The sequence below is a fragment of the Panthera leo genome, chromosome E1, assembly GCF_018350215.1.
Source record: "Panthera leo isolate Ple1 chromosome E1, P.leo_Ple1_pat1.1, whole genome shotgun sequence".
Taxonomy (NCBI): Eukaryota; Metazoa; Chordata; class Mammalia; order Carnivora; family Felidae; genus Panthera; species Panthera leo.
The window spans coordinates 21827097-21898147 of NC_056692.1; the positions used below are offsets into that span (position 1 = coordinate 21827097).

General features: G+C 46.8%; 3 protein-coding genes across 3 annotated transcripts; 2 read left to right on the forward strand and 1 right to left on the reverse strand.

Moving 5' to 3' along the window:
- Positions 1-29728: 29728 nt before the first annotated feature.
- On the forward strand, positions 29729-31687 carry LOC122206354 (C-C motif chemokine 8-like). The gene is made up of 3 exons (XM_042915433.1): positions 29729-29854; positions 30641-30758; positions 31167-31687. Exons 1-3 carry the CDS (start codon positions 29779-29781, stop codon positions 31270-31272), a joined length of 300 nt encoding a protein of 99 aa, XP_042771367.1. The 5' UTR covers positions 29729-29778; the 3' UTR covers positions 31273-31687.
- Positions 31688-40680: 8993 nt separating this feature from the next.
- On the forward strand, positions 40681-42472 carry LOC122206355 (C-C motif chemokine 13-like). Its single transcript, XM_042915434.1, has 3 exons — positions 40681-40801; positions 41360-41474; positions 41899-42472. The coding sequence occupies exons 1-3, from the start codon at positions 40726-40728 to the stop codon at positions 42002-42004; spliced, it is 297 nt and encodes a 98-aa protein (XP_042771368.1). The 5' UTR covers positions 40681-40725; the 3' UTR covers positions 42005-42472.
- A 1642-nt stretch (positions 42473-44114) lies between these two features.
- On the reverse strand, positions 44115-46803 carry CCL1 (C-C motif chemokine ligand 1). Its single transcript, XM_042914395.1, has 3 exons — positions 46728-46803; positions 45392-45503; positions 44115-44255 (listed from the first exon to the last, which is right to left on the reverse strand). The coding sequence occupies exons 1-3, from the start codon at positions 46801-46803 to the stop codon at positions 44159-44161; spliced, it is 285 nt and encodes a 94-aa protein (XP_042770329.1). The 3' UTR covers positions 44115-44158.
- Between the last annotated feature and the right edge of the window lie 24248 nt (positions 46804-71051).

The window sequence follows — 71051 nt, forward strand, 5'->3', positions numbered from 1 at the left end:
TGGAAAGAGAGCTAGGATTTTGTTTTCACAATGAGGGACTCATTTCCTGCCCATTGCTCAGAGTCATTCCCCACCAACACCCCACATGTATCAGGCACCAGACCAAAAAAAGTAGTGGACCTAGCCCAGGTCACTTGTCCATGAGAGAACCCCCATGAAGAGAGACAAAACAGCTGGTGAAGCTGCCCCCACTGTTAGAGACAGCCAGGCAGCTGGATGGAACAGCTGCTAAACTTGGATGTCTCAGATTCAGTTTATTCTTTCCCACTGAAGTGTCTGTGGTCCAGGCTAAATCCAAACCCCTGGGAGGAAAACACAAAAATGGAAAATCACTTGCTGATAGGGCCCTCTAGACACCCAGCAGCAGTTACAAAATTATTTCTACTAAGGGAATATAATCACTCAACCATGTCAACCTAACGCCTCTGAGGTCAAAAACATTCCAAACGTGTTGTTTGGACACACTTTTTGAGATTCTGCATCTCCCACAAGTGCAACTCAGGCATTTCTGGAAACCATCCCGGGGTTGCATGTCTTTACTTAGAAGCTGGGGGAACCGGGGGAGAAGATATGGAGAAAGCCATCTGGCCAGACTTGGAGTCGTTTTCTAGCATCCCCTGGCTGGCAAAATCCTTCTTATTTCCTAATAACAACAAGAACGACGACGACAATGATGATGGACTTCCACTTACAGAGCAACTGACTACAGCCATCTGATCACTCTTCTGAGCACTTTATATATACTAACTCACTTAATTCACACAAGAATCCTCTAAGGTAGGCGTGATTCCCTCCATCTTAATCTAGCAGAGTAGGTAAGCTGTCCATGGCATCAAAGCTAGTTAGTGGCAGAACCATCCAAACTCAGGATCTTGATTCTGGGGTCCACACTAGACCATCCCACCTGGAACTGAGCAGGAGAGAACAATGAAGGTCCAGGTTTTCTGGTTCCTACTTGGTCCCTTTTTGAGTAATTATAGACCAATTATTCCAGATGGGAGCTTAGAGACCATGCAGGCCATCAAGGGCACTCTCTTAATCCCATGCCCATGACAGACATCACCAGTCAGCCTCAGAATCCTTCTCAACACACCTCTCTATGACCTGTTCCAATCAATCAACTTGATATTTAAGTGTGCAGGAAAAACCAGGCGACCCTTGCAGTGTCTCTGTGGCAATATTCAATTCTGTAATTCACCACAGTGACACCATGAAAGACTGCCTGTCCTTGCAGCATCTCCCATTAAGGGGCTTGGCATTGTGCACAAAAAAGGATACGTGTTGGATTCTTGTCTTCTCTTTCTCTTTGATATTTTTAGCTACCAGCCGTCTGGTCTGGAACATGGGCTCAGGGAGCGAGGGCGAAACAGATTGCTGGTTTTCCGAAAGTATTTCTTGAACACTTGAGGGGTGAGAGCATAGGGGGCCCCCCACTCTGCTTCAAACAGACCTCCACCACCGTGTCTTTGATGTATAGGCTTTTGCTATTTCATTCCATTTGGGGGAGAAGAGAGTTAGCAGCTAGGCAAATAGTTTACAAATTCGCAAGAACCTCCATACTGTTTCCCACAGTGGCTGCACCAATTTACATTCCTGTCAACGGTGCACGAGGGTTTCCTTTTCTCCACACCCTCACTAACACTTGTTATGCCTTGTCTTTTTGATAGCCATCCTAATAGGTGTGGGGTGGTATTTCATGGTGGTTTTGATTTGTCTTTCTGGGGAAGGGTCTGTCACACTGTACAAACTTTCAGTTATAAGACGAGTAAGTTTTGGGGAATCTACTGTACAGCATGGGGACTATAGGTAATACTGCACGGTATTCTTGAAGTTTGCTAAGAAAATAGATTTTAAATGCTTTTACCACACCGTAAAGAGACTATGTGAGGTTCACTTGATTGCCGTGATCACTATATATATATATATATATATATATATATATATGACATATATATGTATATATGTATGTATATGACATATATATGTGACATATATATATATATATATATGACATATATATATATGACATATATATGTATATATGTATGTATATGACATATATATGTGACATATATATATATATATATATATATATATATATGTAGAACTGTCACACTGTACACCTTAAATATATGCAATCTTTATTTGTCGCTGATGCCTCAGTAAAGCTGGGGTAGGAATTCACAGGAGGTCAAGATCAATAAGAACAATCTAGTCATGTCCTAGGACACAAAAATCCCAGGGTCTCAAAGCCTATGACCATGAGATTGAAACATAAGGACGAGGTTCTCATGTGCTACAGTTCTGGCAGGGCAGGGGAGGGAGCCTAGCATGAGTTTTAGGAACCCTTCCTGGCCTGCAAATCCTAAAGGCCACCACATGAACACAGGGACCAGGGGGGTTCCTGGATGTCTGCATCATCATGCCCTTGGTTTCCCCGCTTCCGTCCCCAACTACAGATGTGTCATTTGAGAAAAGGCAGAACTTTTAAGAATTATTATCCAAGCTCAGTCATTCCATATGCACATATTCTATACTTTGAGCCCCAGGACAGATGACAAATGTGCCCCCCTACACACACACACACACACACACACACACACACACACACGCACACACACCCTAGTTTGCCTCTTATGTCTTGTTCATTTGCTGGGACCTGGAACTTGGTCAGCAGTTAAGCGCTTCCTTCTTCATGACTTGCTCATGACTCTGGCCAGCCAAAAGCCTCCCTGGAAGGTCCCACCCTCTCTGCTCTTTTTTAAAGGTGGGCAGAGCAGCCAGTGTCTCAGAAAGGCTGAGACCAACCCAGAAAATGCCCGCTGTCACACTGAAACTTGCATCCTCACTCTCTGTCTAACAGGAAGGTCTCTGCAGTGTTTCTGTGCCTGCCTTCAGCACCCAGGTGCTCACCCAGCCAGGTAAACCCCTCCCTCCCTACGGAAAAGCTAACCACCTCCAGAACTATCAGATCAGCAAGAATCTGCAAAGACTTGCTACAAACCCTGCATTTTAAAGATGGGCAAACAGATGCCATGAGTGGACAAGAAACGCCCCAACCAAAGCTAGAAATCCAGGTCACCAAAGCCAGTCCTCACATTCTTGCCTGACACGAGTATTGAGAAAGGCACCATGTGCGTCCAAGATCTGACTGCCCTTGCAGTGTTCGGCGATGGGGCTCACAAAAGAGATGTTCTTGTACTGTGGCACAGAAGGTATTTTTGTCAGTAGCAGAGGGGAAAGAAACCTTTTGATTGTAGAACCAGAATTTTTACCGAACTGAGATGGCTTTCGCAAACAGTGGTTTGAAGAGGAGAATGAGGTCCCAACAGAATCTCAAGGTGACATGTTTTGACTCTGGGAAACAGTGTAGGTGTTTGTATCATAACTCATTTTTCCATCCTCTGATGACTTACATTTCTTGCATGTTTCAGTCCGAATAAGATAATGCATGCTGTGGTTGCAAACAATCCTAGGTTATCAGTAGCTTAAAACAATGAAGGTTAATTTCTCACTGTACTAAATTATCTTTAATGTGCTGGATAAAGCTTTAGCCTCATATACTCAGGATCCTGGATCGAGGAGCAGCTGCCACTGGGGACATTGCTGCTTACTGTGATAAAGAAAAAGAAAGCTCGGGGCGCCTGGGTGGCTCAGTCGGTTAAGCGTCCGACTTCGGCTCAGGTCATGATCTCGCGGTCCGTGGGTTCGAGCCCCGCATCAGGCTCTGTGCTGACTGCTCAGAGCCTGGAGCCTGTTTCAGATTCTGTGTCTCCCTCTTTCTCTGACCCTCCCCTGTTCATGCTCTCTCTCTCTCTCTCTGTCTCAAAAATAAGTAAATGTTAAATAAAAATAAAAAAAAAGAAAAAGAAAGCTCTTGGGGGTCTTGCACGGACAAGTACAAACTCTGGCTCAGAGATGACACTTGCCACTCTGTTTTCTAACTTATTGATCAAAACTAGCTATGGTTGCAACCAACCAAAAGTAACCAGGAAATGCAAGTCTACCAAGTTTCCAGAAAGCAGAGAATGGAGAATATTTGGTCAACTGTATCATGACTATCACAGAGCCACATAGCTCCTCATAACGGCAGAGATAGAACTTATTGCACTGACCAAGATTTTTCCATACCCTTGCCAGGGGTGGTGGGTCCCAGATGGGGACAGTGAACCAAAGGCAGAGACACAGGACCTCAGAGCAGATGGATTCTACCTGCACCTCTTACATCATTTCTTTGCCTTCTCTGAAATATCCTTCCTTTCTTACAAAATCATGATTTTAAATATCTACATGTCATTAGTGGCTTATCCTTTCTATTTATTTCTCCCCCAAATTCAGCTCCTTTCCCAACCATCTGCTGCTTTAATGTGGCCAGTCGGAAGTTCTCTGTTCAGTGATCATAGAGCTACAGAAGAATCACCAGCAGCAGAGAGCCTCTGACAATACTCACCTTCTCCCAGCCCCAAAATTCATTTCTCAGGGGCAGTGAGCAGTACAGGATTATTTCAAAGTTACTTGGAGTCATGGACTCAAAGAGTTCGATCCATGGAAATTCAATCCATGAAATTTCACAACAGGAAATGTTCACGCCTAGCTCTCTGCCTAGAAGCTTGTTCAGCTCACACTAGTTTCTTTGGGTCAAGAGCAAGGATGGCTTTACTGGGCAATCAAGAGTGGCAGATAACCCCCAGATTCCCCTCCTCTCTCTGTCCACTTCGTCCTCTCCAATGGCAACCCCCTTGCCCCATGGCAAATGGTCCTGGAAGGTTTAAAAGGACACAATTCAGTTAAATGGACACAATTCAGTTAAATGGACACAATTTCTGTAGAGGATCCTTCTCATTGTTTCCCCTCCATCCCACCAAACAGACCAAGGAGGTGGTCCCAGGGAGGAGTGTGTCTAGAATGCCATGAAGTACTTGGCCCCAAACCCCAAACTTCAAAGCCATAGATATTCACCTTTTTGAAGCCAAACCAGAGCCTGAGAAATGCCTGATTCATTTGCAACGGTCTTCCTAAGATTCATTCCAAAATAATCTCATCCTCATTCCAAAAGGAATAGCTTTTATTTCATCATTTAAAATTTTTTAAATTTATTTATTTTTGAGAGAAAGAGAGAGAGAGACAGAGTGCAAGCAAGGGGGAGGCGGAGAGAGAGAGAGACACAGTATCCGGAGCAGGCTCCAGGCTCTGAGCTGTCAGCATAGAGCCCCAATGCGGGGCTTGAACTCATGAACCGCGAGATCATGACCTGAGCCAAAGTTGGCACTTAACTGACTGAGCCACCCAGGTGCCCCTTATTTCATCATTTTATTTTATTTTATTTTAATATATTTTTATTTTAGAGAGAGAGCACGAGAGGGGGAGGGGGCACAGAGAGGGGGGAGCGGCAGAGACAGAGAGAGAGAGAGAGCGAGAGAGAGAATCTCAAGCAGGCTCCACACTCAGTATGGAGCTCAAAGTGGGGCTTGATTCCATGACTTTGGGATCATGATCTGAGCTGAAGTCTAGAGTCAGACACTCAGCGGGCTAAGCCACCCAAGCACTCTTTTTAATCATTTTAATAAAACATATTGCGTTTAAGTTATTGAAAAACTTTAAACTTATCTGCCATGAGGGTCTGCCTTGTTTTTAAAATATAAAGCAGAAAGTCAGCTGCCTTCTTCTCTGTGACCCCCAACTCAGTCCCTTGCAAAGTGTGAGTAATGGGACTCCTCTCCTCCCTACCTCCCTAGAATTCTGTAGAAGTCCTGGCGAAGATCATCCACATGAAGGTATTTTGTGTTTTTAAGAAAAAACATTGCTCTTTGTAAATCAAAGCATGACTCATAAAGTGAAAGTACATGTTATTTTAGGAATACATAAAAATAGATACTTTTTATTACAGTCAGCCGCTGTAATATTTGTGGGGGGTTCTATATTGAACTGGGGAGGGAGAAAGATAGAAGTAGGGGTAAGAGGCATGGTTATGGGGTGGGAATTGTGTGCCTGACACATAGCCTTTTGGTTTCACTGGTCTTCAATGAGATTCAGGACCTCATCCTCTCCATCCCTCTGATTGTGGTACCTAAGAGCGGCTTCCCAGACCCCAAGTACTTTAGCCCCTCATTCAGGAAAACCTTCACCCCATCACCACAATTCCCTTCTTGGCAGACCTCACACTTGCCCCAAGTCTCTCCAGTGGCCTATTGCAGTAGCCTGTGATATCATCCCTGTGCCTGAGCTTCTTCTTAGGATTATCCTCCAGCTCCCAATACACAGCTAATACAAACATTGGAAACCAGAGGAAGGCTAGATGGCCCTTGGCAAGAAGTTGACTGAGACTAAGGCTTTCCAGGCACTTAGAGAGGCTTCATCCTAGAACTTAAGCCAGCTCTTGATGGATGGGCAAGTGCAGGGGCTTCTTGAAAGGTATTTCAGGCTACGTTGATAGGAGACAGGTATGATTTGAGCAAATGTCTGGAAGTAAGGATGATCATGACGTGTTTATCAAATTGGGTGGAAGCCCACTGGGAAGGCGTTAGGGTCAGCATCTGTGTGAAGCAGTGGGGAAATTTGGGAAGGAAGGTTGAGGCCAGTCTAGGAAGGTGAGGAGTTGTGCTCCATTCATATAGTAAGAAGTAAGATGAACATGTCATATCAACGTCATTTTTATTGCCCAAATTAGGACACTTCTGAGAAAAAAAGGAAGTACCATTAATAATTATGCTGAGACGACTGTTGGTAGGAATGTTGGTAGTGCAGCAACTGGAAAATGGTATGGAGGTTCCTCAAAATATTGAAAATAGAGCTACCCTACACTCCAGCAATTGCACAAGTAGGTATTCATCCAAAGGATACAAAAATTGCTGATTCAAAGGGACACATGCACCCCAATGGTTACAGAAACAACAATAGCCAAATTTTGGGGAGAGCCCAAATGTCCATCAACTGATGAATGGATAAAGAAGATGTGATATACATATATATATATATATATATATATATATACACACACATATATATACATATATATGTATATATATATGTGTATATATATTTATATATATGTGTATATATATATATATACACATATATATATATATACACATACTCAGTGGAATCATACTCAGTGATGGAAATAATATCTTGCCATTTGCAACAACGTGGATGGAACTATAGGGTATTAGGCTAAGCGAAATAATTCAGTCAGAGAAAGACAAACATCATATGATTTCATCATATGAGGAATTTAAGAAACACAACAGATGAACATAGGGGAAGGGAAGGAAAAAATAAGATAAAAACAGAGAGGGAGGCAAACCATAAGAAACTCTCAAATACAAAGAACAAACTGAAGGTTGCTGGAGGGGAGGTGGATTGGGGGGTGGGTTAAACCGGTGGCATTAAGAAGGGCACATTTAAGGGGTGAGCACTGGGTGTCATATTAGAGAGATGAATCACTGGGCTCTACTCCTGAAACCAAGACTACCCTATATGTTAACTAACTTGAATTTAAATTTTAAAAAATTATGCTGGGACAATATATATATATATATATATTAACTGTCCCAAACATCTGGCCACCCTAGCATCTGTGTGCCCTGCTGGTGTAACTCCACATAGTCTGAGGCTGCCAATCTGGAGGGATAATGGCCCACTCCATCACACTCCATCCAGCAGTCCACCGCATTACATAGCTCCAAGGGGTACAATTCACACCAAAGTCCCCTTGGGTCACTATGTGTTGTGGCTGTGGCACAAGGTGACATAAAGGGCAGCATGAGGCACTAGAAACAGTACTGACCTGGGAAGCAGGTGACTTCCAATTTATATCCAGAATTGGTCTCTCCCAAGGTGTTACGTTGGGCCTTGATTGCCCATCTATAATTTGGGAATAATCACGTTTTTTTTTTAATGTTTATTTATTTTTGACAGAGAGAGAGAGACGGAGCATGAGCGGGAGAGGGGCAGAGGGAGAGGGAGACACAGAATCCAAAGCAGGCTCCAGGATCTGAGCTGTCCGCACAGAGACCGATGTGGAGCTCGAACCCACAGACTGTGAGATCATGACCTGAGCCGAAGTCGGACGCTCAACCGACTGAGCCACCCAGGTGCCCCTGGAAATAATCATGTTTTAGGGAAAGAACTAAGGGACCTAACAAATGACCTCACAAAATCTGCTCTGAGAGCACTTTTCTTGGAAAATGTCAGTTCTCCACCCTGGAGCAGGGAAGGTTGGGCACCAAGTTCTGCAGTCATACTCCCAAGTCAGGCAGGCCACTCCCAAGTCAGGCAGGCTGGCATGGCTACTGTCCATCGGACTGAACCTTTCTCAGAAGCTTCTCTGTGAGAGCCTCGGGTAGAAGCATGGTCTCCAGGAGCCGTCAGAGATGTTCTAGGGACTACTGCAGAATGGCTCCTGTCCAGAGCAATCCCCGATCGCAGTCCAGGCACAGCAAGTCTCCCAGCCTCTCCTGCAGCCTAGCACACTTCAGCCCCGAGTGCTAATCAGGAAGTTTTAGAACTGGGATAATCCAATGGGCAGGAAGACCCAGGCTTTTATACCCCATATGAATCTGTCATTGAGGCAGACTGCTCCTGGAAAAGGGCATGATCCTGGGCAAGACAGCACTCGCTCTGTCAGCCAAGGGCAGTTCCTACAAGGAAACAGCTTAGAACACGTTGACTGCCAACACACTCAGCAGCTGGGGAAGGAAAACACCAGTTCTGGGAGGCAGGATCTGGCAACCCACCAGGGAATCCACCGGGCCCTGGCCCTTTTGCTGCTCATCCACTCGGTTATAGGATAGATCCTAACTCATCTGAGAATCTGTTGAGGCTCTTTTCCTCAGGCAGCTTGTAAGAGCAAGGCTAGTGGAATGAACTAGTGCCCCCCCTCACTGCTGCAGCTGGTTTTGAGACTGTAAGTAATACTGTGATGTTGTGATTTATAATAAGAAATATAAGAATATATGATGCTCAACCCTATTTTTGGCTCAGAGCTCTTACAACCCTCAGAATTTCCTGTAATGAGATCTATAAAGGTGTCTTTTGTTACGTTAATGAGGTGACTTTTGGAAAACACCTAAGAATGGGGGTTGGTTGCTAGAGGAACCAACCACATGACTAGATGGTTGGGACTGAAAATTCTACAACCTCTAGGGAGCGGAGAAGGGCTGGAGATGAGGCATCACCAATGACCAATGACTATGTAATGAAGCCTCCATAACAACTCAGAAGGACAGGGCTCAGAGATCTTCTGGTTGTTGAACACATGGAGATTTGGGGAGAATGGTGCCCTGTAAGATGGCACAGAAGCTCCATGCCCTTTCCCCATACCTTGCCCTATGGCTCTCTTCCATCCGGCTATTCCTGAGTTAAATCTTTTTATAATAAACCAGTAATCTTGTAAGTAAAATGTTTCTCTGAGTTCTGTGAGCTGCTCTAACAAATTAATCAAACCCAAAGAGGGCGTTTTGGAACCTCCAATCTAGAGCCGGTCAGTCAGAAGCACAGGTGACCATCTGGACTTGCAATTGATGTCTGAAATGTTGGGTTGGGGTGGATGGGTGGTGGGTGCAGTCTTGTAGGACTGAACCCTAACATGTGTCATCTGATTAGGACTGAACCCTAACATGTGTCATCTGATGCTATCTCCGGCTAGATGGTGTCAGGAGCGAGTTGAATTGTGGGACATCCAGCTAGTGATGGAGAACTGCTTGGGACACGCACGTGTGCGTGCGCGCACGCGCGCACACACACACACACACACACACACACACACACATGCGTGCACTGAAATCAAGATCAGAATCTTAGATACTTATTAACTCTTTCCTTGACACTCATTCTAGATTGCCCTCAACCTCAGCCAACACCTTCCCTGGTCTAGGTGGCTTGACCTCAGGGTATTATTCAGACCCTCATTCCTGAGGAGTTCAGTGCCTGGTCATCATGCTCTTCTCAGGCTGTGACACCATCAAAATTGGGTAAAGGTGTACCAAGAGATATCCAAGTGGATCACCTGGGAGCCAAACATAGTCTCCTCTGCCCCTGTTTCCACCTCCTCCCCTTACCTGTGGGTCTCTTAGCCTGCAAGTCTAAAGAGACAGAATGTAGCCATAGCTTGAGGTTTAATGAGACTCTTTCTATAAACTATGGTTTTTCTTCCTCAGGGAACCAGGACTTCTGAGCCCACAGAGCCCTCAGTTGCAGGGATAGGAAACCCAAACTCCCCCAAGTGGGTCACTGGGAGTGATGGTAAGTAGGACCATTCCTAATTCCACCTCTTGATACCTGGATATACAAATTTTACCTGTTTGGAGATACAAGAGTATTTATTAGTTGATTTAGGGTATACATTGAATCCTAGAGGATGGGGCTGTATCCATACAGCATATTTTTTTTTCCAAGCTGGTGCCTCAGCTATGCCTTCAATAGGCCATTCAATTACTTTACCAGACTGGAAGCTTCTTGCTGAAGAAGTTATGTAGTAGGATCAGTGGACCCCATGGTCATATGTCCACTGCTATCCCTCATTTGCTGTTAAATATGTCTCTGGGTCTATAGAGATGTACTGTATGCCAGTGGATGAACACTCTATAAACCTTCAGGTAATGATGTTGGCTGAGATACTTGGAGAAATAATACCCAACCCATACCTGGAAGTGTGTGCCTACTCCAGTTAAGATGGATCACTTTCCTTCTCAGGGTAGAAGAGGTGCAATGTAATCACATGTGTATTTGCCACCAAATAGCTGGGTAGTGTCCTTGATGGATGATGCCATGTCACGGACTCAACCTTGGCCTCTGTTGGTAGTAGGTTAGACATTTAACTACATTGGTCTTGATGAGTGGGAACCCATGCTACAGGGCCTATGTGTAACGTAAACCCCTGCTATTCTGTTCATGTGCCCACTGTCCAATACTGCAGTGGCCAATGTCCACTGGTCATGTCACTCTGTTTGCTTGGCCATTCAATGCCTCTCTTGTTCTCCAAGTTCTCTGATGGACAGTAATAGCAAACAAAGGTCTTCACCTCCTGTGCCTTGTCCCATAGGTCCATCCACATGCCTCCCTACCAGCCTTTCTTTTCCCTAATCTTTCTACCTTTCTCCTTCCCGACCAACCATCCAGAGTATTCCCCACTGGCTATGAGTCCACACATATTCTAATCTCAGGCCACCTGAGTGGACGACCGGGAATGTTGATCAAAGCTGTGCCCTCTTCACTCTGTCTTTCAAGGCTACCCATGAGGTGAGCTGTAGAAAACTGCCATCCATTCTTTGCTGTATCCACATAGTGACATGAACCACCTGTGAACCGAGCTCAACCATTCTCTTCCTCCGTTAGTTCCTCCATAAGTGACTTCTCAGGCAGCCATGGGTGTGAACTGAGGGAGAGGCACTGCAGTGTGGATGACATCAGGGTCTGAGTCACCTGCTTCTCTGGCTACTGTGCCCTCTGGCCCTGCTGGTGCCCAGGCCATATACGCGGTTTTAATATCTTAGTGGATTGCTGCTGGGCCCACCTGGCATCATAACCTGGTGGTCTGACTAAAACTCACCTCATGATGGGCAGTTTGGGCCGCAAGGTCACTTGAATTCCTTTGACCGGGGTCTTTGTCTCTTCAAGGGCTCCATCCGACACTGGGAATTTTTTTCCCCAAAAGATGTAAATTCTCCTCTTTAAGTGGCACAGCCTTGGTTTGGAATCCCAATTTTCATTTTGTGATTCTCCTACTGAGCCATGGGCTGTGTGGGGCACAGTGGGCTTCTTTTCCCAGCACAGAACACTCTAATACCATGAAGCCTACCTGGTGGTGTGGTGCAAGCCATGGGAACGGTTGTATCACACCTGCACCCGTGCAGAACCCGCTCCTGGTCAACACCCCAGTGACAACAACAGCATTTTGGGTACGTGATCAGAGCAGTCTTCCCGAGGATAGGGGAGCTGACTCCCAGGCACCGCTCCTCTTTTTTCATGGTGGAGGCAAGAGACGTATAGTCTTTTACTTAGAGGAGATTATCTGAGCTGGGATGTCCCTTTCAGAGTTGTCCACGATTACGAGAAGGGGACATGCCTTTATTACACCTATATCACCAACCATTGGATGTGGGCTGTCCCCAGAAAAAGAGAGTGTGACCCTGAAGAAGGAGGCTCCCTACAGCCAAGGGCATTCCCCAGAGAGGTGTTCAGTGCAGGCTGGTCGGCTACCAACACAGCTGCAGCTGGGGAAAAACAGTGCTGACAGGTGGATGGGGCTCCCGGCAGGGCACCAGGGCATCCCCTCCAAGGTTGCAAGCCTGGGTCTGAGGCATGATCTCTGAGCCCTGGCTTGGTTTTTCAACTCCCTTGTAAGGTGACTCTTAGAAATTCACATTTTTCTCACTGAGCTTTAGTCTACCCAACTATAAAATGGAATTCTGAACTAGATGTATGGCTTTCAATCAGCTATGCATCACAATCACTAGAGACACGTCTAAAAGAACAGGTTCTTTTTTAAATGTTTATTTTTGAGAGTGAGAGAGACAGAGCGCAAGCAGGGGAGGGGCAGAGAAAGAGAGGGAGACACAGAACCCAAAGCAGGCTCCAGGTTCCAAGCTGTCAGCACAGAGCCTGACGTGAGACTTGAACCCACGAACTGCGAGATCATGACCTGAGCTGAAGTCAGAAGCTTAATCAACTGAGCCACCCAGGCACCCCTAAAAGAACAGATTTTTGTTGTCATTGTTGTTGTTGTTTTGGCATGGTGTCTTTATTTTTTTTTTAATTTTTTAATGTTTATTTATTTTTGAGTGAGAAAGAGACAGAGTGCGAGAAAGGGAGGAACAGAGAGAGAGGGAGACACAGGATCCAAAGCAGGCTCCAGGCTCTGAGCTGTCAGCACAGAGCCCAAAGCGGGGCTTGAACCCACAAACCATGAGATCATGACCTGAGCCGAAGTCAGAAGCTTAACCGACTGAGCCACCCAAGCACCCCAAGAACAGATTCTAAGTTATCTTCCCCAAAGACTCTAGTTCAATGTGTTAGAGGGAGGGGGAGAGGGGGACTTGGGACCCCTATTCTACTTCCTACATTTGCTTCAGCTCTGGATTGCCCTGCACTGGCTATGTATTCCCAGGAAAATTGCTTAATTTCGCTGGTAAGGTGGAGATCAACATACCTGCCACTAGCCAATGATGTGAGATCCTGGGTCAATGGCACTGTAACAGAGGCGTGTGGGTATGTGTTCATCTTAGTTCAGAGGCATGTCTGCACAGAGAGGCAGCTCTCACTTTCACGAGCTTTGTCCCACAAAAGGAAAGCATTTAGCTTCTCTAAACCGCCATTCTTTTATCTTTCTAATGAGCAGCTTAGGAGCACTTATCTCAGATGTTGATCAGGAGGATAAATTGGAGAAGGCACACAAACTCTGTACTCCCTGGCTTGGAGAACAAATACGACAGAAACAACCATCACTGTTTGTTATTTACCGCACAGCAGCTGCAATGCTGAACCCTGCAGGAAAATGAGTTTGTAGAATGTTTCTTCCAAGGGAGTTCCAAGCAACTTTGGGAAAGGCCGGTAGCACATGCCAGCTGTTTCCCTTCTGTAGAGAGAGAACCAAGGCCCTGGGATTGAGAGAGAATATAGCAGAAGATGTGGGCTCTGGGACACAGAGGCCTCTCATACCCTGCATGGCCTGAAGGATTTCGCTGCTGTCCTTGGGCCTCAGTTTTTCCATCGGAGAAAGGAGAGGATAGAAGACAAGGTGTTCTCGGGTCCTATTTAATTCCTCCTCCAGTTGTGTGGTCTCAGATGAAATCCAAGTCCGAGCTATAAAAGAAAGCGGAGAGTCTGGATTCCCAGGTTGCACAGTAACCTAATCACTCTTGCTCCTTAGGGACCAGGATGGGAGCCAGGGGCTCCGTTTCCATGACAGGGGACTCATCTCCCGCCAGAGTCATTCCTGATCACACACTTCCATCCATGCACCAGCAACAATGTGAATCGCATCTGCCTTGGGTAAGTGCTGGCCAGGAGATCATCGAGAGAGAACACGGAAGGAAAACAGACAGCACCTACCTGCAGAAGGCAGCTGAGCCAGCCTGAAGAGCTGCTGACCGCAGATGGCGGAAGAGATTGGGTTAAGGAATTTCACACAGAAGCTCCCCAGAGACCGTGACGTTGGCATCTGGGAGAGGATACCGCAAAATGAAAATAACAGACGACGGCCTGGCATCACTGAACACTTGCCCAGCTGTGACACTGGCATCACGCATTTGTCCTCTGGGACCTCCTCCCTCTACCTGGCATTCCTCATGGTTCCTTTTCCATAACACAGGCATTTCTGGCAAAGTTTGCCCACAGCAACATGTCTCCATTTGGAACCATGAGTCAGTTTGGGGGAGGAATTATGAGAATTCCATTGTCTTAGACTTTGAGTCCCTTCCCAGCAGCTTCTTTTGAAGTCTCTTTGAAAAAAGTCATGACTGGTAAACTTACTCTCCCTCCACGCACGCAAGACACAATGTAGGAAACGATACTCACCGACCAGCGGAGAACACAGCGCAGCCTGGCTTCTAGGTGCTAAGGATGGGTTCCCTCTAGTGGACGGTTGGTGCAGATGCGGGAAATGGTGTACCACTAGGATAGAAGTCACTGTTCAAAACACCTTTTCACCCACACAGATACTGCTGTATAAGTACTGGTGAAAAGGGAATACTACGTGGCAATGAGAAAGAATGAAATATGGCCTTTTGTGGTTGGAACTGGAGAGTGTTATGCTAAGTGAAATAAGTCAGGCAGAGAAAGACAGATACCGTATGTTTTCACTCTTCTGTGGATCCTGAGAAACTTAACAGAAGACGATGGGGGAGGGGGAGGGGGGAAAAAAGGTAGAGAGGGAGGGAGGCAAACCATAAGAGACTCTTAAATACTGAGAACAAACTGAGGGTTGATGGGGGGTGGGGGAGAGGGGAAAGTGGGTGATGAGCATTGAGGAGGGCACTTGGGATGAGCATTGGGTGTTGCATGGAAGCCAATTTGACAATAAATTTCATATTAAAATAATAATAATAAAATAAATAAATAAATAAATATCATTTGAATGCTAAAAGAAAAAAAAAAACCTTTTCACACATCAATCCATTTAACCCTCACAACTTGTTTTAGCCCCCTTTCCAGAAGGGGAAACTAAGCTCCAGCTTCCTATACCTCATTCTTTCCTACATCCCATGGTTGATGAACAAAGGGCTTTTATCTAGTAGACACCGTAGGCATTTTCCCCGGCCCCGGGGCCAGGGTGTTGTGGACCTTCACTTTGAGGAAGCCTCTAGAAGGAAGGGGCCGCATTATTTGAACATCATAGCCCTTGACCTATTGATGTGACATCCACAAGAGGTGTCCAGTCCCCTCTGCACACAGTCCCTATGCCATTTCCACATCCACATCCATGTCATAGGTCTTCGATGACGACCGTCTGCTGGGGCAGAGGGAACCTGGCCAAAAGCAGGGATGAGCACAGAACACAGGGGTATCTGAGCAAATGTCCCTAAAATGCACCCAAGCCAGTATTTGCTGCAGCGTTTTTCTCCAATGCCCTGGAGTACACAATTTCCCATGTCTGCACCAACTGTCCGCTAGAGAAAGCCAGTCTTCAGCACCCTGGAAGCACGTGGGGGTGGGGGTGTTCACCACTGGTCCATTAGTGGTGTCTCCTATACCCTGACTTGATGTGTGCGTTGGGGAAGAGGAGTTTGGCTGGATCAGTGCCATCTCACACCACATTCCATGCCGTACCCGGGAGCTCCGGGTGTGAGACACGGGGGTCGGCAGCTTCTGTGTCACGTAGATGGCTCCACTTGCCCTGACTGATAGATTGGGATTCCCCCCTGTGGTCTCTCTCGGGGAAAGGCTTTGCCAGCCAAACCGAGCTTGGAAAAACACAGCACTCCAACATCTGTATCTGCCACCCAGCTTTGACATTCTCAGATGCTGAGATCCAACAGCCTTGTAACTGTAGGATTCCTGGAGTCCTTCATCCAGCCCAAGTTTGAGTTTAATACTGTCCAGGGTTCTAACAAAGTCAGCAGGCTTCAGGAACAGAGAGGTGTTTCAGGTCTCTGGTTGGGATCCTGCCACGGTGCTGAGCCCCTCACGGGGATGCTGCCAGAAGGTGGAAACAAGAGCGGCTCCCCTCCCTTGCGACCACTTTCCCTTCTTCCTCCTTTTGCTGCAGAAGAGGCGTTTCCATCAAGAGTAAATGGAGCCCTGAAGATAAGCCAACACGAAGCATCTCTTATTCTTAGATTGGGCGTGACTCCACCTCCCGTTCCTATCTCACCCCCGGAACTGGGTGGAAAATGTGCCATGCCCCGGCCCATTGCTACCCTTTCTGATGTCCTGGAAGCCATCCCGGGGCCCAGCACCTACTCTGCAGATTCCAGATCTCATTTCACCATTCTATGACCATGACCCTGCCAAGGGAAAGGCTTCCTTCCTTTCCCCCTAACTCTCTACCTCTTACAAAATAAGGGATATCAACTCTATAAAAACCAGCAGAACAGAGAGCAGGGAGGCTGAGACAAACCCAGACACCCCCCCAGGTTTAGGACATGGGGGCCATGCCCTGATGAGTGGCCCTTTGACCTGGCTGGTCTCCACACAGGTCCAAGATGGGCAGGGCTGTTCCAGCACCAGGGTTCCAACGCCCAGTGCCAGCTCACACCCATCCCTTCCCTCGGCTGCCCACCACTTCTCCCTCTACCAGCGACAGACTCCCACTCGGACGACTGCAATGGTCTTAAGAGTGTTCTCTTCACCTCTAGTTCCTCCCACCCATCTAGCTCAGCCCGAGAAATGCTGATCTTCTGTGAACTGAGACCTCAGAGAAAGGCTAGGGGACACCGATTTAATCATCAAGTGACACTTTTCACTGAAAAAGAGGCACCACACGACCTGTCTTAAGGAGGGGATGAGGTGAGAGGCAAATGTTCTGCAGCATTGACTCAGGTTGGACAATGAGAAGAGGAGGTGAGAAGCAGAATTTGGCGGCAATTTTTGTGCAGGAGCAGGAGAAAGGTCTAGAAAGTTTAGGATGCAAGCTTGGAGTCATGTTTTAGAGGCTCTTGAAAGTCAATATGTACAGCTTGGGTGCAATTCTGAAGGTGATAGGGAGACACTGACCAGCAGGGAGAGGAAATGCCACCATCAGAAGTGTGTTTTGAGGAAAAGAAAGCAGGTGGCTGTGGGCAGGATGGGATGTGGAAGGGAGGGCCCAAGAGTAGGTCTCTGCAATGATTCAGGCAAGAAGTAACAGGAAGGCAGTTTTAGGAGGGATGGAAAACACTGGGATTTTACCGAAGATATTTAGTGTGAGGAGAGAGAGGGAGGGCCAGGGACTCAGATCCTAGAACTAGCTCCCCAATACCACAAGGTGGTCTTTTGGAGCATGCCCACCTGAGACCCAAATTTTCTTCCATCACTATCCCCCTAAACCTTAATTATAGAAGTTTACGTACATATATTTAAAGGGACAGGGTCTGCGTTTTTTGGTGCCCCCTAAAATTCCACTGTAGTACATGAATTTTGCCAGCTCTTCTTTCCAAAATGGAACCCGCTTGTATGGAAACCAGCCTTCTCATCAAGGTAAAGACCAACAAGCAGGACTCATGCCTGCCAGTCTCAGGGAGAGATGGTTGCTGTGGACAGCGGCACACTCAGGAGCCTGGGGCACTGAAAAAGTTCCAGCCTGGGGACTCCCTCATGCACTTAGGCATATCAAGTTCTCCTTCAGGGGCTCAGTTTTCCTCTCCATTAAATGGGAATGATCCTGTGTCCCAGGTAGGAAGTGAGGGAATCCGGCAGATGACCTCCCAGTTCCCTCAGCTCTAAAAACCATGTCTCTTAGCAAAATATTATCATGTGCATTAGCTGGGGAAGAGCTGGATGGAAAAGTGTTTCAAATTTACATGTAGGGTCTGCGTTACTACAAACCCATTCCGTTGCTCCATCGTTGCCTGCCCAGACCCTGAGTTTTTATCAAAGCCCCCAAAGACACCCAAAGTCCTGGGAGCACTTAGCAAACAGGCCACTTCTTCCATCCTCATGCCAGATCTGGTCGTTCTGTGTGCCATCTGCCACCAAGATCTCATCTCTGAAATCCAATCAAGCGGGACCCTTGAAGATCCAATCAAGGGTAGGCACACACAGATGACTAACATGTCACCATGCATCCTGAGACTCAGAAATGATTCTGAGCTTGGGCAGAAGGTAGAGTATGGGTGGCCTCTGTGTGCACAACCACCAATAGAATTCATTTCAACCCCTCTTTCTTGTAAAGCCAGGGCTCTTCATTCGGAAATGGTCCTCAGTCCATTGCCCTCCCACTGTGTCCATGAACCTGCAAACTCAACGCATTGGAGATGTTGGGACCTCTGAAACGCAGAGTTCCTACCAGGTAGCAGGGACCAAACACAGATGCATGACACATAATTGATCGTTGCATCCCCGGCTTTTTCTTTAGGCTATGCCTCTGTGCTACATTACCAGGACTGTTTGCGCAAACCATCTTCCTTGCATGAGACACAGCCACCAGTGCTGAGTGCTTTCACTCTAGATTGATGGCTTCCAAACTGGCAGTGAATCAGAATTGCCAGGACTGCTTCTAAAAACACAGATTCCCAGGCTTTATTGTGACACTCTGGTTCAGAACACTGGCTTATGGAGAAATGCCCCTTTCAGGCTTTTAATTAGTTTCCCTGGGGACCTGAGGCACAGGCTGGTCTGGGACCAGGCACTGGATGCTCTCTGAAGTTCCTCTGTGCTCTCAGCTTTTGGTTCCACCTGCCCTGTGTTGAACTTGCAAGGCAGTCTTTGTAATGACCTGCTTGGTCAATGACCACGTGCTGCTGGTCATTGCCCCTCCTGGATCACCATTGGACTAGCGTTGTGACCTGCTGGGAAGCACTTCACCTCTTTCTTTTAACATCTCTCTCCATTGTCTCTATGACGTTGCAACCTCTGAATAAATCTGAGGTGAAGCTGTAAAAGGTGGCCAGGACTTGTGATTCCAGGATAGTCTTCCATCTGACCTTAACGTCACTTGGGAGTCGTTTAAGAAGAGCTTCCACTGAAGGAGACCTATTTCTCTCCCAAGCTCATCTATCTCCATCCACCACTGACTTATTGTCTAGACCACAGTCTCGCTGTCCGGCAGCTAGTGGAGTCCAAGCACGTGGTCGTACATGCTTCAGCTAACTGCAAACTAGGAGGAGACAGAAGGGGAGGGGAGGGCGACCACCTTCCTGGGAATGGAGCGGCCACAGAACTTGGCCAATCCTAAGTTTCGTTTTAGCTTCTCACACTGATTTCCCAAATCCAGACTGAAACCAAAAGCAAAGGAGGGAGATTGCGAAATCAGGGAGATTTACTGACTGCAGTCTTTGATCTCCCTGCAGAACTTGGCCGTGGTGCCTCTTGGTGTCTGTCCTACCTGGGAATCTGTCTCTCATTGCTTCTGCGCCCAGAGCATTCTGTGCCTCTGGTTCATGTGAGGACCCGGGACCCTCATTCTGCTCTGTATCCAGGAGACGCACTACTTCCTCATGGACAGCAAAGCTCCTGCTGTGGTCCACCTCTGTCACGTGACCTCATCGGGAACCATGAAAACTGCTAAGGGAATGCTTCTGTCCAGTAGCCCACACCTGGGGCCCCTCCTCTAATCACTGCACCCACTTGTTCTGAATATGCATAACAGGTAACTTACTAAATACCTACCATATGCTAACAACTCCCTTTTCCTGTGTCAACTTGTTTAACTCACACTCATTTCACTGAAAAGGAAACAGATACACAGGTTGAAATATGCATCCAAGACCTGGCAGTCTGACTCCAGAGTGCATTCTCGTGACCACCATCCTGCTGGTCCTAGAGCAAAGCAGCAAAGAACTCTTTCCAGCCAATTCCTAGATGTCCAGTTCTCAGACTGGACTCATTTCAAGAAGATAATCATGGAAGAATAAAATGAAAAAAAAAAGGAGGGATCACAAGTATCTCCTGGCCTAGAAGTGGGCCACATGTCACAAAGCTGGGGTCATCCCTCGACCTGTGCCCGTGGAGGACTTCAGTAAAGAATCGGATCACTATTTCTCATAGCACGAGATAAGGCCTCCCTGTCTTTCCAACCACCCTCTTGGGTTGAAACTGGCACTGAGGCCCCTTGCCATCCCTGATCTTGGGCATTCCCACATTCTCTATATGAGGCAGGGTGGACCTGATGGAATCTAGTTAGGTCACATAGCTACTTAACAAGCAGGCCAGGATTCTGCCTGTTTGACATTCATCTCTTGCTTTCTACAAACCCACTCGTTGTCCTCATAAGGGACTTTAGCTGCTGTTTCTATTTCTTGCTTCCAGATGTGCCCTTATTATCAAGCCACATCACTGGAGAATAAATATAACCGGGACTTTTTCAGTGGAACGGTGGCCTTGTGTGGTTTTTGTGTGGATCAGTGCTATGTGATGCAACGGGCAGGGACAGTCCCAAACACTTTACAAAAAGCTGCCATCCTAGAGGCCTTAAGTTCTGTCTTCTTTAAAGAGGAAATCCCGAGTCAGGGCTATGTTTCCAGTGCGAGAACTTCTGCATCATTGAGAGGATACTGTGTTTTCAACACAGAGAATAAACAAAAGGTAGAAGTCCTAATGTCTCTTGTAAATAAATAAGAAAAAATAACTGAACTCCCAAACCAGGGAGGCTATCAGATAATTCACAAAATAAAAACGTAATCCATTGAACATGCACGTAAGCATATCCACCAGTAATAAAAGTTTGAACAAGCAGGTACTGGAATGATTTCTCTTTACTTCTTTCTTATCGAGGTAATACTCTCCTACCATAAAGTGCGATACAGATAAGTCATTTTTATACTTATATGCATTCCACATATCCACCACCCAGATCAACATTTGTAGAGCTTTTCCAACCCCAGAGCCTCCCTTTTGCCCTCACATGCTCCTGCCAGTTCATATCTATAAAAGGGAGTCTCTAGGCTGAATCCTATCACTATAGGTTAGTTTTGCCTATATACATGATAATATTTTATTAACAAAGCATCGTACATTTTTAAAGAATAATGTATTAGTTTTCTACCACTGTCATAATAAATTAGCACAAAATTAGTGGCTTAAACAACATAAAAATTACAGCGCTGGAGGCTGGAGGTAGGCCTTGGGTCTCATCACACTAAAATCAAGACATTGGCAGAGCTGTGTTAATTCCTAGAAGCTTTAGAGGAGGATCAATTTTCCTGATCATTTGGCTTGTTGGCAGAATTCAGTCCTTTGGGTCATTGGACTGAGATCGTCATTTTCTTGATGGCTGTCAGGTAAGGGCTGTTCCCAGCTTCTAGAAGTTGCTATAATCCTTGACCCAGAGCCCCCTTCTTCCATCTTCAAACCCAGTAATGTGGACCAAGTCCCTCTCACTTTGAATCTCTTCTTCTTCCATCTCCTGTCACTGAAGCATCAGGAAAGAGTCCCACACTTCTAAAGACTCATTGGACCCAGCTGGAGAAGGCAGGATACTCTCCTCCCAGGTCCATACCCTGACTCACATCTGCAAAGACCGCTTTGCCAGGTAAGGTGACATATTCTCAGGTTCCAGGGACTAGGTGAGGCTAATTAGAGCGGTGGTGGTGTCCGTTATTCTGCTTACTATAAATAGTAAATGTTGTCCAGAGTAAAACTTTCTAGAAAGTGCTATGGTGATATTCAAAGCCTCAGCATTTTATACTTTGTGATATATCAATTCCAAACCTACAGAAATAAATAAAGACATAGGCAGGGTTTTTAAACTGGCTTTTTCATCATAATAATAATTAAAATTATTTTTTAAATGAAAACATAAACAATATATATACCCAACTATAATGAGCTTTATATAGAGGACCAATATGAGGCCTTTAAAATTCAAGCAACTAAGGGATATCAAATGATTTGAAAGAGTATATGACCAATGTTAAGTGAATTAAGCTGTGAATACCATCATGTGTGCATTTTGTCTATATATGTGTATATGGATATATGGGTATATGTATGTGTAGATATACAAAAACACATATATACATATATGTTTACATATGTATATGTACATGCAGTGAAATTAAGAGAGAAAAGAGGAATAAAATAAAAATATCAGCTCAAGTTCAATCTCAGTATTTAAAATTCAAATAGGGTGACCAGCTGTCATGACTGAGACGACACTGAGGGGTTTCCAGGGATACTGGACTTGTAGTGCTAAAAACGAGAAATTCTAGGCCAAACCAGGACAAGATGGTCACCCTAAATGCAGGTACGTTTCGTCCTCATTTTTAGGCACTTCTGTATATTTTTTATGTTTCCTACAAAAAAAGAGTGCAATCATTAAAAATCACTAAAAGTCCTTCAGTGTTTTGTTCTGAGGTGGGGAAAATGCCAGAGTCTGGACCTGGGAAACATGCCAGAAGTCGTTCTTAGATGTTACAAGTCCTAGAAATGTTGCAGACGAGTGAAGAAGTGTGCTACCATCCACAAATGAGAGACCTGAATTTCAAGGGCAGCTTCTGGAGGAAGCACGGTATTCCCGCGGATGGCAGCAGACCCTGGTTAGCAAACAAGAGTTGCAACAGAACCCTCCGCTTCTGTATGACGAGAACCACCTTGGAGATCAGAATAGGGAAAACAATTGAATTAAAAACCATGAAGCCAAACTTGAACACGTGGCAGCTGCAAATTGCAAGAAGAATTTCTTATTGGCGATCCGTAGTCTGGAACGTGGCCAGCATTGCTGCTACAGGTGGGCGTGTGCGGGTGCACTTCCAGGACGGTGCTGACATCACATCTGCCCGCTGCCAATCACCCGTGTTGGCAGATGCCTTGAGAGGGAGGTTTTACGTTTTCAGTTCATTCATATGGTGGAATACATTAGTGTGTATCATACTGACCTGAAGTTTCTACAATTGACTTAACGTTATGCATTCCTTTTTTTTTAAAGCTAGAATAAAAACTAGTTATTTTTGACATAAAGATCATAAAACACGTTTGGTCCAGAATGTTATGGGGTATAATATAATATCAAATTAGGTAGACTACACGGTCCCACTGAAAAAAAAAAAAAACACTGATAAAACAAAACAGCGACTGTTTTGTATGTGAGGTGGAACATTTAATAGCACAAAGGCTCCTTCACAGTGCTTCATAGTTACTAATGTAGAGGTTCTTAGCCTTCATGAGTTTAATTGTGATCTTCATAAATAATGAAATAAAAATATTGCTCTAAGGGCCAATTAACACCTGTATCCGTTAAGGGCTTTATCATAATTTCCCACTTTACTGAGTTGATGTGGATAACCTTGTGTGGCAGTCATTGGTACAGTTCCCTGACATTTAGATAAAAGTCACTTACGGAAGGAGAACAAAAATAATACATCATGTTTGATTTAGAATGCCAAGAGGTGCACTGAAGATGATGAAACTATTTACATTCACCAATCTGTTCCAAGTTAAAATTTAAAAAATTAAAAAGAGTGGACTATTTTGAATGTGAAGTAAAAGAAATCATTTAATCAAAGAATGTCACATAGAACAGTCACTTCTTTGCAAAGTTTAACAGTTAATAAACTGAGGTAGATACCACGGAGCAGGTGGTAGTGACTAGAGATATCCCCTGAAATTTTCAGTTCTTATTCTTCTGTCACATGGTAGGATTAGCTTTCCATGCCATCTCGAAGACAGGCAAGCTGTATGACCCACTTTGATCAATAAAATATAAGCAGAAGTGACATGTGTCACTTAAGGCAGAGGCCTTTAGAGCTATTACAAGAACCCCCATGTCTCTGACCTGCCACAGTGACCAGGGTATTCCTGGTGATAAAGACAGCCCGAGTGAGGAAAGACTAGAGCAGTACCAAAGCCCTTCACTCACTTATTAGTGAAGGAACCCCTGGAAGCTGGGTAAGAGGCACCCCATGTGATGTTGTGCTGTGCTCTGCTATACCACACTGTTCCAGCAGGGACAGAGTAGGGTGAGGCAGCACCTAGAATCCACACTACCAACCCAGCCAGGAAGCCGGGATCACAGCAAATGCCCCCCACATAACCAGCAGAGCAGGCTCAGAGACTTTAATCCACATCCCAGTGGCTCCCAGCAAAGACCCAGGAACAACTGAACAGCTCACTATTATTAAGACAATGTTCTAGTTGCCATAATAGCACAGTCTTGCCCTCACATTGAGTCCAGTGACCCTGCTTACCTCTCTTTCTCACATTCAGCCCATAGCCCCAAACACCATTCAGGAGTTTATCCTAAAATCCCATCGATTGCATGGAGTTATAAAGGACAGGAATAGACATTACTAGTTAGTTTGTTGAGTCTCAGAGATCCCCTGTGCCAAGAAAATCTTAAGCATTGAGTGGGAATGATGGTTAAGAGCTTGGTGGCATAAGCTATATATCCTCGAGCCCAAATAGAATCTGTTCATGCTGTTCTTATTAAGACCCATCAAGTAATCCTCCTTGAAATCATGTACATTCCAGCTGGGCCCATAATCGTTTCTCCCTGCAAAACAGACTTTCAGACACAAAACATTGGAAATCTGGGGTCCTCCACTAGACTGAGACCCTACCTGTACCAGGGACCAAAGAGGCCCAGTGCATAACTAAGCATGGTGCCTGCATCTCTGAATTCTGGTATCAGTTCTTAACTAAATTTTCCAAGTGACTCTGGGCACATCATTTTCCTACCCTGTGCCTCAGTTTATACATACGTAAATGAGACATTTGAACTAGGTTAATGGATCTGATTAAAAATCACTCAGCGCACTTCAAAAACAGAATCTAAGACATCATCTCCAAAGATTCTCACTCATTATACTGAAGTGGTTAAGGCATATCTTACCAATAATTGCCCAGAGAATCCTGATATTATAGGTGGATCTGGGGACTAGGACATTAGATGGTCCCTGGGGTTTTGGAGCACCTCACTGCAGTCTTCTACCTGGTCTTTGTCTTCTAACTTTGAATTTCAAAATGGTTTTCGTTCAGACATGACCACTGACCAGTCTTGGTTTGTCATGTAGTCGCTGTACAATCCATGACAAATCATTTCACTTCCATAATTCTTTCCCTCATTTGTAAAGTGAAAAGATTAGTGAAATTAAATGCAAATGTCTCTTCCAATGCAATCTATAATTGTGTGACCACTGAGGACACTGGAGACTGAACTGGAAAATGAACGCAGCAATTCTGATTCCCACGTGCTCTCCCATTCCCATCACATCCCTTGAGAACCACCTAAAAATTCAGATCTATTTCCATACCAAGATATTCATTTCCTGCCTGCTACTCACAGGTTTCTGACCTCAAGCTCCCCTTTGCAGCCACTGACCTGTAGGTGGGTTGTCAAAACTGCTTCAAGAATTTGTTTGCTGGGAAAGCACTGTGGAGAAGGGAAAGGGAAGAGGCAAAATGACCACTTCCTTGAACGACACAGCCAGGCTGCTGGACAGACATGAACTTGCATGGGCTAAAGTTTCGTTTTAACTTTTTTATGTTTGGATTTCTTGATTTTAGTTTAAAAACAAAGCAAGAAAGGGAAATTGCATAATCAGAGTGACTTGCCAGCTAAGAACTCTGAACTCCCTGTAGAATTAGGAGCCTGCTGCTCTTTGGCATATCAACACTGGGATCTGACCCCCATCTCTTCTGAGACCCCACAACATTCCATTCTTCTGGTTCATGGCAGGACGTCACTTCTCTGTTTCCAGGAGACTCTTTTTCTTTCTTCATCTAAAGTGTAGGCATTTCGGGAGGCCTGTCTTTATCACATATCTTTGTTTGGAAATGGTTTTGGGGGGAACTGGTAAAAGAGACCAAGAACTACATTTTGAGTTCCTTTCTAGCTTGTTCTAGACAGAACACTCATTTTATTTGACTATTGCTAATGGCTACCTTATTGCACGTATTACCATACGCCACTCACTCTGCAAAGTAAATTTTCAGTGTTAGGTAGTTTAATATTCTCAATAAACTTCATTTCCATATAAGAAAAACAAAGAATAGGTAAAGAATTTGAACTACAAAGAAATTAGATTACTTGTGCCTTCTCTGACATAGATATTAACTAGTAATCCTAGTATCTAAATCCAGACTTTTAACTACCATGCTGTACTGTCTTTCCTAGGGCTGACAGCTGAAAACACTTGTCTGCAAGTTCCTGGCATCCCAGCCTCTCTGGTTTCTGATTGGATCATTTGCAGATAATCATACATAAGTTAAGTTACAGAAGAGCTTAAATATGATTTAACCCTAGAAAAGAAACTATGTTACATGGGAAGTACCAATTCCCACTGTTGTACCCATGGCAGACATCAATAATCAATCATGACTTTACATTCAATACTCAAATGAAGGCTTATTGTTTATTTGTTTTCCCAACAAACCTTTCTGGTCACGTACCATAAATCCATCAGGTTAATACATGATTGAAAACTATTTACCATCCCTAAACTTTTCAAAAATCCATACTTTATAGATGAGGACAATGAACCTCAGAGTCAAGATTAGTTCATGGTCACATTGGGCAAGTCATTAGCTAGTTATTGGCTAAATCAGGATTAGACTCAAGACATGCAATTTATTTCTATTCATTTGATTATTCCTTTTTGATTCCCAAGAACTATGATTTCCACCATTATTTCTGTCATTTGTTTATAGATGCATTTTCCATACGAAGACTGCTCAGAGGAGAAATTAAAAATGAGGTCTTCAGGGTATTTTGTAAGACAATGATTTTATTTCCAAATTAAAAAGATAAGCAAATTTGACCTGTTAGCCTACACAGCCCCATAGAGATCAGTGATACATAGTATATCTTGCAGGGGGACTGTCCCCAAAGTGATCAAAATCCTGCCATCCTGGAAGAACCAAAAGAAAACTATAGGCCCTCTTATGAACCTAGATACAAAATCCTCCACAAAATATTAACAAATAGAATTCAACAATGTTTGAAAAGAATTACACAACAACACAATCAGGTGGGGTTTATTCCAAGTACACAAAGATATCAATATGATGATACCAATAGAAAGCATTTGACAAAATCCAACACCCATTCATGAAAAAGCTTTCAGCAAACCGGGAATAGAGAGATGTGTCCTCAACTTAATAAAGACCATCTACAACAGGCCTACAGCTAACATCATATTTACTGATGTAGAAACAAATGATGTTCTTAATCATGAAAAAATGCTTTTCCCCTAAGACTGGGAACAAGGCAAGGATGTTCCCTCTAACCACGCTTATTCAAAATACTGGAAGTCCTAGCTAATGCAATAAGACAAGACAAGAAAATAAACAGGTATACAAATTGAGAATAAATTGAAAAAAAAAGGTCTTTGTTTGTAAAAGACATAATTGTCCATGTAGGAAAAGAAACACACACACACACACACACACACACACACACACACACACCCCTCCTGCACAAAAAAGCAATTATAGCAAGGTATCAAGCTACCAAGTTAATACATAAAACTCAATTATTTTTCCACATACCAACAACAAACAATTTCAACTTGAAATTAATAACACAATACTATATATATATTAGGACTAAAATATAAAGTACATTGGAATGAATCTAAGAAAATCTGTATAATATCAATATGTGGAAAACTACAATAATTTTAATGAAAGATTAAAGAACTAAGTAAATAGAGATCCTATGTTCATGGATAGGAAGAATCAATATTGAAGAAGCAAAGATAATTCAATAGAAAAGGAAATCTTTTCAACAAATGGTTCTTGTCATCCACATGACAATAATAATAAAATAAAATAAAATAAAATAAGAAGAATCTAGATACAGATCTTATACCTTTCACAGAAAGTAACTCAAAATGGATCATAATCCTCAATGTAAAATTCAAATCTATGAAATTCTAGAAGATAACATAGAAAAAAATTGAGATGACTTTGGGTTTGGTGATGACTCTGTAGACACAACACGAAAAGCCTGATTCATGAAATTAATAAATTAATAAGTTGGAATTCATTACAATGAAAAACTTCTGCATGAAAGACACCATTAGGAGAAGACAAACCATAGACTGTGAGAAAACCTTTGTGAAATACACATCTGTTAAAGGGCTTGTGTCCAAAATATACAAAGAACACTTAAAACTCAATAATGAGAAAACAAACAACCCAATTTAAAAATAGTGACAGGCCTCATCAGAGACACCCACCAAAGAAAATATGCAAATAGAAAATTGGCATATGAAATATATTCAACATCATATGTCATTAGGGAATTGCAGATTAAGACAATCAGAAACAACTACCCACCCAGGAGAGTAGCTAAAATCCAAAATATTGACAATAGCAAATGCTGGTGAAGATGCAGAAAACAGGAATTCTCATTCTTTGCTAGTGAGAATGAACAATGCATTGTACAGCCACTTTGGAAGACCCTTTGTCAGCTTCTTACAAGGCTAGACATAGTCTTACCATATCATCTAGCAATCACACTCCTAGATATTTACCCAAATGATTTGAAAATTTACGTCCACATAAAGGCCTGCACAAGAATGTTTACAGCAGCTTTATTCATAATTGCCCCAAAATGGAAGCAACCAAGATGTCCCTCAATAGATGAATGGTTAAATAAACTGATACACACATATGATAGAATACTATTCAGCAATAAAAAGAAATGAGCCATGAAAAGACACAAGGGAAGCTTAAATGCCTATTTCTAAGTGAAAGCAGCCAATTTGAAAAGACTACATACTGTATGGTTCCAACTGTATGACATTCTGTAAAAATAAACATATAGAGATATTATAAAGATCAGTGGTAGCCAGAGATTTGAGAGGAGGAGCACAGGGGAGTCTAAGGGCAGTTGGATTTCCACATGATACCGTAATGGCAGATACATGAGGGGAGGCGAGTAGAAGAGGTCAGTGGTTTGCAAACCTAGCTCCTTCCCTTCCTTCTCCACCCCTACCCCCACTGTATGTAAACAAAGGGAACTGAAGGCCTTTCTCAAACAGACCCATTCTACCTGCATGAAATATTGAGTTTCTCCTTATGATTTCACTGGAAAGAAAAATTAGTGTCTAAATAAAATATTTGGAAACACCACCCTGCAAGATCAGTATGTGCTGTCCAATTCTCATGCTCCATAACATAGGATTCCATGGCATTAAAACTTGAAGATTTTCTCGGACTCCACCATTCTGCCAGGGTTGTATCAGGCTACCTGTGTGGGGTTTTACAGGAGCCTGACTAGTTTAGGATGCCAGGGACCTGAGTCTGATGGAAAGTACAGTCAAAGACTTAAAACCCAGTCTCAGGCCTCCTGGGCCCCAGAGAGGGCCAGATCTTTGATTGTCTTCACTTCACTATGACTTCAGCTTCCATTCTTCCTTTCCAACAGAACATTTTCCATTTCAAACATTTCCATTTCCATATCCTTAACATTCCATTGAGGTCACTTCCTGTATTTCTCTTGGTACAATGACATACCCTTTCACCTCTACTCCACATAGTCTAAGTGAATGATAGAAACTGTTCAGCTTCCTTCTTCCAGCGTTTGGAAATCACCCCCAGGATCTGGTGCCTACTAAGCATATTCAAAGTCTTACTTCATGCCCCCGCCCACACACTCTGCTCTCTATAAAAGACAGGCAGGGTGTCCAGAGGAACAGCGAGGCTGAAACCAACCCAGGAACTTCCATCTCTCACACCCAAGCTCCTGTGCTTCCTTCTGCCATGAAGGTCTCCGCAGTGCTTCTGTGCCTGCTGCTCACAGTAGCCACCTTCAGCATCCAGGTGCTTGCTCAGCCAGGTAAGGCCCTCTCTTCCTAAGGCTTACCATTTTAACTGTTGTAGGTACTACCATCCCAGCATGCTTGCTGCATAGCCTACATTACAGAGATGGAGAAAGTGAAACCAACAGCAGAGATAAAAAAGAGCTGTCATGGCACAATTAGCCAGACCCAGAACCAGATGCCCAGGCCACTGAGGCCAGTCCCCATGGTCCTTCCTGACACCAGCTGGAGAAGAGACACTAAATGCAGCCACTACCTCAATGACCCTTACATTGTTTGGGGATGTGACACAGAAGGAAGGACCATTTCTCATTGTGGATGTGAAGAACATTTCAGGCAGTAGTGCAGAGGAAAAAAATTAGTGCTTGGGGTTTCAAATTTTGAATTACAGGCAGCCATGTAAGAATAATAAGGACCCAGGGGCCTCTCAGTGTATGACACCGGTTGGCTTTAGAGCCCATGGGGACAGAAAGCTGGGAAGCAAGTTCTTAGAACTTATCTTTTTGGTGTCAGTGGTTTTGGATCAGTGGATCCTCCTAATGGCACTACTGGATTAGTCTTGTCACGTGAGATTTCTCCATTCCAAGTCAACAATGAGGGTCCCCAGACTCCCAAAGAGGAAACTGACTCCTGGGCACCATTTCATCTGTGGAATGTGAACTAAGGCACTGGACTTGGGAGTGCCCAGTGTTCATTGGAACTTGTATGTTTGTTTTGTCTTTTCCTAGCTTCTCTACCTGCCCTTGCAAATGCATGCTTATGATGCATTATAACTGTATCATTCTTTGCAAAATGTTTTTCAGGTTCAGTTTCCATCCCAATTACCTGCTGCTTCAGTGTGGTCAAAGGGAAGATCCCTATGCAGAAGCTAGAGAGCTACACAAGGATCACCAACATCCAGTGTCCCCAGGAAGCTGTGATGTGAGTAGATCATGCCCTGGAACCCTCCACCAAAAGTTCTATCTGAGTTACATACAAGGGAAAGATATCGGGATGCATGTCCAAATGAGTCAGATAAATATACCATCTAATCCAAAGGAACTTTTACCCCATGGAGAAACTGAGCTCATGGGAGGGAATCCATACTCTGTCCAGGCTAACCTTCTGGGAGCTTGGCCAGATCATCCAAGTTCTTTCAGCCAGGAGCTTGAGGGCTTCCCCTGGGACAAGAGCACAGTTTCCTTTTGAGGACTTTTCCTCCCCCACCTGTCCCCATCCAGCCCCCTCACCCAGAGAGAAAAAGCTGCTCAGGTTTAGGGTCCAACAGGCCACATTCCTGGACAAAATCCTCAAGGTGCTCCATCTAACTGCCCTCTCTTCCCTCCACAGCTTCAAGACCAAAACATCCAGAGAGATCTGTGCTGACCCCAAGCAGAAGTGGGTCCAGGATTTCATGAAGCGCCTGGACCAAAAGTCCCAAACCCAGAAACCTTGAACCTTTATACCCGGACTGGAGAGACAGAGCCTGAAGAAAATCTTATTTATTTTCCCCCAACCCTCCCCAAGGGCAGAGTGATATTATTTTATTACAATCCCAACAATAGCACTTTGTATAATAATTTAAAGCACATTTCTTAAATATTATTTAATTATATTTAAGTTATTGATGTTTTGACTTTTTCTGATATAAATGTTAGCAAATGTAAAGTATAAAATCTGGTGGCATGTTTTCTTTCCTGTGAACTCAGTCAAGTTCATGGCAGGATGTCATTGTTCTCCCTCCAACCTGCCTACAGTATTGTCAGGTCCTTCCATGGATCATCAGAGTGAAACACTTCTGAATTCTTAGAAAGTCAATGCTCCTGTACTGCTGTGTAGTGTTGTTGAAATTAATGTTATTTAATGACTATATGGCAATTTCAAAGAAAAAATATATGACTTTAAACTTGTTCTTTTTTTAATGTTTATTTGTTTAGTTTTGAGAAGGAGAGAGCACAAGGAGGGGAGGGACGGAGAGAGGGAGACACACAGAATCTGAAGTAGGCTCCAGGCTCTGAGCTGTCAGCACAGAACCTGACGTGGGGCTCGATCTCATGATCCGTGAGATCATGACCTGAGCCGAAGTCGGACAGTCAACTGACTGAGCCACCCAGGTGCCCCTAAACAACTTGGTCTTATTTTTCATGGGGTAACATTTAGCTAGGAGGAAGAAAACAGCAGCAATGGCTGGCAATTTAGGGTTTGGGGGCCATCCTCTAAGAAGTATTTTAGATTCAACTGAGGTTCAGGGTGTTCCAGCCTTTGGCTCCAGTCTCTAACATCACCTGCACATTTCTTTTCTCATCACACCTCCTTTTGTCCGGTCTCTCTCTTGCTTCAAACTTTTCTCCATAACCCCAACTTTTATCTAACTAATTAATCCTCAAACCCAGACTATTGTCCTAGTAGTGAAACTAGAGGAAACTAGATGTCTATAACCTAGAAGCTCTTTCAAGGCTTTTCGTTAAAAAATCTTCAACAGGACTGGTCTTGAATGGGAATGGCATGCAATGGGAAATGAAAAGATTTTTCAGAGCTGGTACAAGAGGGGGAGGAAGAGAGTGGATGGAGGGGGAAATCCCATCTGGCTGGACTCTGGAAAAACAAGATGCACTAAAAGTTTTGGAAATAGGAGTGAAGGACAGTGTCACATTCCAAGATGCACATGAGGAAGAATGACCTGGTATCTGAGTATGGGGTCGGAGTAAGTGAGGGAGGGCCTGAGGGCAGGCAGGCCACTGTAAAGGTACAGGGGAGGTGAAGCAGGCTGGGAGTGGGGGTGAGGTTAGGTAGAATGGGCAAGATGGAGTGGTATGTTAAATGTTGGAGAGGGAAAGCATTTGACCTGGAACATAGACCTTCTCTTACAATCTCATAAGGCAACTATTTAGAGACAGCTGGTGCCCTTGAGACACAGAATTAAGCTATCTCCAGCCCCAATCTCCCAAAATTGCAAGCATCTGTTTGAAGGCATGGGACTTCCTTTCCTTAATAGTCTCTTAGTGTCAAGATTGTCTTGTACTTTGTGAGCATGGCTGGCTCCATTTTCAGACATGAGGCCCACCATAGTAAGGCACAAAGACCAGACCACTCCCTGAGGGAAAGAGGACTATTGTTCCACTGACCCAGCTCTGCAAGGCCTGTAATCTGTGATCGTGTGGAGGGATACGACAATCTGAGTACACTTGGAAGCTTAGCACTTGGGATCTGGTCCCAGAACTGACCCTGACTCTATGTCACTTAGGACAATTGGATCTCTCTCTCCGGCATTAAGATGCCCCATAAAAAATGGGAGGTTGTGCTGTTTCACAGGCAGAAAGTGAGGGGACCTGGCAGATGACCTCACAAGCCCCCTCCATGTCTCTTGGAATCTTGGCCATGCCTGTTAGCTAGGGTAGATTGGGGAAGTAAAGCACCCAGGATTAAAACCATTGAGCCAGGGGCACCTGGGTGGCTCAGTTGGTTAAGCATCCAACTTCGGCTCAGGTCATTATCTTGCAGTCTGTGAGTTCAGGCCCCACATCGGGCTCTGTGCTGACAGCTCAGAGCCTGGAGCCTGCTTCAGATTCTGTATCTCCTTCTCTCTCTCTGCCCCTCCCCGACTCATGCTCTGTCTCTCTAAAAAATAAACATTAAAGTATATATATTTTAAAAAACAAACATTGAGCCAGTCAGGAGCCTAGCCTATTACAAGTCAGATATATCACCTGTCTAAAGACCAGCTTTCCACTAAAGTCCAAGGTAGCACAGTCAAGCCCCAGGGACAATAAGCAGCTGAGTATCAGCTGGGTAAGAGGAGCACTTCTGGCCACAAGAGCTCCATCCATTTCTCACCTCTCTTCCACAGCCTCAAGGACAAGCTGGCTGATGAGGTCTGGGACCAGGGTTTCATGAAATAGCCTGACCACAAATCCAATTTCCAATGCAAGAAGACACAGCCTAGAATGACACCCAGGCCACAATCAAAATACAATCCATTTGTTTCCCCTGAGCTTTGCCCAGCTAGCTGCACTCCAGGACTGTGTCATCATATTTCAACTCACAACAAACTTTGTTCACAACATTAAACATAAACACATAAGTAATGTGTCATCTCATTTAAGTTATTGATGTTTTACATGGCCTAACTTGAATATTAGTGCTTTGGAAATCCACATCCTTATATTGATTGGTTAATATCTGTGAACCCGACTTATTCCCTTGTCAACTAGGAGTGAAGACTGGGGAGGTCACTTGAAGATGATGGCCATCCTCTTGGGCACACCTCTGATTTCACCCTCAGGTCACAGCTTGCCTCAGGCTGTGATTCACTTCAGTCTCTCCACATCTGCTGCCAGTGTCCTCCTCACTTCTTGCTTTCTGCCCACAGGCTCCTCTTTGGGTGCCTTCTCAGGTCGGGATTTGGCTCAGCCTACACATTCGCCCAAGGCTCAGAAGTGTGGGGGAGGGAACACAGGGTGACAACCTACTGCCAATGAAGAGTGGAGGCAGTAGTTCACACACTCCTGCCACCCTTCTTTCCAGTGGTGGATTCTGGGAGCCATTCCATAGGCTTCTCAGGTAGTCCCAGGGGAATCAGTCCCCACTACCCTCTATGCTGACCTGGATTATGCATACTTGTGTTGGCTTCTCCTCCTTCTCTACCTCTGCCACCTGCTCAGTCCTGATCCCTGGGATCCTTGATCCCTTTCCATTGATCACTTCCAAATGAACTATCTGTACACAGGTCCTCATCTAAGGCTCTGTCTTATTGAGTCATGGCTTCATACAGTCAATATTTGTTCTCCTTTCCTTTGGTCAATGCCTGGATCTCAACAGACAAATTCACTGGCTCAGGGCCAGGCATTTAGCTGGGCATTTGATTGGGGTTTTCACCTGGGCTGGGGCTAGGACCAGAATCAGGGACTTGCCCAGTGTGCTCTTTGGGACCAGGGCTCGGACAAGACTGTGAACTTGACCAGCATGTTTGGTAGGACTGGGTCCAAGAAGGTGGCCCACAATTCAGGGCCAACAAGATTGGGACTAAGTTAGCTACATAACTAGGAGAATGTTGACATAGAGAAGGGTGTAGCAAATAAGAAATATATTGCAGATAACAGAAGTCAAGCCACTTATTGTTGGAGAAGTTTCCATAGACAAAACATAGGAATGTCAGAAAGCTAGGGGAAAAAAGCATGTTGTGTTGGCCTGAAATTGGAGGTATTGGTGCAAACGTTAGGATTTACAGGTAGATGACAGATGATAGATAGATAGATGATAGATAGATAGATAGACACAGAGGTAGATAAATACAGAGGTAGAATGTAGATGATAGATAAATAGATGATTGGTGATTGATAGAAATACACACAGAGATCATAGGATATGTGTACGTTGAACATATGCTCACCCACCAAACCTTTTTTCAAATCTGCCAAATATTTTCCAAAACTATGGTGCTAATTTACATCCACTCCCAGCCATCAGCAAAGTATAAGGACTAGAGTTGCTCCACATTCGGTATTGCAACACTTCTGTCAATTCTTTTTAAGTTAGCCATTCTGATTATAACTTCCCATAATCCACATAGTAGCGGTTTAAAATTTCATTATATTCATGACTGCTGAGGTTGAGCATCTATTCAAATATTTGTTGGATGTCTTCTTTCATGAACCCCAGGCCATGCCTTTTGTCCATTTTTGGTAATGCTTAGATTTAGATTTTGTCCATTTGTAGATTGGCTGTCTTTTTTACCATAAATTAATAGAAGTACCTTCTGTATTCCTAATAGGAATCTTTTGTCAGATGTGTGAATTGAAACACCTCTCATAATCTGTGGTTTTTCTTTCCACTCCCTTAAATATGCCTTTTGATGAAATAAGCTTCCTAATCTTAATATGGTCTATTTATCAAAATGTTCCTCTATGATTTGTCCTATTTTCTGTAAACCATCCATTCAGAACAAGGTTTGGTCCCCTGTGGAATCTGTATGGGCTGGAAGCACATTTTAAGTCAGGCCTCACATGATTCCTGTTGGGGGCCAAATGGAAGGAATAATGTTGCAGGTGGATGGGATATTGTAAGTGAATGTGGAGATAGGAGAGAAGGAGGTGTGAAGGAAGGAGTAAGCAAGCGGTTTTGCACTGTTTGCAGGGGGATGGAGGGACTTCCCTCCTCTGGTGCCACAAGGGTGCTATTCTCTTCCTCTGCAGGCTTGCCTTTCTCTGGAGAGACCAGCCCGGGGGGCAGAGAGTGCCAGTTAGTGCTGGCTCACTCCCTTCCCATTGACTGCCATTCTAGCAGTCAAATATCCGTTCTGTAAAGTGGAAAGACTGTACTATCTCAATACTCCTGACAGCTTTGAAGAGTAAAGTGAGATGGACAGGGGGAAGCGTAAGTACAGGGTGCTTCTCTGACTAGTCGTAGCTTTAAGCTGTGACATATCAAGGCTTCCCAACAAGTTATTCCACGAGAATAGACTTCAATGGGTAAACCTCTGAAAATCACAACATGACATAGTGAAGCCAACTCCAGCATGTTCCAGTCTAAGACAGCAGGGCACTAAGATTGCCCAGGGCTACTGGGCACTGCTTGCAGGAGGCTTGGATCCTAAGACTCTACACAAGAAAATGATTCTAAAATTACAGGATTCTAAGTTCTGGGAGACTTATATCATATAAAGATCATTGAGCTAGAAAAGAGGTAACTGAACTTCTGCTCTAAACATCATTGAGTGAAACCCCATGCCAATAGAGTTTCCATAAGCTCCCACTCTGACCAGGGAGCCTGGGTGAATTTTCAGGTATCCAGAGAATAGCGTCCATTTAGAGCCATCATCAAATAATCCCAGAAGGTCTCAGTGTTTCTTTCCCTAAGGCAGAGTCACCCTGGTTATACGGCAGTAGGCTTCTCTGGGGAAGGCTTAGCAAAGATTTACAGTATAGACCTCTGAGTTTCCAGATTTAGCAAAAATACTGCCAATTGCATAGTTACACTAAAAAAATTGCTCACTGTTTATGTGAAACTCAAATTTAATCAACTGTCTTGTATTTCATCTGCAGCCTAACATTGCAAGGGCCCTTCCTGGTCTTCCTGATCTGAAGATTTCAGGTCTATGAAACTGTTTAGATTTGATAACTTGGGTAAGATGCCATGAATCGATGAATTCAAGTCCCATGAATACAGAGACTTGTATGGGGTTTCAAGAGGCCATGAATTCAAGTCCCATGGATACAGGGACTTGTATTAGGTTTCTGCCCATAAAACTTAAAATTTTCTACCTAAAGTCAAGCAGTCCCTTAGTAAGCATCCCATCCATTTCATGTCTAGGGATCTCATAACCGCTGCCACTGATCCCTGCTGGCCAAAACACGGATTACCTCTCCAGCCCTGGGGCTCCTGGGTGGTAACTGTGCCCACCTTGTCTCTGCTGCTCAAGAAGCAGCACTGTCCAGCCTGTGCCATCCCAGATCCCACTCCTCCCAGTGGGATCCAGACTCAGATGTATCACAGCATGGTTCCCCAGCATGGGCCCCAGACCAAAGGCGTGAGCATCACTTGGTCACTATTTAGAAATGGAGGTTGTTGGCACTGTGATGAGCACTTTCCATGGATTATCTTATTCAGCTCTGACATCAAAGTGAGGTAATAACTAACCATCAGTTTCCTCTTAGAGGCTCAGAGAGGTAAGCAATTTACTCCAAATCACATAACCAGTCAATGGTGGATATAGGACTTGAAGCCATGACTGGCTGACTCCAGATCCCTGGCTCCTAACCCCACTCTCCTATGAGATATTGTGTCCCGAAGCAGAGGGAAGGACAGACAGGAGTCCCTACAGTCAGGAGGGTTTGGATGTCCCTTCACCCACTCAGTTTGTGGGTTCAGGGTGCATGTATAGGAGTGGTCACTAATGGAAGAATAACACACAAGACTCATTCCGTCCAATTTATTGACATAGGCGTACTTGCGGAAAATTTGGGATTTAATGTGTTAGCACAAGTACCTGGAAATGATGTTAATGCTCAGCCAGATTGGCTGATTGGAGTCTAGGCTTACGAAGAAGGCTGCAGTTAATTAATCTGTAATTCTGAGACTTCCCTGGGGTGTTAGGAAGGAGTCCAAAGGCTCAGAGAAGTGGATCTGTTGAAAGGGATCTACTTGCTCCCAGGGAAGGCCCCGGGATGCTTCTTTTGCCAAGGCTTTCTGGTGGCTTCACTAGAGATCAGAGACAGCTATGGGATGCGCTGTAACTCCATGGTTCTCAAACTTGGGTACACACCAGAATCACCCGCAGGGCTCGTTGAAACACAGTCGGCCACACAACCTTACCCGTGATGATTTAAGCAACCATGATGCCAACAGACGCTCCTAAAATATATGAGCGACCCAATCCCAGAATCCCATGTGGAAGGACCATTTCCAGGAGCCATTTCTGGTACTGGGTCCAAACCTATGCCAGTGAGGGTCCTAATAAGGAATAGATAATACTTAAATTTGAGTGATCTGGGGACGGGTTAGTAGAGGCTATTTAGCAAGATGTGGGCTGAATGTGGAGAAACCACAGGGGTGCTTTAGTACTCTGAGGCTAATAACAGTGTAGGAACTGACCCTTAACCCAAAGAGGAAAGGCCAGGGTATACGCCCCCTCCCTCCAGCCCCTGGAGAGAAGTGAAAGCCATTGGTGAGGACTGCATCCACGCTGAGGCCCAGAGGAGGCAGCAGACCTCACCTTACTCTACTCCCTCTCTCACGCCCCAAGGGGCTCCTTAGTGCGCAAGCGCTGCCTACAGACAGCAGACCTGAAGTCCTACTCTAGAGATCCACATAGGTTGGCTTCCCAGGTCAGAGAAGAGGGTGGACCAGAAAGGAATGTGTGTCCAGGGGGACAGGTTTCCTTTCTCGTGTGGTTCTTGACAAATTTTTGTGTCAAAGTTATGTAAGATGTACAACATGAATTGGAGTGGGGGCGCCTGGGTGGCTCAGGTCATGATCTCACAGCTTATGGGTTTCAGCCCCATGTCGGGCTCTGTGCTCACAGTTCAGAGCCTATAGCCTGCTTTGGATTCTGTGTCTTCCTCCCTTTTGCCCCTTCCCCACTTGCTCTCTCTCTCTCTCTTTCAAAAATAAATAAACATTAAGTTAAAAAAAAAACACATGAGATGGAGTGCACACTCTTTTGATATTCTCTGGAACAAAATTGTGAAAGATTAATCCATGGGATGCTTGAAAGAATTAGCTACGAAAGCCCTTGGAACCAGAGGATGTTTTGTAGGAGGATTTTCAATGACTGATTCCATTTTTTCAGTAGTTTTAGAATTACTCTTTTTTTTGGCAGTCTGGTAAGTTATAGTTTTTAGGAAGTCATCCATTTCATCTAAATTAAAATTTTTGGCATAAGGGTCCAATTTTCCTTCTGGAGTCTACAGGCTCCAGGGTGACACCTCTCCCTTTATTCCTGCTGCTGGCTATCTGTGCATTTTTGCATGTATGTTTGAGACAGACAGAGAGAAAGGGAGAGAGAAGGGCAGAGAGAGAGAGAGAGAGAGAGAGAGAGAGAGAATCTATAGCAGTCTCCATGCTCAGTGTGGAGCCAGACTTAGGGTTCGATCCAACAACCCTGGGATAATGACCTTAGCCAAAATCAAGAGTTGGATACTCAACAGACTGAGCCACTCAGGTGCCACGTTTTTGTGTTTTTTTTCATGGTGAGTCTCAGGAGAGCATTAGCTTCGTTGTAGGTTCATCAAAGAACCGACTTTGAGCTCCATCAATCCTTTCCAGTATATATGATTTGATTTTCTATTTCACTAATCTTAGCTCTCTATTTCCATGCTTTTACCCTCATTGCACACAAGTGAAAAACAATTTGCTAGAGTGGAAAGACCCACAAGAATAGAAAACCTAGGGGAAACATTCCAGGCAGGTCCAAAAAGTAAGTAAGGTCTGGGAGCTGGGAAGAAGCATGGGGAACAGAAGGCTCAGGCCACGCCCCTTGGCAGGTGTTTTCCCAGAGTCCAAGCCCATTCCCCCTCCCACCGTGCACACGGGGATGTTCGCCCAAGCTCAAGCTCAGCCAGAAGCTCACTGCAGTGGGGAGCCAGGCCCAGAAGCAAGGATCCCACTTTGTTCTACTCTGCAACCGCCTTCCCGGCAACAGCTCTAGAAACTCAACAGTCCTCCCTGAAAACAGGGGTCCTGGACAAATCAGTGGACTTCAACTCATATCTCTCTGGGCCTGAGTGGCAGAAGGGGGCACCAGTAGGTGACAAGAGGAGCCCTTGTCATCCATCAGAAGCTGGCTTTGATTGGTCTCAAGTACGAGACTTCCACATAAACCCGCCCGGAGGAAGACTTCTGCAGTTCAGTGGCAGTGATTATATGTAAACAGACCAGCTCTCTCTTCTGGTGCCACCACTCACTTCCCACAAGACTTTGGGGCAAGTTACTTCATGTCTCTGCACCCCAGCATCTTCATCTGTAAATGGGCACGATGATAACGGTATACACCTCGTCAGGACTAGATACATCACCCATGCAGAGCCCTCACACGGCGCTCTTTCTCTGGTTGCAGAGAAAGCCAGGCCCAGGAACAGCTCCTGGGAGCACTCACTATGGAGAGTGGTACCACATCTGTGTTCCCACTTCCTCTCTGTGGCCTGGGCAGCTGGAAGGAAACAGTACCTGCCCTGCTGCAGCCACAGCTTCCTTCTTGAAATTCCTGGAAAACGCTGGTAGCCAACCCCCAGCTCAGCAGATTCAGGAGCGCCCTGCATCTCAACTTGACCATGACGCGACCCAGGCAGTCATCCCTCTGGCGGCCCCTGCCCTCTCTGCTTCCTTATAAAAGGCAGGCAGGGCCACCAGCATTGCAGAGAGGCTGAGACCAGCCCAGAAAGTTCCAGATCTCACGCCCCAGCTCCCTGCGGTCATGAGGGTCTCCGCAGTGCTTCTGTGCCTGCTGCTCGCAGCTGCCGCCTTCAGCCTCCAGGCGCTCGCCCAGCCAGGTAAGCCCCTCTCTCCCTCCTTCCCGCCCTGTCTCCTTCTTTTCCTTTTCCTCTCCTTCTAGGAAGCCCAAAGCCAAAGTGTCCCACTTCTGAGCCTATCAGAGCCCTGGGAATCCTCAGAGCTTCACTTTAACGTCTAATTTTAAAGACAGAAAGCTGAAGACCAAGCTGGGGACAGAGGGGTCCTACGCGTCCACCCCCAGCCATTGCAGAGCCAAGATAAAACCTAAGCTGTTCACCCCAAATCCAGGGCCTTTTTTTTGACCCTGGCCAACCTTCACAAACTCGGCACATGGAGCGCCAGAGCCAGGACCTGTCACACTGGCCTGCCCCTGTCTGCAATGACGTGTCTGCACCACGCAGCTGAGAGAACCTTGAGCCACGTGGTCCAGGTCTCACCCCACCTCGGGGCTTCGGGCAGGAGCACTGGACCTGGGGTAGATAAGATCCATTTCTGCCTCTTTCCTTTCCTGTCCCCAAAGACGCTTCCTGCCCTATTCAAGCTGAGAAAAACCTAGCGCCTCCGAAAAGGCTTTTTCTTTGTGACTTTATCTCTAGGTGCATTCAGTGCCCTGTTCCCTTGCTGTTTCACGTTTAACAATAAGAAGATCCCCTTGCCGAAGCTGACGACCTATCGAATCACCAGCAGCCACTGTCCCCAGAGAGCTGTCATGTAGGTAGAAAAACGCTGCTCACCCGCTCCCTGACCCCACCCCACCCCACCTCATTCCCACATCCCCACACCTGAAGTGCCACCCCAGTGGACAGGCATCAGACCAACCCGGGATCTTAAATTCAGACTGTGATTACCCTGAAAACAGGCCCAGAGAGGGCTGGCTTCCCCCACCCCCACACCCCCTCCCACCCCCGCTCCCCGAATGGGCTTGCCTTCTCACAGTTGCTTTGGCTGATGCCAGGCCAGCTTCTCCAGGGCCTCCAAGAACAGCGACTACCTCCAGAGTCCCCTTCTTTCCACACCCCCCCCCCTCCCTCCTGTCCCGGGGAGGTTCCCTCACCTGGAGCAGGTGGGCCACGCAGGGTTTAGAGCACAGTGAGTCCTCTCTGGATCTAACTGTGCAGCCCTCCTTCATCCACAGCTTCAGGACGAAGCTGGCCAAGGAGATCTGTGCTGACCCGAAGGAGAAATGGGTCCAGGAGTATGTGAAACAGCTCAGTCAAAAATCTCGTGCCCTGAAGCCTTGAACTCGTCCAGCCACACTAAGACCAAGCCAGAGTGTGAGAAACGACGATTTGTTCACCTCCAGCCTGCCCGGCGATACCCTGGACTAATTTTACTGTAATTTTCAAACAGGGTGCTTTCCATATTGTGATGCCAAAAAAAAAAAAAAAAATGTACTAGGTCTTAAGTAATATTTAAGGTTATTTGAATTGCTGCCGGCCTTGGGGTTGTTTTTAATATTGGTGATCTTTTTTTAAAGCAAGGCCTTGAGCCAGCTGCTTCCTGTCATAAGCCCCAGTTCCCTGACCTGTAAGCTTCCAGCAGTGGGTCTGTCCCTGCCTAACTCCCCAGCCATTGTATGGGCCTCCAAATCTTGGGTTGCTGCGATCCGGGGAGGGGAAGACCTTGCGAATGTGAAGTGTAGCTAACTAGGTTAGTGCAGAAAGGAGAAGGCCATTGGTAAGATTGTGGGCTTGTTGCAGAAAATAAATTTTGTTTAAAATCTCGTAAGGGTGTTTTCTTGGGGAAGCGCCACTTCCAACCAGTAGGGGGCGCTCCCAGGCACAGGTGGCTGGCGGAGGGCGCTGGAGGAATGCGGCCGACCTGGGGAGGCCCTCGCGAGGTTGGTGGCTGGCCGACAGGGGCTCATCGGAGTGTCGCAAGAGGGCCTGGATCATCAGCCCAGCATGTTCTAGAACAATTACTCCGGCCCCAACATCAGCTTCTAACTGGTCTGCCACCATGCCTCCCCGCTCCAAGCGGTCCTCAGAGTAATACAGACACTACGTGCACCTGACCTCCAGGGGAAAACGAAATGACCCGGTCCTAGTTAAGTAGCGACCCTGAAGGATGCCAGAGCGCAGTCACGGCAAAGATTCTTCTAGAGGAAGCACAGGATGGAAAGGAAGGGAGAGGGGTTGAAGTTTGGGGTTCCGGGGACGGAAGAGGTAGAGTCCTTTAGAAAGGAAGGTTGAGGGAGGCGGGGCTGTAGAGGGATTGGAATATCAACGGGCGGGCGGAGTTTGGAGTCTGTTCTGAAGGCAGGAGGGAGGGGCCGAAGGCCTCCAGAGCCTTGGAGAGGGCAGAGGCATGCCAGGGTGGGTGGCCTGTGACCCTGGGCTGGAAGGAGTTGGCAAAGGAGAGCTGAGAGCAACTTACTGCCCTGCGGTGGTCCTTACAAGAGAGGATGGGAGGAAGTGGGGGCAGAAGGGAAGAGGCAGTTTAAGAAGAGTGGGCCAGACACTGTACTGCCAAGGAAAGGAGAGAAGCCTCTTTTAGAGCAGCCATGAGAACTTCTCCACTAAGGCCACTCCTTTAAGGGCGCCAACCCTGAGACCCAGAAGCCACATCCCTCCCTTGCTGTTCTCCCCGGAGTCCCACACTGCACCAGTCGGGGCCTGTGATTACCCCTTTGACAGGGACGGGGCCTCCGCTTCCCCTATGTGTCTACCTTGCATGCTGTGTCAGGCCGTCACTTGCCATCTTGGGACACACGGGAGAGTTCTGGCCTGAGAGGCAGGAGCCCCAGGCTCTACCACCAGACCTGACCCTGACTCGCTCTGTATCCTCTGGCCTGTCTCTGTCCCTCTCCAACCCTCAGTCACCTCATCTGTAGAATGGGCCTAGCAACGTCTTACAGGCAGATGACCTCACAAGATCCCCTCCAGCTAGGTCAGCTGTGACTTTGGGAACCCCAACCCTGAGTTCCCATTTTCCGCTTCACCGTGCCTCCTCCCCCCCCACCCCCCGCTGCCAAACCTGGAAGCAGAGAATCTACATCACTGTCCTGAATTAATGTTCCCCCCACGCCCCAAGAAAAGGCAGTCAGCTGAGACGTGCAAGTCATTTATTGTCTCTGTTGATAAGAAGTCAATTCTTCTGGCACCAACCAGTCTTCCCCACCCCCACCCACCTGGCCCCTGGCCCCAGCTTCTCAGTGCCAATCAAGTTTGCACCCTGAAATCCCTGTGGGATCCAAGAAGCCCAGGGAGGCAGGAATTGAAGATTCTAGCATTTAAATATATAAAGTGCAACAACATAGCTTATTAAGACTGAGTCAACCCTCTACGACCTTACAAAGCTGGGCAGAAGGACTGGCATAGGGTCAGGGGCTGAGGCGGGGACAGGTGAAGCCATGCGGTCTTCAGAGTCCAGGATGGAAGGAAATCCACTCGTGTTTACTTTAGCAGGCACGGTTCCTTGGACTTTAAAGATTGCTTAACCCATCGGGCTGTCGGCAAGACACAGGTCTCTCTGCCTCCCTTCAGCTTGATTCTGTGGGAAAAGAACAAAAGAGGAGCCGAATCACCTTGAGTTGCCCCCTGGGTGCCACACACAAGTCCCATCTCCCCCTCCTTGCTGCTGGGTTCCCCTAAGCTTCTCTCTCTGGGCCTGTAAAATGAAATTGTGGCATAAGACCTGCGGCTTGTACACTGGGAAGAACTCCCAAACCTCGGGAAGAGCTTATTCAACTGAGTTTCTCCCTTTTCTGGAGAGTGTGATTTGTTGTATTAGGGCGGGGTAAGGGCTGCAGACACTCTGAGGATTAGCTAGTATGGAAATATCCATCCTAGACTATCTATGAGGGCCCGCGATCCATCTTTTCATGTGTCTGTGTCCATCTGGAACCCTCAGTCATTGCTTTAGATTCACTGTGTGTGTGTGTGTGTGTGTGTGTGTGTGTGTGTCTTTTCTAACCTGCCCACCTCTTTAATTTGGCTATTGTCCAACCAAACTATAGACCAATTCTAAGTTTAATTATCTGGGTGACCTCAGACAAATATCTCTACTTCCCTGAACTTCACTGTTCATGATAATGAAAATGGGTGCCCCAAAAGGGTTAGCCAAGATCATATACGTGAATGCTTTCTAGATACTGAGAAGTGGGGGTAAGCTACCTCAGTCTAACTTTCTAATGACCCTATGATGCGACTGTCATCTTTACTCCATTTCACAGATAAGGAGTGCAGAGGAGTGCCCAGATAATGAGGTGCAGAAGAGTTACCCGCCCAAGGTCAACCAAGATTATAGGTTGGCAAATCCCGAGGCAGGAAATAATTGTGACCCCCTCACTTTTCCCACTACACAGTAATTCCTGGAGCTTTTAAGCAGTCCCTTCTTCTGGATATAAAATATCAGGATATAATACTTGGCGCCTTGGAGTTGCAAGAAACCCAAGTCACTGTGGGAGCGCAGGGGCATCCCTCCTGGCACCTGCTAAGAAGCGCGGCGCTCCCCCTGGTGCCCATACTGGGCTCTGCACACCTAGATCTTGGCGGCCTCGCTCCAGGTTCGGAAACCAGAATCTGGTGGAGCATCGCCATCTAGCGTCTGCCATTCTAATTCCGGGTGGGCTGATTTCTGGTCCCTGGAGGAGGGAGTCAGGAACTGACCCAGGTAGGGCCACTCACATTAGACTACTGCGGGAGCACGCAGAGCTGGTGTTTTTGTAACACTGGATTCTCTGCGAGGAAATCTTCTTCTCCGCAAACGTGAAGCAACAGTTGGAGGACGATACGTGCACTAGAAGAAAAACACACAAAAAAATGGTTTGCATCTATTTCTTAACCTGGACGTTTTTCCTTTTATCCAAGTGGTTAGAAACAAACAAACAAAAAACAAACAAACAAACAAACAAACAAACAAAACCTTTTGGGACAGGCCCAGGCTTGGGGACTACATCCAGCCCTGTGCAGTGCTGTCTCATCAGCCACCTAGTTCTGTAGGTAGGCAGAGGGTCAGGACATTGGGGTTCAGATCCCAGCCCCCTCCAATCCAGCTGTGTAGCCTTGACCAAGATGAGCCCCCATCTGGGCCCAAAACTTCCCATCTGTCAAATAGGACTTTTTGGACTGATTTTTAAGAAGCTTCCAGTTCTGACATCCCACCATGAGTGTACGGTTCTGGCTCAATATTTGGGTTCAAGGGCTCAGGACTCCACATTCTGGGGGCCCAGTGAGCCTGGTGCACACAGGACAACTGTGGTCTGTGCCTTTTGGTCAAGACTAGGAATGGTTCAAGGAGTTCAAACGGATGAGATGACCAGGGAAGAGCTTTCAGGAGCTGAGATGCTCTCCACCCCCTCTCTAGAATGCCCTTTACCCAGGCCCTCAGCCCTGTCCAGGCTCCACCCCCAACTCGGCCACTTTACACGCTCTTTGCCACCCCCCACCCCCCAAGAGACTCAAATTCCAATCCTGGCTCCTTCCTCCTCGTTTCATTGTCTACGCAGCGTTTTTCAGGTGCCTGGAATTAGGTCAGTCTTCTTTCTAGAGCCCCGAGGGCAAGCATTATCAATCCCATTTTGCCAGCAGGGAACGTAGAGTTTGAGAGGTAAAGTGACTGGCCTGAGTCACTGGGCCAACACTTGCCCGACAGTGACTAGCCACCCGTTCTAGTCTCGGTCCTGACTTTACACTCTGCCTGTTTTCTGTTCCCCGGTAGAGGCAGGACCCAGTCCCTCCTCTGGGCCTCAGGCCTCCTGGCTTGCCTAAATAGCCTCAGAGCTCCCTGGAGGAGGCAGGGCCTGCTTCGGCTGAGACTGGCAGCTGAGCTGTGGCATCTGGCCTGAACACCTTCTCCCTCCGGCCCCTTGCCCCTACCGCATCCAAGTCCTCCATTCACCCTCTTCAGGAAGAATTCTTCCAGGAGGAGAGGAGACAGAGGCCTTGAGTTCAGGGCAAGCCCTGCCCACAAGCCCAGAGCACCCTCCCCAAGGAGGAGCGTAGTGATGTCAACCACACTCACTGCTCCTGCTGTCCGCCTCGTGCAGCCACATCCCAGCCAGCAGCAGGCACACCAGGGCCACGGTGATGAGCTTCATCCTGGCGGGTCTGGCTCAGACCTCTTTGCAGCAGTCTCGATGTGTCTGGTGAAGCTAAGAGCTCTTCCCTGGCCCATGCTGCGGGGCCCAGAGCTTTTATTCGATGACCTGAGTGGGGTTTCCCAGCCCCTGGTGCAGAGGTGGGGAAGTCACAGGGAGGAGAGATGCTTACTCACGCCCAGTGACCACATGGAACACTCCTTTCCCCACCTCTCCTGGGTAGTGTGCAAGGTATGGGGAAACTTCTCCGAGTGCAGGAGCAGATAAGGATCTTGAGAAAATGAGTAGGAGCTGTCCCGGCTGAGTGGGAAGTGGAGACAGGAGAAAGGAAGTTGCCTGTTTGTGGCTTCTCTGACCCCACATCCTTCTGGCCCGGGCCGGAGCGGCTGGCCCGGGACATGGTGGAGAGGAGGGCCAGGGCTGAGGCATACCTGTGTTTTAGCCCCGTTTGGCAGGAGAGAAGTTGCACAAACTCACATATCCCAAGTCACACGTGCGCTGCAAGGTGGAGAGAGTGACACACGTCCCAAGGGTGTGCCATGAGAGGTAAATCTGCTATGTCACGTGCCTGGCCCAGATCGTTGCCATTGCTATTTTTTCAATCACTCAACACTCCTCAACAGCTTGCTCTGCCCTAAATCCTCAGGGAGCCCCAGGAAAGACAGCTACCGCTAACGGGTGGTGCCTCGTCTTGACCTGGCTGCCCTTAGACTCACAGATTAACAAGTAAAAGCCACACAGTGTGAGGCCAGCAGTGGATGTGCCATCTGGAGGGGGACGGGAAGGACCAGGAACTGCCCAAGGGCATCCGAAAGGCTGCCCAGGGAATGTTCTTCACGCAGAGCCTCCTGCAGAAGGGCTGAAGTAGGAAGGGGCGTGCCAACAGAGGAAGGGGCTTGAGTAAGGACAGGGAGGCATGGGGGACCACACTCCTTGAGGGTGTGGGGTAAGGAGAGTGGACTGAGTAGGGAAGTGGCAGGAGAGAGATGCGGCTGTGTAGCCACAGAGTGGCCAGGTCATGCCAGACACCGTGAGCAGTGCTTGGCACAAACAGCACATAGTAGCTGCTCCAGAAAAGGTCGCGGGGCCGAACCCATGTATTAAAACCATGAGGCCGACGTGCATTAAATAACCAGAGAGGGCTGGTGAGGCTGATATACTTTGCTCGTGCACCCTCTAGCTCAGAGATCTGCGTGGCTCCCCATTGTCATTTGGATGGAGCGCAGGTGCTCCCCTGGACATTCATAGCTCCTCGCGCTGTCTCCACATTTGAATATCTGTAATTCCCCCACATGCCACAAGTGTCCCTACTGCTAAGATCTTGCTCCTACTGGGACTTCCACCTGCAGGGCCGTCCTCACGGTCTCCCTCAGTGGGCTTTCTGCCCTTTTCAAATGCCACTGTCCCTGTATAGAGCCTCTGCCGTCCCCAGCAGATGGGCACTCGGCCTCCTTCAAAGCCTCCTGGATCACTCCCCCGAAGGTCTTATATCCCTGCGAGTCTCCCACCCAGCCCAGTGTGTTCTCCGAACTAACACCTGGGTGGGAGTCCTGACAAGTTGGAATTGAATGGGCCCTCAAATGGGCTGCCATCTGCAGCAGGCACTTTTAAAGCTTCCTGGGACAGCTTTTGAAAAAAATGCAAATACCAGAAACTGAATCAAAACTTGGTGCCTCTACATGTTGAAGAAAAAAAAAACAAAAAAACCTCCAGGACATTCAGACACCAGAAGGATCACGGGTCCAGTATGGCTCCAGTAGGAGCCTCAGAAAGAGGAAACAGACTTGCCCAAGGTCATACTGAGAATTTGTTGTGGAGATGGGACAGCAGACGCTGAAGTCATCTGCTCATCTGAGCTCCATGCGTGGCCGCCTCTGAGAACACATTTCCAGCAAGGACCACAGCTAATGGCTGCTCTGCTCCATCAATTCCCCTCCATCCTGCCACCCAAAATGCCCTTGAAGTAGCAGAAATCACTAACCCACAGTTGCCACTCTCTTATTCCCTTGGTCCTTACAGACTGATGCTTTTGGATTCCTCTCCCATCATTTTAGCAGAGTCTCCCTGGGGGAGAAGGGAGATAAAGGTATTGAATGTAACCATGTAATCCCGGGGCTCTCACTCACTTGGGGCCCGGAGGGAGGCTACCTTGCCACCCAGAAAATTCCTCCCTCTTCCCTTCCTCCCAGGCATGCTGCCTGGCCCACTCAAGAAAGGGACGGAAACTTACTTTCCCTCCTCCCCCTCCCTGTGGCCACCTCGAGCCCAGGGTGGGAAAAGAGTCACAGAAAGGCTTAATCATTCCCTCCGAGGAACATGGCATAGAGGTGCAACCTTTTCTTAGTTAGAAGCTTGCAACCAGGAAGTGCCTGCAGGAAGGCTTTCTTATCAGTTATCTTTTGTGAAATAGGTGCCCATTGACAGAGGATGGTTAGACACCAGACAGAGCTCAGCTGGTGTGGATCTCTCGCAAGTTCATTTCCACCAGGGGTGTCCAAGAGTGACCTTGAGTGGACTGCAGCCTGGCCCTGCCTGCTTGCTCTCCAGTCACATTTCTACCTGATCTTTGCCAACCAGGACATAGAAACCCACAGGGGAGGACTCATTTGCTACCATCACAGCTGCAGAAATACTGGCCCAGCTTTGCCCACCTCAGGGGCCAAGTCTTCTCCGTTCCCTCACTTAGGGAGGAAGCATACTGTGGATTCTAAGAGAACTGGGTCAGATCTCCGCCCTACCTCCTGTTAGCTGTGTGGCCTCAGGCAAGTAACTTAACACTTCTGAGCCTTCTTTCCATCCTTATGAAACCCACTGCCAGCTGGACAGGTACAAACTCCCCCCACTGTTTTGAAGACCGGCTCCCCAAACACCTTAACCTAACTTTGTGCTATTTGAAGGAGCAAACGAGATTTCTCACCTGGTCTTGGAACAGGGAGAAAGAAAGGAAGAGGGGGAACACAGGAAGGAGGAGAGGAAAAGAAAAGATAGTTGAATCATTCATAACCATTGTGAGGCACCCACTATACACTAGGTCCTGGGGACACAGGGGACACAAGGCAGACACCGGCCCCGAGCCCCACGGGGAGCCTCACTCGGGGAGGCAGGTACGGAGAATTGTGGTAAGTTGTGGTAAATGTTCCAAAAGAGGCACAGTGTCCTATGAGTTGAATCGTAGGTGGAAATCCTTCCCACGGGGCCTGACACATAGTGAAAGGTGCTCAGTAAAACCGCCCTCCTCTCCTCTTCACCCCTCAGTCCTGGGCCCTCCGAGGTTCATCACATGACCCCAGCGATGCCACCGCCTCCCCACCCAGGGCTGCTCCCCCAGTCCTTTTCCCTTCTAATCAGTGCTGCCCAACACCCAGGCAAGCTTGCTGTGGTCGACCCCGTGAGCACAGCGTCCCCTCTGGCCCCAGCCCTGCACCAGCCTCACATCAGCAAGCACAAGGCCAGCCCAGGCAAGGTCCCCCCAGCACCCAAACGCCTTGGAACTCACAGCCTTGCCTGGTATTTTCCAGTGCCTCTTACACTTTGCCTAGGTCCCCTCGTCCCCTATTGCTCTCTAACACCCAGCACTTTCCTTCTTTTAAGGCGGCCTCTCTTATCTCCTTCTCAGTGACAACGTGAAGGAGACATTGAACTGCTCTCATAGCAACAGGCGAACCTTGGGGGCCCGAGGAATGTCACAGCGGGGACGATCGCCGGCTTTTCAACGTGCAGCCACAGCCACTGAGCTCCTGGGCTTGACAAGAGCTCACACCGCGGTGACAGGGGGGAGGGGGGCGGAGTACAGATGTCTTGGCTGGGCTTACAAAGTCCTGCGCGATGTGGCCGACAGAGCGCCAGCTGCACGGCACTGTCACTGTTCTGCACACGCGCCAGGGGTTCACCGCCCGCTGCCTGGGCCGCCTGTTCCGTCTCCAGCTGGCTCACTGCCTGTGGCTGTCCCACCTGAGCTCGCGGGGTGAGCCGGGCTCGCTCCTCAGGGCAGGCGACTCTCACTGTCGTAACTGCCTGGCGGTCCACACACCTGCCGTATCTGGAAGCTCCCGGAGGGCAGGGTCCCTCCGTTGCGGGCTACCTTTGATGCCCCAGTGCCCAACACAGGGTGTGTGTGCAGTGACTGCTGAAGGAGGAAGGAGAGGTCTTATCCGTATCATCGACCCTGGCCACCGATGAGAAATGTTGGCCCTGGGCCTTATAGGAGCTGCACAGTTTGAGCAAGTGACAGAGCGAGGGTGGGGAGCTCCGGCCGCATGGCTGTGCCTGTTTGTACCACCCCGTACTGTCTGTCTCCTGCCTCACGCACATGGATACGCATCAGGCTGTTTGCATCAGTGCTGCTGGCACTACTCCTTGGTGCCACATCTCAGTTCCTTATGTGTTCATTCATTCATTCATTCATCCATTTGTCGGGCAGACATCTTCAAGGACCCACTCTGTCAGCCCCTGTGCAGGCAGTCAGGTTTGGGAGGAGACCTGACTGCAAGAACTAGAGCCTAGAGAGGCAAACAGACACGAAAACCAGTAAGCAGCACAGACAGGCTACAACTGCCATCATGCAAAAGCCACAGGCTGTGCACGCCCAGTCCGGCTGGGGTGCCGTGTGGCATTTCAACGGGAGCAGGGAGGGCGAAGGCAGAGTTTTCCAGGCGGGGGTGGACAGGATGGGTGCAGTGAGCTCTGGGGAGATGCCCGGTATCCACTCCCAGCTCTTCTGTGCTCCTGCTGGTGTGACTGACTTCTTTCAGGTTGCTCAACCTTGAGCCTCCCCTCCAAATCGGGATAATAATCATATCTGTAATAGGCTTGTATGAAAATAAATGTGACATATTTCTTAAGGGAAAATGAACAATTGCTTCACAACGATGGGTAGCCAGTGTATAGGCTGGTGTTTCTAGAGCACGGGGGAAACCATGTAGGCTTCAGGGAATGGCTGGGAGGGAAGCCAGCAGGACTGTAGGGGTTGGTTCCACAAGATCCTGTTTATGAGACTTGGGCCTTGGGACTTGACTCTATTGTCAGGAGAAGGTCTTAAGCAATCTTTTGTGCAGGAAAAAGGTGCAGCCAGATTTTTGGTTTGGACTGAAGGCTTTTGTTAGAGGCCAAAGGAAATAAGGAGCAGAAAAAGGCAGGAGGCCTGAAGGTTTGAACGAACCCAGAAGGGGTGACAAGTGAGGAGGTTCCGTGTGACAATCAGGATATGAGGTCTCTGGGCTCTGCTGCTCATTTTCTGTGGGACCTTGGGCAGGTCACTGCCTCTCTCTGGGCCTCAATTTCCTCACCTAAAAAGTGAGAATGCTGACCTAAGTCAAGGACTCTTTCCCCACAAATGGGATTCATAATAGGGTCGTTTGGGAAGCTTTTATCAAAAGACACATGCTTGGGAGGGAGGGGAGTATTCTGAATCCAGGGCAATTGGAGGATCTCGAAATGCCTCCCCAGGCAATCCAGCCCCACCGCTGCACCCCATCTGAAGCCCCTAGCCTGGATGGCCACTGAGACCCGCTCTGGTCTGGCATTTAATGGCTCTCCGAGTCTCCAAGTTCAGGCAGACTCCCACCCATCCCCCAAATAGCCCCCTCAAACACCCCCAGTGGAACTGGTCTTTGGATCAAGCCTGTTATGCTGGGGGGGCGGGGGGGGGACTTCTGGTGAGGAACCAGGGCAGCAGAGCCTCATTGGGCTAATGCTAGCCCCTGAGCCCTTTAAGACCGCCCCCCACCCCCGACTCTAGGAGTCATGGGCTACATTTAAAATGCCTCATTTGGAACTTAGAAAGCACCCAGAAGTCAGAAGCTCAAAGAAGCCTGGGAGGCATGACATGGGCTTGGATTGTAAACGTGTGGTGGACTCAGTTTCGTGGTCCCTGAGCTGTTTGACCCTGGATCAGAAGTATCCACCTTGCAAAGTCCCCATGAGGATTCAAGGACTTGGCATGGGTCAGGTGTGCGCCACAGATAGCCTGGCATCCGGTGGAACGTTAGTCCTTTTGCCCTTCTCCCTCTGGGCCCCATTCCCCACAGAGCAAGGAGAGCTCCTAGGAAGAATTGGGGTGGGTCATCTCACATTATGGACGAGGATCTGGAGGCCCTGAAAAGAAAAGTAAGATGTTACATGGGGACCCAGTGACAGAGGCCCAAAGACAGCCCCACTTCTCAACTGCCAGGTCAGGCTCTTCCTCTGTGATTTTCTGGCCTTGTGCTCATGTTCAAAGGGCTGTACTGTGGCCAAAGAGAGAAGGTGGGCATGATCAGGGCCCCTAAGATGCTGGAAAGCCCGCTGCCCACCTGAGGGCTGGGGCACGGTGCCAACTTTGCAGGGAATGGTGGAAAAAATGCCCCAGCATTTCCACCTTGCAGTGCAAAGATGCAGGGACAGGAAGTGGCAGCAATTTGACTCCACAGTATGCCCACCAAAACCAGCAAGGCCACTCATGATTCAGGTGACACACCCATAAACTGCTGGGAAAGCCCCCTGGGGAGCCTTTCTCTTCCTGCGGTGGCAAGTGGACAGCCCGGGCCTCACCACGGCCCACCGCCCAATTCCCACTACATCCTGTGCCCAGAGCCCTGTGAACCCAGGCCAGCTCAGAGCTGGCCCTCCCCCAGGGGTGCTCCCATCACCGGGTCTGGCCCCCTGGGCTCCCGAGTGAGCAGAACTGACGACAGACTGTGCACTGAGCCCAGAATCCTCATCCCTCAGAATGGGAGCCGTGCCTCGGATGTGCTAGCCAGCAGAGCTCAGACATCCAGGTCTCCTCGTCTCCACCCCAATCCTCTACTGTGATGGAAAGAGCACTGGACATGGGGTCCAGACACCTGCATTCTAATCCAGGTTGCAATTTACTAGCACCTGGTCAATTCTAATCATCTTGAAGCTCTGAGGCATCATCTCTGAAGCTGGATTCACTATGCTCTGTCTTAGGAGGTTAATACGGACCCGTGTGCAAAGGCCTCCAGCACAGAGCCCGACTCATCTATCGTGGTTTTGGGGAGCGCTCTGTGTTTCCTCCCTCCCTGCTTGCTTTGTGTGAGGCACCTTCATAGCTGCTCTGAAGAGGCGATTCTAAACTGGCCAAGTCCTGTTTCTCCACCACCGCTGGCTCTTTGAGCTTGGTCAGAGGTGGGTGCATTTCAGGAGCCAAGTTCACATGGGGAGCATCTGAAGTCAGGGCTGCTGCCTGCCAGACGTAGCCAAAGTCCTCAGTCTGTGTGTCCCACCACCTGTGCCCATGGCCAGCATAGGTCACCTCATTTGCAGGGTCAAGTGCAAAATAAGGGATCCTTGTTCAAAAACGAAGCATGTCAAGATGGCAACAGCAGGGACCGCACGGAAAGCATGCCACGAAAGCTGCCCTGTCCCCGTCAGCCCTCTGGCCGTGTTTCTGCAGCATGTTGGATGGACATCTGTTGGTTTACCCCCTGGAATCTCCTCCAGCCCCCTCAGGGTCTCCTCTACCCAGGTTTGGAAGGTGACTTTCCCAAATCATATCATTATGGTTTTATTGTTCCAAAGTTCTCAATGTAAAGACATTTCCCAAATGAGCCAGAAGCATGTACTTCACTTCCCACAAGCATGTTCTGAGAGACACATTACCTTCAAGTCACAGCCCCAACTCCCCTGCAGCAGAGTCAAAAACCAGGACTACTTCCAGCAGCCAGATCTCACATGGCAAAGAAGGGACTGGGCAGAAGGGGCAGATGTGAAAATAGGTAGTATTCCTTCTGCTGATCTGAGGTCCATCTTGCCCACTATTTCCAGCTGGAGCTAGAAATCTCCACCAAAGACTTCTACCCAAATATGATGTGACTCGGCCAGATGGAACACGTTGGGCACCCAGCATATGCTAGGTGCTCATGAAAGGGATCTGTCAGCACTTCTCCTTGCCACCTTCACTGGACGGGCCCTTTGAGATCCAGGTGTGATAAAGCAGCTAGATGGCACTAAGCCCCCTACGCCCTCTTGCCCATTCTCTTCTTGCACACAATCTTACCAGCGTCTTCAAAAGGGAGAGGAAATGGGTAGCTTGGCTTTTGTCCCAGCTCTGCCGCTCTTAATCTCTGCCAACCTAAGTGTCCTTATCTAGAAGGATCCCAATCCTCCCCTTGCTTAGCTGATCAGAGGTCATGAGCCCTGCAGGAGACAATGGCTGGGTTCAATGGGTGTTTGGCAAAACAGATGGCTACCAAGCCTCGTGCCCCTCTACCATTACTGCCTCTCACTTGCATCCTTCCCCAGCCAGACAGCTGCGATGTTTCATCCCTCCCGGCTCCAGTTCCTCCCCACCCACCTTTTCTTACACCACACATTGGACTCTGACCCTATGACATCACGGAAATTGCAGTGGCCAACTTTAGCCACCCATGACCTGCTTCTTGCTAAATGCAAGGCCCCGTTGGCTTTGTCTTGCCTGACCTCTTGGTACCCTTGACTGTGTTGACCTTTCCAGAAACTTCCTCTTGCCGTGGCTTCTGTGACAGCTTCTTGGATTTCCTCCAAACCCTATGGCTGTGATGTCAGACACTTGGTCAGAGGCTCCTTGCCCTCTGTTCATCCCTTAACCCTGGTGTTCCCTTAGCCCTCGAGGAATGGTGGTGGTTAATAGCTAACTTTACCGTGTGCCAGGCACTTCTCTAAGCACTTCACACGTGTTAGCCCTTTTACTGTTCCTCAACACCCTGGAAGTAGAGGGCAACACCCCATTTCACATATAGGGAAACTGAGGCACAGAGAAACTGCCCAGGATTACTCAGCTAGTCCTCAGGCAGGTGGGATACAAACATAGGCAGTGGGACTCCAATTCTGAACCAGCACTTTGCACTGCTTCTCAGCACAGACTCCCCCTCCCCAGGAGCTGCCCAGACATCTAAACTTATCCTGCAACATCCCTCCTAATCTGGCCACAACTTATACCACTGTATCCCCATATGTATACTCTATGCCCCTACCCTGGATTCCCCACCCTGGTCTTTGCACTTGAGCCCTATGCCTGTTTCACCCCCCTGGTAAGTGTCCACTCTTGTTCAAACACACCTGCTCTGCCAGGCCTTCTCCCTTCTTCCCAAAGCTCCACTTCTCTGGATCCCGGGCACTGTGGGCTCCCCCCTGTCTTCCACCTACTGCTTTATAACAAAGCTGTCCATTCCCAAGCCTGCCTTCCTGTCTGGATGCTGAGCTCCTGGCTCAACACAGTGCATGCGATACTGTTAACGAATGCAGAGGTGACCTAGGGAGCTGATCCATACCCAGATGGAGCTGGAGACTTTAACCTTAAGCTTAAGCTTAACCTTAACCTAACCTAAGTCATGTCATTCAGGTCCATCACGTGCTCATATGCATACAACCATGCACACGCACACTTGCTCCCTGGCTCAGAGGCCCTCTTGGCAGCCCCAGCTTCCTCAGGGCATTGTCCCTGCTCCTTGTGGCTTTCCAGGCATCTGAAAATCCTGCCTTTTCCACAGTGTCTCAACCTAACCCCGAGATGCCTGAGTTTTGCCTTCTTCCATATTCTAGTCATTTCATGGGGCCACACAGTTACAACCTGACCACTGAGACATATCTCATGTACACAGGACTCTCTCTAAGCAGGAAGCAGTGGGTGCCAGTCACAATGATAGTCTTTACATGTTTACGGCAATTTGTGGCTTCCTTGGTCCCTTACACCCATGTGTAACTCTGAGCCTCACAAGGTATGGAATCATGATTATAAATCTATTTTACAAATGAGGAAATCAAGGCTCACAGAGATTAATAACACACACATGCTTGCCTCTACCTGAATGCCCTCGGCAAAGTGTTGGGCCCGATGAGGCCCATGTCAAAGCAGGTTCATGCCAGGTGGACATAGGATGGGCCAACACCCAAAAGAAGACAAGTTTTCTCTAAAGGACTTCACACAGAGCATTCTTTGTGGCCCCTGCATCTGCATTTCCAGGGTCAAGCCCCTGCTAACATCTGACCTGTGTCATTAAGCAAGCAGGTAAATGCAGTATGGCTTTGCTAGTTCAGGTACAGGCATCGGAAAGGCGAGTTGAATTTAAGATCGTTATTAAGTAAATATGGTTTTCTACCTTCAACCATTCATAATTCCTTCTAATTCCAGTATTATCAGGTTGAAGGCACTTAGAAGATATGCTTTAATGGAGAGTTTATCGGGATTTGTAATTAGCAGAGCAATAGTGAGCTCTTTAAAGTAGCTGGAAGCAGATTAAGCCCACAAAAGAGAATCATCCACTCAAAAACACAATCGTAATATCCATTTACGTGCCAACAATTGCTGTTCAATTATAAATGCGTATACTCCAACAGCCTCTGTAAATCTTACTCCTGATGCAGTATATGACATCCCTCCCAGCAACAAACACCCCTTAACTAAGTCAACAAATACTTAAAGGATGCCTACTATGTGTCAGACACTCTCCTATGTCCTGGGAACCAGGATCCAGATAGCACTTGCCCTTGTAGAGCTAATACCCTGTAGGAAAGACATAATTTTCAAGGCTAATTATATAAACAAGATAATTTCAAATAGGGTAACTCATTGAAGAAACATAACAAAGGCACACGACTGGGTGGAGATGAAAAGACTATCATCTGAGCTGAGACTTGAATGACAAGAAGATATGAAGACAGAGGGGTGAAATGTGCTAGGCCGGGAGCGTCTTGTGCTGAGGCCCAACATGGTGCCTTAGCTTACACCACACTCTGAAGAAGACCCGAGACAAAGATTTAAGTGACAGTGGTTTATTTGGGAGGTGCAGGAAAGACTACTAAGGGAGTAGGGTATAAAATGAGGAAGGGGAAGACTAAATAAAGGGTATCAGGGCAGCTCCACGGTGGGTGACTGGAACTCAATCTCCAGGGGATACCATGGGAGACAGCACAAAGCAAAGTCCTGAGCTAGGCCACACAGGAGCGAGGGAGCAGGGGTATTTACACTCCAACTCCTGTCCGTAACTGGTGAGGGCTGCTCCCTGACACTTCTGTCCAGCCTGGCTTACAGGAGGAGCAGGTTTGCGTGGCTGAGGTCAGCTGGTGGGCGCTGAAGGTAGAATGTCTAGCTGAGGGATGTGACCAGGGTACTGGCCACGTCTACCATGCGCAGAGACCAGCCTGGAGTGTTCCAGAAAGAAAAGTCAGTGAGGGGGGCATATGAAACGTATTGGGGGACATTGGTAGGAAATGAAGTCAGAGAAAGGCAGGGAGCAGCTCATGTGAAGCCTGGTAGGCCATGATGAGTCTGAATTGTATTCAAAGTACATTGGGAAGGCAGCCGAGAAATTTAGTCAGGGTGAGGAACCGACTTGAAAAATGTAATAATAAGGTTTTTCTCTGAGTTTTATGGAAAACAGGTTTTTTTGGAGAGCAAGAGAGAATGTAGGAGGACCAGCCAGGAGGGAATGGCAGAAGTCCATGCAAGAGGTTCTGGCAGCTTCTGCTGATGGGAGGTGGTGCTCAGTGGAAGGACCCAAGTGTGCTGTAGCAGCAGAACTGACAGAGGGAGGGGTTCTGTGGCAGGGAGAGTCCAGAAGGATGGAGCCGTGGCTTGGGCGTGCGAGACAGGAGGGTTACCAGAGAAGCAGGCTGGGCCAAGGGACTAAGGAATTGCGTGACTTAGATTGGTCACTCCCCCTTCTGGCCTCAGTTCTCTAATTTGGAAAATAGGAGAACAAACCAACTTCTGAGGATGCTTTTAACTCTAATAGTCTGTGATTTTAAAATAGCAATCAAAACAATCTTTTTTTTTAACATTTTACTTCTTTATTTCCCCCCTGGGATGCAAATTCTTTTTATTTTAGGTTTTTTTGTTTGTTTTTGAGAGAGAGAAAGAGAGAGATGGAGATGGGGAGGGGCAGAGAGAGAGGGAGACAGAGAATCCCAGTGCAGGGTTTGAACTCATGAACCTTGGGATCATGAGCTGAACTGAAACCAAGAGTCAGATGCTTAACTGACTGAGCCACCCAGGGGCCCCTGGGATGCAAATTCTTGAAGTAATTTCATTTTTTTTCATGTTTAGATCCTTATTATTGGGGTTTAAAAGCCCTATGGGCTTCTCCTTGACCACGCCTCTCCCCCAACCCCAGAAGTAACCATTATTCTGATTATTAATTATAACACTCTCCTGATTCTCTTTATTGATTTTATCTATCATCTATCTATCTATCATCTATCTATCTATCTATCCTTTTTTTTTTCTTTTTCAGTTTTGCACTTTATATAAATGGAATCCCAGGGCACTCTCTTATATGACTTACTTTTCTTTTTCTCAACTGTATGTTTTTGAGACTCACGCATATGATATATGCAGTAGTTCATTACTTTTCTCTACAACATAGTATGCTACTTATGGTAACACAATCTGTGCATTCTACTGTTGATGGACTTTTGTCTGTTTCCAGTTTTCACTCTTTAAAAAAATTATTTTAATTTCAGTACAATTAACACACAGTGTTCTATTAGTTTCGGTGTACAATATAGGGATTCAACAATTCTATACATTACTCAGTGCTCGTCATGATTAAGTGCTCTTAATCCCCTCTTAAACCCATTTCACCCATCCCCCTACCCACTTCCCCTCTGGTAGCCATCAATTTGTTCTCTATAGTTAAGAGTCTTTTTTAACACTTCTTTTTGATAACGCCATAAACCCATGTGAACCACCATGCAAAACAAAGCTAACACCTTGTAAATAACCTCCTTCCAACCATATCTTCCCTCTTCTACTCTCCCTGACTCCTCCAACCCACCATAACCAACTCCCCGAATTCCCTCGCTTTCCCTTTTCCATAGTTTTAATCTGTATGGGTTTCTACAATGTATATGTTTTTACATAGGTTAATTGTACTTACTGCAAAGGTATCATACTTTTAGATTTTAGAGACTTCCTTTGTGCTGTATAGCATTTTGCCAACATACATTCACATTATTGAGTGCCACAGCAGTGCATTTGTTTTAGCTGCTGTATAAAATTGCACTGGTTAAGTATACTCCTATTGACTCATCTGCTTTCAAATGGGCATTTCAAATGGGCATTTGAGTTTTTCCAGATTTTTGCCATTGTAAACAGTGCAGCTCTGAACATGTTTGTATATGCAAGACTTCTACAAAGCATATACAAAAAAGTAGGATGGCTGGTCTAGAATATTCACTGTTAGGAGATAGTTCCAATCATCTTCTAAAGTAGCTGCATGAAAACACCAGCAAAGTATGGGAGATCGTATGGATCCACATTCTCTCATCCACACCTGGTATCATCTGAGTGTTCAGTTTTTGCTAACCGATTATTTTTCATCGAGATCACTTTCTGTATGGATTTGCATTTCCCTGACCGACAATGAGGTTAAACATTTATTTGTCTATCAGCCATAAATGTTTCCTCTTCTGTGAACTGTCTGTTCCTGTTTTTTTGTGTTGTTGTTGTTTTTTATTTTTCTTCTGGGTATTTTGTTTTTCATATCGATACCATCAGCCTGCTTCCTGCCTGTAGAGTGCTGGGGCTCAAGATCATTTTATGGCCTGAAAAGTCAGTTTTATTTAGTGTAGACCAGCAGCATTTTGGGTAATATAACTCTCTCAAAAACTTTTTGGAACATCAGCAGCCAAACTCACAATTCACTTTGAGGCCAGGCCTTTCTTTTTCTCTCTAGCTGTGATGTCAATTCCTTTGACGCTATCAGGTTTTGTAAGATCCAGTTTTTTTCCATAAGTCACACCCTTGATTTGATCTTGAACCTCAAAGGCTGAGTATTCATAACCACAGCTTCTTAAGCTGTGTCCTATTTTGAGAACATTTTATGCTGAAGAGATTGGAAATGAGGGATGATTGCCCCTTTCAACTCTGGAAGCCCTAGAATTTCTAGACTTTCTAGATTCCCTTTCAGTTCTGCTTGCAAAGAAACCGGTTCTTTTCTGCTGACATCTCCTTCGTGAACCTTATAAAATGGAGTTAGTAACAACCAGCTCGCACGAACCACATTCTGTCTCAAAACCTCTTCCAAAGCCATAAATTCCGTAGGTATGTTTCCCACCTTCCAAATGATCACATGTGCTGTTTTACCAAATATTTCACTACCAGGTTACATAGCTTCTTCTAGTCCCCTATAATAATTTCTTCGCCGCTTGCCACTCAGCCCTAAAGCCAAAACCACACACTTTATTCTTTGGTGAGTGCAGTACCCCACTTCTAGGTGCTAGTTTCTGTAATGGTCAGCTTTGGCTGCAATAACAAAAGCATCCCCAAAATATCAGTGGCTTATAACAAGAAACATTTCTTTTTTGCTCTCAATAGGTCAACCGAATCTCCCCTCTGAGCTGTGGGTCAGGTCAGATCCTTGCTTATGTCTTCCCACACCTGGGCCCCAGCTGAAGGAATAGCTCTCACTTAGGACATGACATTCTCCTGGCAGAGGGTCCAGGAAAAAGCAGATGGGCAGAAACTTGCAACATTTTTAAGGCTTCTGCTAGAATATAGCAGGTGTCATACTTGCTCACATTCTATTGGTTCACGGAAGTTACATGGCTGAGTCCAAACAAAGCCAATGATGTAGGGAGTATATCCCAAATCATTCTTTTTTGATGGGCTTTCATTGTTTATTTTATTTTATTTTATTTTATTTTTTAAATTTGCATCCAAATTAGTTAGTATATAGTGCAACAATGATTTCAGGAGTAGATTCCTTAGTGCCCCTTACTATTTAGCCCATCCCCCCTCCCACAACCCCTCCAGTAACCCTCAGTTTGTTCTCCATATTTATGAGTCTCTTATGTTTTGTCCCCCTCCCTGTTTTTATATTATTTTTATTTTCCTTCCTTTATGTTCATCTGTTTTGTCTCCTAAAGTCCTCATATGAGTGGAGTCATGTGATTTTTGTCTTTCTCTGACTGGCTGATTTCACTGAGCATAATACCCTCTAGTTCTATCCTCATTGTTGCAAATGGCAAGATTTCATTCTTTTTGATTGCCGAGTAATACTCCATTGTATATATATACCACGTGTTCTTCATTCATCCATCGATGGACATTTGTGCTTTTTCCATACTTTGGCTATTGTTAATAGTGCCTCTATAAACATGGGGGTGCATGTGCCCCTTCGAAACAGCACACCTGTATCCCTTGGATAAATGCCTGGTAGTGCAATTGCTGGGTCGTAGGGTAGTTCTATTTTTAGTTTTTTGAGGAACCTCCATACTGTTTTCCAGAGTGGCTGCACCAGCTTGCATTCCCATATTCCAAATCATTTTAAACAAAAATAGAGTCTCCCTCAGATATAAAGGAGCTCTTGACACACTCTCGTATCAATCTTTTGTTAGTATGTGTCTTGCAATATATTCTCCAATCTGTAGTTTTACTTTCAAGCTGTCTTTTTAAGAATGAAGGCTCATAATTTTAATCCAGAAACATTTATCCATCTTTTCTTTTATTTTTGTGTCCTGTTTAAGAAATCTCTTCCTTCCCCAAAGTTTAAAAATTATTTTTATTAAGTTTTCTGTTACAAAATTTTTAAACATTTTTAAACATCTAAGCAACTAGGGATGCCTGAGTGGTGCAGTCGGTTAAGCCTTGATGTTGGCTGAGGCCATGATCTCACAGTTTGTGAGTTCAAGCCCCACCTCAGGCTCTGTGTTGATGGCTCAGGACCTGCTTGGGATTCTCTCCTTCCTTCTCTCTGCCCTTCTCCTACTTGTGCATGTGTGTGTGTGCACATTCCTTCTCTCTCTCTCTCTCTCTCTCTCAAAATAAACATATAAACTTTAAAAAGTTAAAAAAAACATTCGAGCATCTGGACTTGATTTTTGTATCTGGTGTAATGGATTGGTTTCATCTTTCTTCCATATGGATTGTCATTTTTCCAGAGCTAATTTTGAATAGTCTTTCCTTTCCCCTTTGATGTAATGTATGAAATTTACCATGACTTCATACATATATGGTTCTGTTTCTGGGCTCTCTTGTTTCCTTCCTTTGGTCAACTTGTCAATCGCTGCATTGACTTATAACTCATAGTAAGTCATGGTGTCTGGTAAAGTCAATTCTTCCATCTCTTTGTTTTTGTTTTTGCTTGTTGTTTGCTTTTTATTCTTCAACCAGAAGTGTTCTGGCTATTTTTACTTTCTTACCCTCTTATACAAACTTTTGAGCCATATCATCAAGTTCCAGGAAACATTCTGCTGGGCCCCAGGCTACGCTCTTACATGTACTAGCTCACTGAACCCTCACAAGTACCCAGGGAAGGTCAGCATCATTTACCCCAGACTACAGATGACAAAACTGAGATGCACAGAGATCCTGGCCCACAGCTACGAAGTAGTAGCTCCAAATTCAAACCCAGGCCCGTCTGACTCCGGAGTCCCTGTCGTCCCCACATCACAGAATTTGGGGTGGATGTGCTCAGCTCGGAGATGCTGAATCAAGCCTGCCCTCTGGTTCCCACAAGAAAGGGGAGGTTGCCAAGGCCCTCATCAAACACCTGGCATTTCCTCTTGCTCATCTGCATGCTCCTGGCACCCAGCTCATGCAGGCAGCACAGTGGACTAAATGCTAAGCCTGAGGCCACAAAGCCTGATGCATCTGCAGAGTCCTTAGCAGTGCATACTGTCACTGTGCTGAGCCCTCCAAGTGACCGCGGGAGCCATGCAGGTAGGCTGTGTTTGAGTTGACTCATTCTCTCCAACTAAAAGAAAAGTCAGGGGCCTGGAACCTGGAAAGGGTTCACATTTGAAGAGAAGGCAGGCAGCTGGTCTCCACAACAGAAGAGGGTGTGTATTGGGAGGTGGGGGGTGCTTCTGTGTCCCTGTGTGTACATGGTGGGGCGGGGTGGGGGAGGTATGTGTGGATAAGTGTGGAGTGTGTGTGTGCTGGTATATGTATCAAAGCAAATCTGGCCACTATCTGGATTGGCTCTTTCATACCCATTCTATTCTCTAGTCCTTGAAAGGAAAGGAGATAATCTGATGACTCTTAGATGCAATGAAACAAAGCCCATTAAATGACTTGCCAAGACATTCATGTTCTCGGCCCCCTTAGTTAGCGGGAGGGATATTTAAGGTACTTCATCAGCAAGGTTATTTTGAGCAATGAAACAATAGAAGTGGAGCAGTGGTTGTCAATACCAGGCCACAGCTTAGGCATCACTTGGAAACTTCTTGGAAATACAAATTCTCTGCCCCTACCCCAGATCTACTGAAAATTCTACCACTCTGGGGGGAGGCTCAACAATCTCTGTATTACCGTTTTCCTGGGTGATTCTGGTGCTCCTAAAATTTGAGAAGCAAGGATTAAGAATTCACCACAGCACACAACAGAGTATATTCCCGATGAATACTAACAAGAGTAGCTAGAGCTTACAGAGCTAGATGGTGCGGAATCAAGGACTTAGTCTCCAGCCCTCCTGATTCCAGACATCTTTGTCCACCAAGTCTTATCTCCTGGGAGACAGATCTGCATATCTGGGAAGATTAGTGTAAGGTCAGACATTGGTGTTAAACAGAGATTAAGCGCTCAAGTTCAGGGCCTGGAAGAATAACAGAGCGGAGTCTGAGACATGTCAAGTACCATGGATACTTTGTAGTTTGCCATTTAAGACTAAGTCAAATGAGGGGTGCCTGGGTGGCATCCGACTTTGGCTCGGATCATGATCCCACGGTTCGTGAATTTGAGCCCCACATCAGGCTCTCAGCACAGAACCCACTATGAATCCTCTGCCCCCCTTCTCTCCCCTTCCCCTGCTTGTGCTATTTCTTAAAATAAATAAATAAATTTTTAAAAAAAGACGAAGGCAAACAAACATGTGGCATTCTTATATATGACATGTCTGTACATAGAGCTTCTCATACATATGACCTGCTAAGTCTCCATTACCCATAAATGGCTTAAATCTCTACTGCAGTTATCAGGTTGGCCTAGAATGGGTTTATCTTTCATATTATAGATAGCTTTTAGAATTGAAATCAGTTTACAACAACATTAAAGTAAACACACACACAAAAACATATCAATAATAGTCCTATATCCCTCAAAGAACTGTTCTTTTCTCAGTTAGCATTGCTTAGCTCTTCACGGACAAATCATATCATCCCAATGACAGCAAACACCCAATTCTGTGCTGTCCTTTTTCACTGGCTTTATCAGAAATATTTTCTGCAATGCCCCCGAGCCTCCCTAATTGCCATTGTGATAACTGAAAAATATTCCCTCAGAGTTGACATCTTTAATTACAGGTATTGTCTAGCTACCATTATTGCCTAAAGAACAATATTTGTGACTACTTTTCTGTAAGTCACATTTTCACCTTGTGATGTTTTTCTTTAGATTAACTTCCTAGAAGTGGAATTATAAGAAAAGGAGGTGTGAATCTGACTCCTGGAACATATAGGCAAAATGTCTTCAAAAGAAATGTAAGTGTAGTCTGTTAGCAGCGATGCATAAATACATCTGTTTTACAAAAAGTCGTTCTCAGTATTGGGTGTATCATTCCAACCCTCACAGCCACCTTTTTTTTTTTTTTTTTTGCCAATTTAGTGAAAATGTAATTGTACCCTATTATTGGTGTAATTTTCCTTTTTGTAAATCCCAGTTCTCTTTTTTCCAAAGACAGAGCTGGTCAAACTGGCCTCAAAGAAAATTCATTCCAATCTGGGCATACATGTACATGTGTGCGTGTCATGTGCTTATGTGCGTCGAGATACATATATGTGTCTGAGTATCTGAGCATCTCTGTGTGGGTACTTATTTCTGTGTTTATGCTCCAAAGAACACACGTGTTGTGCAGTGTCCATATCTGAGGGTTTTTCCCAGATACCATGTTTCCAAGCATGCATTCTTCCAGAGTATGTTTATGTGGATCTGAGATTCAACTCATAGATCATGTGGATCTATGTATAATGAGATCATGAAAGCAATATGATAAGTATCCATGGGGAAAAGACCGTCAACACATCCTCATGGAGTGGGGGGAGTTGGAAATCACTGGGACAAATCTGCAGATTTCAAACTTTTTAGACCAACACAACTTCTTTCATCCCTGCGCTTTTATCCATACAACTCTTAAAGGGAACTTCAAACTGTAAAGGGGGGTGGGAGCTACAGGCTTCCAGTTATGGAATGACTCAGTCATGGGGATGACAGGTACAGCATAGGGAATATAGTCAATGGTATAGTGAGAGCGTTGTATGGTGACGGGTGGTAGCAACACTTGTGGTGGGCATGGTATAACATATAGAGTTGTGGAATCACTGTATTGCATACCTGAAATTAGTGTAACACTGGGTGTCAGCTATATGTCAATAAAAAGGGAACTCCAAACTACAAAACAGATGGAGGTAGAGGTGGAGGAGAGGCGGGCTCCTCTCCCTTTCCCCCTTCTTGGACTGTGACAAGGGACTCCTGGAGCTCTTCCCCACACTCTGGAGCACCCCAGGTGAAAACCAGGCATCTAGATGGCCCCCCAGGGGTCCTCATCTGCCCTGCCGTTCTCTAAGGTTAAGCCACAGTTTCCAAGCAGCAATGAAAGAACCAGCTACATTTATTGAGAGCTTTCTATACGCCAGGTTGTATGCTCAGCTCCTTGCTACCCTATCTCACTTTATCCCCCATGTGTTCCCCAGGAGGAAGATCCTGATGGTACTATTAAGAAGGCCATTCCACAGTCGAGGATTCTAAGACCCAATACAAGGTGACTGGCATTATAAAAAAGGTGTCCAAGTTCATTCATTGTCTGTGCTATGGAGCCAAGAAGTGAACCTAGATAGTCTGGGTCCAGAATTCTAGGTTCTTAACCTTTCTCTGCAAAACCTCCCTTTTGGAGTTGAATCGCATCTTTTGGTTTTTAAGTTCCCATTCCCCAGAACTTGTGACAACCCAATTTTTTGTTCGTTTGTTTGTTGTTTGTTTTTCTTTGCTTTGTTTTTAAGTGGAGATATGGAAGTGGCCCCCAAGTCATGCTCAGTCTCTTATCTAAAACTGTCTGTGATTAGAAAACAAGGGTATAGCCCAGAGATACTGTCTAACCTGAGAGTCAAGCCATTGACTTTGACAACACCCATGGCTGCTGGTGGAGATGGTTCCTGCAGCTATTTGTTCGATGATGGGGCAAGGCCAGCATGGAGGCAGGGAGTAGCATCTGATATCTTTTGGTGTTTTGCAACACCACCTTATTTAATAACTATCACTTATTTAATAGCTATAACACCCCAGTGAAATAGATCATTATTTTTAATTCACAGATTGCAAAAATAAGGCTCAGAGAAAACTTGCTGGAGATCTTCCAGCTCAGACATGGCAGAGCCTAGATTTGAACCCAGCAGCCTCTGACCTTCCATTATGCTGCACTAGATTTGCCAGCCTTTGGGGACAGCAGGTCCTTAATCTTCTTCAGAGCCTTCCTCGAAGCTACCAGAGTTCCTTCTCTGCCTGCTTCCATCATAAGCCTTGTCACCCAGCCCTGCCAAGTGCTGGTGGCCAAGTCTGTCTCTCCAGCTAGCTGGGGATCATTGATGGCAAACAGCAGGTCCACACATGGCCTGCAGTGAAGGTTTGCTAGGAAACGAGCAGCCCAGTCCAAATCATTGTCCTCCAAGTCATTGAGAAACCCTCCCCAGCACCTCTGGACTCCAGGCTTTGATGCTCTCAGTTCTGAGAAAGCTTCAGGCCCCTGAAAATTCACACTTCCTCCTTCCCACACACAGTGGCCCTCTTCACTCTCTGGGAAATTCCAGGGCTGTTTTGGGGCTCAAAGTGTGTGCAAAGGAGCCACATTTTCCCCAAAAGTTGAATGAGCAAGGGGGCATTTGAACTCTCACAGCTTCAAGGACTCTTGTCTGTCCTTCTGTCTGCCTCAGAACCGAATGTTACTTGGGGCAGTATGTTTAGGAGCCTGGGATCTGGAGTCAGCCAGACATGGGTTTAAGTCCTGCCTCTACCACTTGCTGGTTCTATAATTTGGGGGCAAATTCCCTAATTTGCCTGAGCCTCTAAGAGGAAACAATTGCTAACTGATCATGACCACATCATGACGTTGTGAGAGTTGATAAGACAGAGCATGGAAAGTGCTGAACACAGTGCCTGGCTCAGAGTAGTTGTTCAGAGAGAGTGGGGGCTTGGAGTTCACCCCTGCCCTCTATCTGAGGCTCTAGGCAGCTGGCAAAGGAGGAGGAAGGTGGTCAGAGTGGACAGGGAGGAGCTCACCTTGGTGGGGCATGGGGACAGGAAGAAGACAAAGAGAAGTCCACTGCTGACTCAGTAGGAGCTGGGGAGGGGACAGTGACTCAGAGAGATGTGCCCACTCAGAGAATCTGCCCAAATAACCACAGGAAGCAGAGAGGAGTTTAAACAGAGGGGCTTTTCCATGGTGGAAACGTACGGGCAGTATGATTGAGAGAGATGTGGGGAGAGAATGCCAGGGTGGGCAGGAAGAGGAAGGAGACTAAATTCAGGCTGGAAAGGAGACGAAATTCAGGAAGCCATGAGCCATAGCCTCTCCCACAGCCCCACGGAGCAAGGTTGAGGGAGCTGAAACACCCAAGAAGGAGTCTGCTTCCAATCCAGCAGAATGTCCCTTTGCTGTAACCCAAGATGCTTCCCCAGGGTCTAAGGCCAGAGGGCCTTTGCTGAAGCCCAGAAAGAGAAGAAAGGAAGGCAGTTGACTGAGCCCCTACTCTGTGCCCAGGACCAGATTATAACAAGCTCTATCTCTGGATGCCTCTCTTGCCTGAACACAACTCAACAATACCTTATACACCTAGGAGCCCACGGTAGGAGACTTCACCAGCTGGACAGAGGCAGAGAGGGGATTCAAACCCACACCTATGGCGTTCTCAGATCCATGCTTTTCCTTCTAGGCAGGTGGCCCCATCCTTGGGCACTGGGGCTGTCTGTCCCAGGGTCAAGTTCACACTTCTGCCAACCATGAGATGTAACCACGGACAAGTCCCTCGCCTCTCTGGACCTCAGCCTCCTTGGCTATAAACCAATGACAGTATCTCCTACTACTATGGGTGACATAAGGATTCAGGGAGCTAGAGCCATGCCTGCCACAGTCAGTGCTTGATTTACCACAGTCAACTGTGGCGCTTGTGTTCTTAAGAAAAGCAGTTTGGGGCACCTGGGTGGCTCAGTCAGTTAAGCATCCAACTTTGGCTCAGGTCATGATCTCATGGTTCGTGAGTTCGAGCCCCACATCGGGCTCTGTGCTGACAGCTCAGAGCCTGGAGTCTGCTTCAGATTCTGTGTCTCCCTCTCTCTGTGCCCCTCCCCAGTTTGCACTCTGTCTCTCTCTCTCTCTCTCAAAAATAAATAATACATGTAAAATTTTTTTGAAAAAAGCAAAGCAGTTTGTCAGAAGAGTGGAAGAAAGCATGGCTGACCCCATCCCACGTAGGGGCTTGGGCACTGGGCTTGGGGTCTACAGACCCGAGTCTGGAGCTGAGCTGTACACCTTACCAGGGTTGTGACGTTTGACAAGTCATGGGACCTCTCTGAACTTCAGTGTCTTCATCTCTAGAATAAGGATAATAATGCTACCGACAGCAAAGGGTAATGGTGGACCATCATGGATATGACAGAACGTGGTGTCGTCCAGAGAGGAGCAGAGACCAGCCGGCAGGGACCGGGATTTCCCTGTGGTAGAGGGAGCCGATCAGTGGCCAGTGTGAGGGAGAGGGGAAGGCGCATGGAGGAAGGTTCAGATGCCTGGGAAGATCCAAATCCCTCCTGCAAAACCAAGGTGGGCATTTCCCCAGCCACAGAGAAAGATTCTGATACACACGGAGCATATACGAATGGGAACCTTGTAGGGCTGGGGTCTTTACCTTTTTCTGTCACATTCTGCTCAAGGTGGCCACTAAGGAGCTGACTGCCTACAGAGACCTTCTTGCTGTATAACTGGGGGTAAGCTGCTCACCCACTCTGTTCCTTCTCTTTTTGGTGTTCACACTAGAAGAAAGTGATGCTCACAGAGTTCTTGGGTGGGAGGGGTGACATGAGGAGGATAAAGTACTCGAAAGGAAACAAATAGAAGGCCTGGGCAAAGCCCTGCCCAGTGCAGTATCAGTGATATCTCCCTGCCTTTGGTGTGGTTGGGGGGTGGGGACTGGAGGACTTCACAGGAAGGTGTGACTGAGGAGGACCAAGCCGCAGAGACTGAAATTAGCAACAAGGTCAGACAGGGAAACCCTGTGTGGGTGCAGCTGTGCTTCCACCTACCAGCTGCTGGGGAAGGTGGGTATGGACCACAGCCCTCAGCCCCCTTCTCTCTCCCAGCTTCCACCAGCTCAAAGCGGACTGGGGTAGGGGGCGTCCCCAGTGCATGAACATCTGGGATGAGATTCTTGCTGTGTCTTCTTCCAGCCTATGGCTGTAGCCCAAACTTAACCTTCCTGAGCCTTTGTTTTCTCATCTCTGAAATGGGGCAATAATACTTACCTACTGAGTACATAGGAGAAGAGAATACAGCTGTTAAGAATGGTACCCGCTGATACATGCCAGGATGTGTGCTATCTCATGAATCTTCACAAGCCTGCCATGGGAATTCTTTTATTCCCGGTTTCCCAAGGAAAGAGCTCAGAGGAGTTAAGGGATAGATTCAAGCCACACCACTGGTAAACAGCAGGCTGGATGTCAGGCCGAGGTCTGTGGGCCTCTATTCACACTTTAGAACCTGGCATGTGATGACTGAAGAGTGCTTCGTTCTTCCCTCCAAAGTCCCTCCTTGGTCCTTGGTCCCTGCTCCATCCCCAGACTCTGCCCCACTGCTGGGCTCAGTCCCTGGCCTTATCCTGGGACCTGAGATTCCTGGTGCACACTGCTGTCCCCGAGGCCTACTTATTCTTGACCCCACCTGCTTCTGGCCAGTGGCACCTCAGCCTGGTCCTGCACACGCCCACACCGGTAACAGACACTCAGGCAGATGATCTAACAGGAGGAAGCGGACGGCCCAAAATGAACTTCATGGCTGTGATCTTGAGCTCAGGTCACCTCAAGTGCAGCTTCTTCTGTCTGCTGGTATGTTGAAGCATGAAGGAGATCACGGTAATAGAATGAACTCAAAAAGGCTAGACCTGAAGGCGCTGAATCCAAAAGCACATCAGGAGAGTTCACTCCAGGGTCACTCATGCTCTCTCCTTTGGAGAAAGCAAGCAGCCCACTGGTCCTTGCCCCCGCCCCCGCCCCGACAGGATGTGGCAAGAACACTTTGGGGTGTAGGAGGGAAGGGAATGGACTTTCCCCGAGCCCCCTGCATGCCACGGGCTAC

What these genes read in the sequence shown, in the direction of transcription:
- LOC122206354 (XM_042915433.1), top strand. Translation starts at nt 29,779, where the DNA reads ATGAAGGTCTCCGCAGTGCTTCTGTGCCTGCTGCTCACAGTAGCCACC. An exon ending in CCAGGTGCTTGCTCAGCCAG is followed by an intron (nt 29,855 to 30,640) that starts GTAAGGCCCTCT and finishes AATGTTTTTCAG; the next exon opens with GTTCAGTTTCCATCCCAATT. An exon ending in TGTCCCCAGGAAGCTGTGAT is followed by an intron (nt 30,759 to 31,166) that starts GTGAGTAGATCA and finishes TTCCCTCCACAG; the next exon opens with CTTCAAGACCAAAACATCCA.
- LOC122206355 (XM_042915434.1), top strand. Translation starts at nt 40,726, where the DNA reads ATGAGGGTCTCCGCAGTGCTTCTGTGCCTGCTGCTCGCAGCTGCCGCC. An exon ending in CCAGGCGCTCGCCCAGCCAG is followed by an intron (nt 40,802 to 41,359) that starts GTAAGCCCCTCT and finishes CTTTATCTCTAG; the next exon opens with GTGCATTCAGTGCCCTGTTC. An exon ending in TGTCCCCAGAGAGCTGTCAT is followed by an intron (nt 41,475 to 41,898) that starts GTAGGTAGAAAA and finishes CTTCATCCACAG; the next exon opens with CTTCAGGACGAAGCTGGCCA.
- CCL1 (XM_042914395.1), bottom strand. Translation starts at nt 46,803, where the DNA reads ATGAAGCTCATCACCGTGGCCCTGGTGTGCCTGCTGCTGGCTGGGATG. An exon ending in CGAGGCGGACAGCAGGAGCA is followed by an intron (nt 45,504 to 46,727) that starts GTGAGTGTGGTT and finishes TTTTTCTTCTAG; the next exon opens with TGCACGTATCGTCCTCCAAC. An exon ending in TGCTCCCGCAGTAGTCTAAT is followed by an intron (nt 44,256 to 45,391) that starts GTGAGTGGCCCT and finishes CTTTTCCCACAG; the next exon opens with AATCAAGCTGAAGGGAGGCA.